General features: G+C 37.6%; 2 protein-coding genes across 3 annotated transcripts; both read right to left on the reverse strand.

Annotated features, from left to right (window-relative positions):
* Positions 1 to 2781: 2781 nt before the first annotated feature.
* On the reverse strand, positions 2782 to 4832 carry CCER1 (coiled-coil glutamate rich protein 1). Its single transcript, XM_049094249.1, has 3 exons — positions 4701 to 4832; positions 3351 to 4571; positions 2782 to 3293 (listed from the first exon to the last, which is right to left on the reverse strand). The coding sequence occupies exons 2-3, from the start codon at positions 4338 to 4340 to the stop codon at positions 2985 to 2987; spliced, it is 1299 nt and encodes a 432-aa protein (XP_048950206.1). The 5' UTR covers positions 4341 to 4571; positions 4701 to 4832; the 3' UTR covers positions 2782 to 2984.
* A 7156-nt stretch (positions 4833 to 11988) lies between these two features.
* EPYC (epiphycan) lies at positions 11989 to 49998 on the reverse strand. Of its 2 annotated transcripts, none has more exons than XM_025439218.3 (7): positions 49901 to 49998; positions 47355 to 47532; positions 25941 to 26109; positions 20873 to 21031; positions 19626 to 19828; positions 18181 to 18276; positions 11989 to 13159 (listed from the first exon to the last, which is right to left on the reverse strand). In XM_025439218.3, the coding sequence occupies exons 2-7, from the start codon at positions 47517 to 47519 to the stop codon at positions 12989 to 12991; spliced, it is 963 nt and encodes a 320-aa protein (XP_025295003.1). In that variant the 5' UTR covers positions 47520 to 47532; positions 49901 to 49998; the 3' UTR covers positions 11989 to 12988. The 2 variants fall into 2 exon arrangements, with proteins under 2 accessions (XP_025295003.1, XP_025295006.1); XM_025439221.3 differs by having other exon boundaries at positions 47355 to 47546.
* Between the last annotated feature and the right edge of the window lie 22091 nt (positions 49999 to 72089).

Below are 72089 nucleotides of genomic sequence, written 5' to 3' on the forward strand. Positions count from 1 at the left end.
AATGGCTGAGTGGCTCCTCCTTTTTTTTTTTTTTTTTTAAATTCATGAGACACACACAGAGAGAGGCATTGACATGGACAGAGGGAGAAGCAGGCTTCCTGCGGGGAGCCTGATGTGGGGCTCGATCCCAGGACCCCGGGATCATGATCTGAGCTGAAGGCAGGCGCTCAACCACTGAGCCCCCAGGAGCCCCAGTGGCACCTCTTTATCACTGTGTTCACTCATACAGTTTGAGTTGATTTGAAGAAAAATGAGTTTACTTTGGAAAACTTGTGTTTTCGTCAAGTGTACACTTAACTCTAAAACTAACGACTAGGTTTATTCTGAGTTTGTACCGATGCTGAATCATCAAGTTGTCCTGAACACGCCGTGCAGAGGTTCTCCATAGGAGTGCTCCAAGCATGCTAAGCAACAATCCCTAGGGCCCTGTCATTACCTGAGAGTGGGTAGGGAGGTGTCTGAAAAGTGTCATGATGGGTGCACTGGGATGCCTGTCCTCCCCCGCAAACCCCAGCATTATTTTCTTCATTTTAATGGGCCTTTAGGATTGGTGATAGGGCCATCACAATTATCTGGCTGATAAAACAGAGTGTTCAGGTAGAGAATCATCAGTGACTAATCATTTTCTTCCTCCATTAATTTTTGCTGGTGCCTATTTCAGAAGATATAGGTTGTACAGAAGTGAATAGATAATAGAGCTTCTGTCTACTTCTGAAACTCTTCAGTGGCTGCTCCTTCAGGACACTCCTATTTCCGTCCTCAGTTCCTTGAAGGCACTGAGCTCCTCTCAGCTCTTGGCCTTTAGACTCACGCATGGTTCCCTCTGCACACAGTTAACATCCCTAGCTCTACTCTTGGGTTTCCTCGTGATCTGGATTTTCACAGCGTTGCATCTCCTTGGCATTGCTTGCCGTGACTAATTTGTCTACCTCATTTAACATGTCTTTCCTACTAAACTATCAGCAACATAAGAGTAGGGATTTTTTTTTTCACCATTGTATCCTTATTAAAATTCACCTTGGTTGGCCCCTAATAGTATTTGTTGAATAATGGTTGGGGAAGTCGAGGAAATTCCTGAGGGACTGCTCATGCCTACATCCTCTACAATGGCTAGTGAAGAATGCTTTGTGCCTGTAAAGGTGGTTAATGTGTTTTTTTTTTTTTTTTTTTTAATGTGAAAGTAGAATCTTTTGTAATAATGAGCTGGGAATTGTCCGGATGTGATTATGAAGAAGCCCTAAATGAAATCCTAAGTCCTTAATGAAAACATACTTATGATATAGTGAATATTTGAATGTCTTGGATAAAGTATGTATGAGCTATGGTTTGCAAGGATCTGTGGACCAGTATCAGGAGCAGGACTCTTCGTTTCCCCCCTACATATATACATTAGAATGGAGCTAGTCTTAAACTACAATTATAGGTCACTCAGAAATTGCATCCTGGAGAAAGTCATGATCTTTTAGAGTATTATTAAATGTTTGGTTATCCATTGCGACAGTTTGGAATGTTCAGTGTCATTTGAAAATTCCCGCCATGTGTTAGTTGTTGCTTCTGTTCATCCTGTTGACCCCTGAAGTATTACTAATTAGATTTCTGATATTTAAATAATAGTGAAAAGCAGAGTGCTTTCATTTAACGCTATAATCATTTTTTAAGAGCTTAAGCTTATCCCCCCAAAAGCTGCAGTACGCTGGGATATATGAGTAAAAATCAATATCCAGGTGAGATATCACCATACAGTCTGCTCTTCACCAAATATTGAATTGTGATTCAAACTATACTTAGCACAGTTTGTTAAAAAAAAAAATGTAATTTTTGAGAAAGGTTCGAAGTCTTCACATTGAGGGATGTTCTGGAAATATGCTATGGATGGAAACTTTTATTAAGTTTTGAGAATTAAGTGCCCAGGAGGAAATGTATTGACTTCCTAAAAATGTTTGAATAAGAACTATTACTTTGAATAATGTATTCTCTGTAGGTAATTGTTTAGATATTAGAAACTAGCTCACACAGGCTTGCACTGAACACATCTTTGGTTTACTCTTCTTTGAAAGGAAGACCAACTGGGAAAGAAGATATTCCACCCCCAAAAGGCCAACAATCCTTTAAAAAATCCATTCTGCAAAAACTATTTTTATGGTTCCCGTGAACTCATGACAAGGAATATATCCAGGAACAAGGCTTCAAAATCTAAGCTATGTTCCATTGTTTGTAGTTACCTTGGATTTTAACTAGATGTACAAGTTGACTTCTGACCATGGGGAATCCTCTCCATGCATGGATTTATGGATTGTTGAGGCCATGGCAAAACCCAGTTCCACAGAAGCAACTTTGTGTTCTGAGGAAGATCTACAGACTGCGGCACAAGGAATATAAATGAGTGATGCCACGAGAAACAAGTGGGGTTAGCAAATTACAACCCTCAAAAACGAACTCTGAAGGTGGAGAATCTACGAGGAAAAATATTTTTTTGAAATATAGACATTCTTACATGGTGTCACTATGATGTTAAGAGCACTGACAGACATTCAGCAGCTACCGCGTGGGCTCCTGAAGCATGTAACCGCCAAAAAACCTGTTGATTCCAAGCTCAACTGTCTACTTGACAGTTGAATAAATCTGTTACCAAAAAAACAAAACCAAAACCAAAACAAAAAAGCACCCTAGAAAAACCTTCCAGCATTGCCAGAACTTAAAAAAAAAAAATTGCCAGAATTGAAAAAAAAATCTCGTGTCTAGAGAGGAAAACACCAAATGAAACCATTCAAACTGCAGTAATAAAATATTTGGCCTTTAATCATTTCCGATTAAATTATATTTGAAAGCTGCCCCTCCCCCACCCATACTCATACACAAACACACCAGTTTCTGAACATTTTATGATGGCCAAAGAAGGGGTTTCCATTTGTATGTTTATTAATGGAACTCTTTTTTTTTTTTTTTGGAACTGGTTTTCAATAAGTGGCTATTCCATTTTAGCCTCACATCAGTTCCATCCCATCCTCAATCCTTTTCCTGCTAACAGTTAATGTCTCAACCACGAGGAGGGCTTCCTGGGCCACTCTAGGAATGATCTGCTTGGGGCTTAAATAAGCACAGTTTAGAAAGTTCTCTCTCTCTTCCTCGGGCCCCACTAGGAACGACAAAGGCATTTGCAGAGGTAAATGGTTCTCTTCCTCTCTCGGCTCCTCCTCCTCCACGGCCTCCTCTTCTGTCTCCTCCTCCTCCTCCTGATCCTCCTCCTCCTCCTCCTGGTCCTCCTCCCCCTCCTCCCCCTGGTCCTCCTCCCCCTCCTCCCCCTCCTCCTCCTCCTCCTGCTCCTCCTCCCCCTCCTCCACACAGTCAGCCTCTTCGACCTCCTCCTCTTCATCATCTGAGGCCTCTTCCTCCTCCTCCTCCTCCTGGCTCTCCTCCTTCCCATCACACTCCTCGTTGTCACACTCGCACTCGCACTCCTCCCCCTCCTCCCCCTCCTCCCCCTCCTCCTCCTGCCCCAGCGGTGCGGCGGGAGACCCGAGCCCCCGGTCGGGGTCGGGACTGAAGACGAGCGACGGGTCCTGCACGCCGCCGTACGGAGCGCCCCACGGGCCGGCGTCCTCCTCCTCCTCCTCCTCCTCCCGGTCCTCCTCCTCCCCCTCCCCCTCCTCGCCGCGGGGGGCCTCGTCGCTCTGGGAGGAGCCCCCGGGGGCGGCCTGCTGCCTCCGCAGCGCCTCCTGCTGGCGCTCCAGCTCCTCCTGCCGCATGTCCTCGTAGATCTGGTTCATGATGAACTGCGTGGTGTTGCGCGGCGCCCGCATGCCCGGCGCGCGCCACCCGTACAGGTTGACGGGCCGGAGCAGGGTGCTCAGCGCAGCGGGCGGGCGCGGCGGGGAGGGGCGGCGAGGCGGGCGGCGCGGGCCTCGACCCCGGCGGCCCCAGCGCTTCCTCCTGCCCGGGGGCCGCGCCCAGCCGCGCTTCCAGGGCCCGCGCCAGCACGAGCAGCAGCACAGGCAGACGGGGTGCAGGCCGTACACCCGGATCACTTGCACGCGGCCGGGCCGCCGCCAGAAGCCCCCGGGGGGCGGGCGCCAGGGCCCCCCGCGGCGCCCCCCGTTAGGGGACACGGCCCAGTAGGGCCGTCGGGGTGGCTGGAACCACGGGCCCGGGCCGTGCTGCTGCTTCGGCTGTTTCCAGGGGGGCTCATACTCAGACTTGGGGCCGTAGCGGCGGCGCCGCTTGTAAATCGGGGCGCCCCTGCGCCTTCGGTGGCAGGTGGACCAGGTGCGCAACGGGGCGGGGGGCGCCCAGCCGCCGCCCAGGTTACGAGGCTCCTCCCGTGTGTAGAGGGTCTGGGTCATCGCTCACGGAGCTCGGGGAGGTGGAAGCGGAAGCGCCCCGGAAGCTGCGGTCGTTTGGCCCGAGCCGAGGGTGTGCAGAGCCTCGGGTGTGCAGAGCCTCGTCCGCCTGCGCGGCGGCAGCACGTGCCGGTCTCCGTCCGCTCCGCTCGCTCGCTCGCTCGCGCTTGCTCCGCAGTCTCTCGTCCTGCGCCCCCGAGCGGTCCGGCCCAGGTGGGCTGGGGCTGGGTAAGGCTGGGGAGGGAGGGGGGGACGAAGGTGGTGGTGGGCGACGCACGGGGACACCCGCTCCCGGGGCCCCCCACGCCCGCCTCGGCGGAGGCGCCGGGAGCCTGGGAGCCGGGCAGGCCGGGGTGCGCGTACCTGGCGGCTCCCTCCCCACCCAGGCGCTTCCCCGTCGGGCCCGGGACCCGGCGGGACTGAGCGGGCGCGGGCGGCGCGGCCTTTAAATAGTGGCCGGAGCCCCCGCGTGCCCACCGCGTCCTTGGTTGCCCGGGGCGACAGCCAATCGGGGTCCAGGTCGTTCTCCTTGGGCGACGGGGGGCGGTTCGGGTGGAACCAGGTGCCGCGCGAGGGTTCGCAGGGGGCTTGTGACGCAGGATTTGAAAGGGGGCGACGGGGCCCGAGGCTGGGGGCAGTGCTCCCCAACTCCGAGGACGCTCGGGGCCGGTTCATGTGAAACCTGCGCACCACCTGGGGGTGCGGGGATGAGGCACCTGGGCCTAGAGTTGAACCTCTTGGCAGCGGGGTGTGGGGTTCGGGGTGGGGGACCTACCTTGTACATTGCAAAACATGCATCCTACACTTGGGGAGGTGGAAGGCCTAGAGGGGAAAGTGCCTGGTGTCAGGAAACTGGGCCCCACTCGTACCTTGGGGGCCGTGCACACTCCCCTAGCGCCTGGCAGTTGCAGCACCTCGTTCGTGAAACGCGAGCGCACACCCTGCTAGCCGTGCTGGCTCCCCGGGGGCCCCGGGCACACAGTCCTTAGGCCCGCGGGCTCTGTGAGCTTGGCATCGCCACCGCGCCCCCCAGCTCAGGGAATCCAGAAGTTAGTTTACCCGAGGTGGTCGGGATGAGGAGCTTTGCGGCCAGTATTCATTCATTCACTCATTTATTAAAGATTTTATTTATTTATTCATGAGAGACACACAGAGAAAGGCAGAGACATAGGCAGAGAGAGAAGCAGGCTCCGCATGGGGAACCCAATGGGGGACTGGATCCCAGGATCCCCGGACCACCCCTGAGCCAAAGGCAGATGCTCCACCACTGAGCCACCCAGGTGCCCTGGGGCCAGTATTTAAACCTCAGGCAGTTTGGCCCCCAACCCCAAATTCTTAACCATATGGCTGCGCTGGACTGCCCATTCACCCTTAAATAGGACTTTTGGGATGCGGACACGAAATCCTATGGGAAAACACTTTAGTAATTACGCTATGGCATGCAAATGTCCACTGCTTAAATAAATCATCCCAGGATGTCTGAGGGTGGTGGTGGTTATTCTTGGGAATACAAATATGCCAATGGCCTCTTTTCGGATGTCCCTTTGTCTACCAGATGGCACATACTCTGGGAGCCTTTATAACATTGCGGTGAAGAATATGGGCTTTGATTTACATTAGCATGAACCTACTCTGAATGATACCATAATAGTGGTGGACATATGTCATTATGCTTCCATCTCAATCCATAGAATGTACAATATCGAGACTGAACCCTAATGTGAGCTGTAGACTTTGGGTGATGATGATGAGTCAATGGAAGTTCATCAGTTGAAAGGACAGTACCTTCCTGGTAGGGGTTATCCACAAGGGAAGAAGCCCTCCATGAGTGGGACGAGAGAGTATATGGGAAATCCCAAATATGGGACTGGATATGGCTACTCTACTCAATTTTAATGTGAACCTAAAACTGCTCCAAAAAAAATGAAATCTGTTCAAGAGAATGTGCTTCAAGTTCAATTCAGCAATGATTAACCTCTGTAAACCTTGTGTTCCTAACCCGAACGGAGACTATGGTTATGATACCTATTCCATAGTTGTGTTAAAGGTTTCGTAAGGTACTTCATTATAGCAGCTGGTGCAGGTACCCATGAGCGCACAGTGGCTGTTAGCTATGGCCATTGTCACACTTCAATACTTTAGGACTTTTAAAGAAGTTGATACAGTGTATGTAAAGATAACTAACCCTGTGAGTGATGCCATGCCCTTTTCTTGGCCCACCTTTTAGAAACATCGTGAAAATGCTACCAAGCTTGATCTTAGAGAAAACCATCCCAGAGTATATCCCTTTATTGCTTTCCTGGGGTGAGTGGAATAGTGGAAACTGGAACATTGCCCACTGGGATCCTGAGTCTATACAAGCCTCCAGTATATGACAGAGAAAGAAATGTGGGGAAGCCCTGAAGCCTACAAAGGTCATTTGCGCCTTCCTGGTTGAAAATTGAGAACAATGTGGGGTTTTTTGGATCAGGACTTCAACCCTTGTTGTGAAACCTGGAGACTCCACAGGCTTCATTCAATTTTGTTTGCTCTGTGGTTTGCTGCTTGACTCCAAGTGCAGAATGCTGACACTTTTAGCCCCCAGTGTCCCTTCTTGGATGTAGAATCACACAGTTGGCAGTTACTATACCCTTATTCTGCTTAATTCAGATTGGAATGGTGATACTCCAGATTTATTTTTCTGAGGACATAAGTAGTATACATATTGGGCTTTAATTGGGAACTTTAGAAATTGACCGTGTTACTGTAGTAGAATTCTCATGAATTTCTTCTTTGTGTTAAAAAAAGGTTGGGGCGCCTGGGTGGCTCAGTGGTTGAGCATCTGCCTTTGGCTCAGGGCGTGATCCTGGGGTCCTGGGATAGAGTCCTGCATCGGGCTCCATGGAGAGCCTGCTTCTCCCTCTACCTATGTCTCTGCCTCTCTCTGTGTTTCCTGTGAATGAATAAATCTTAAAAAAATTAAAAATAAAATTAAAAAAATAAAAAAGATGAACTCACAGATAATTAAGGACATTGGTTTTGTACAATTTTTCCATGATGACCCGCACAGTTCATGTTAATTCTCCTTACTAAAGAACACTGACGTGGTATTGTTCTTGCTCCATCCTTCGTCTTTTTAAGAGAAGCAGAAAATTATGATTTATGATTTTTAGGTTTTTTTTTTCCCTAGTAGATTAGCACGGTAATTCAAATTGTTCATGACTGGTAAATCACCTGAGAAAATTACCACCAGAGTGTGTTAAACACAACTTTCAAAAATGCAATTAAAGAATTCCTTAGGACACCATTTAATTGGCCCATATTCTTTAAAGACTGTAAGATGAAGTGTTCTACTTCAACATTAACATATAACACACTTACTGTGCTTGAACATGTAGTATTAGTTTTCTACGGCTGTGTAACAAATTCCCACAAACTTACTTAGAACGACATAACATTTGTTGCCTCAGAGTTTTCTGGTGTTAGGAGTCCAAGAGTAGCTTAGCTTAGTAGCTCAGGATCTCGCCAGGCTATGGTCAAGGTGCTTGGCTGGCTTGGGTTCTCATCTGGGGGCTCCATTTGGGAAAATGTTATTGCAGAATTTATTCCCTTGAGGCTGTCTATGCGAGGGCCCTGCCTTTTAGCTGTCCGTTGGCTGGAGGACACATGCAGGTTTGGAGGCCACCAACAGGTCCTAGGGGTCAGCAGCCATTCCTGGAGACCGTTCTCACTTCCTTGTCATGGGCTTCCTCAGTAGGGCTGCTCATTCCAGAAACTCAAAGCAGATCTCCCTAGTGCTTCCTAGCACAACGAACACACACACACACACACACACACACACACACACGCATATGAATCGTACTCTGGGCTTGACATTAGCATTTGCGACATCCACCTTCTTTGTCATATTCTATGGGTTAGAAACAAGACCCAGGTCTTACCAGCATTCAAGTGGAGAAGGTTACCCAAAGGCTTGAATACCAAGAGATGGGAAGTTCACTGGGGGAGATTACCTTAAAGTCCATTCACCACATAGACCAAGTAAATTTAGTTAAATATGTCCTTCATTTTAACTGGTTATGACTTTATTTGGGATATTTTAATGACATTCAGCATTTTGAAGTTCCATTAAATGCTACATGACAGCATAGGTTATGCTATGCTTTATGTTACACAGGCCATTACATGGCCAGTTGGAAAACACACTGCTCTCTTGGTGTTATTTTTTGTGCATTTGTATGAATTGACTAGGATGAATTCTAACACTTGATGGCAGTAGTAACTCATTCAAGATTCAGTCAGTGAGAGCTCAAAACAGAGAGAAGAAGATAGGTACTTCATTTATCTTTATCACGAATATCATATTTAAATTCTTCCAGGTTGCCAACGTTAATTACCCTTTATTCTGGTGCAGCGTAATTGGGTATGTTTATTAGATTTCATCATTTTTCAGTTGGCTTTTAGAAAGCAAGCCTCAGCTAATTAAACCTCTAAATAAAAATTTTTAGAGATAAGTTGGATATACCTGATATAGTTGGTCATATAAATAAAATTCAACAAATATTTTTAGATCCATATTTGGAACCTATTAAGTCCTATGGGATATTGAAAAAATAAATGGAATGCATTTTATACACTCTCAAAAACTCGCCTTTTGCAACTGCGAAGATATCCATGTACAGTTATTTGAAACCAAAAAGGTAGGCGCCATCTGTTGGTCATAGAAGCTAAATACAAGGTATTAAGCCTTTAGAGCTTTTCAAAAAGTGAGATGAGATTAACTTCGTGTTTCCTCTTGATAATTTGGGAAGTTGTGGGGTTAGTTAGAAAATTGGTGAGGCATGTTGTGCATCAGGGAGTAACATGGTGGAACTTCCCCATTTATAAATCTTCATGTCATTCAAATACATTATGAAGAGAAACTTAACTTTGTAAAGAGGTAACTACAAGGACAGTTTCTCCAGATATAAGAAGTAAGGATGGGAATTTTGCAGGCACAATAGAACTATGTGTAGGTATTATTTACTATCACCCTTTGAAAATATTCTTAATCTTTTTAATAACTCAGGATTTGCAGAGAATTAACCCAACATATTGAATTTGGAACATCTGAAAAACATGTGTAGGCAGTAATGATCAATTAGGAATTATTATTAGCATGGAAATGTGTGTTTATAAATAATTTTAAAGTATGCTATATTATGGGGCAATAGAAGGAAGTGCCTTCCCCCAGTGAAAAATGACCTGTTAATTTTGAGAAAAATAAATACGTGTAACAATTGAATAAAGGAAAAAAAATTATTAAAAAATACAGCATTTAATCAGGGGTCAGTTTTAGAATGAGAGCTTTCAATTAAGAATGTGAAGCGCTGGAAATGGCCCCTGAAATAGGATGCATTTAGAACGAATACTAAAATGCTATCATCACATTTTCAGGGCTATTGTAGCACCTTGTCCTTATAGAATTCCTGGTAAATTAAATCTGCAGGGTAGCCTTGTGAGTAGGAAGCCACAATGGCTGGGAACATGTCATTTGTCTCTGTGTTCCCACAATAATGCCCCTCTCATCCTTGTATTTTATTTCATTTCACTTTTTGTGACAGCTGCCCACCCCAATTTTGTAGTAACAGTATTCAGGGGAGGCTATGAGGACAGAGGTTTTTAGATCATTTGTGGGGAGATCTAAGATCATCAGTAAGATTCCTGTGGGCAAAGCCTCATTATGACTTTTTCACGAGCCCCTTCCTCCATAAGAAAATTAAAATAAAATTTCTAATTTATGACTTGTTGCAGTAAAGATAAATATAAGCCAGATTAGATTCATTACTCCATGTTTGTTATCATCGTCATCATTATTGTCGTTATCTTGCTTTCTTTTATGTTAAAAGAAATGAAGACATTTTTCATGGGTCTCTAACATCATTATTGGCCCTTGGCACCTGCGGAATCCTAAACTGAGAACTCCGTTGAGTCACAGAAGATTTTTTTACCTACATGAATTGAGAGATAATAAACTGCTAATTTTGAGACAGTTTTTTAAAGGCAGTGATAGAAAACAGAGTTGCAATATTAGAATTCTACTTTTAGCCTGATTCAGGATAATGTATTTAAAGGCAGTATATCTAAAAAGTCAAAATGAGGGGCATCTGGGTGGCTCAATCAGTTAAGCCTCTGCCTTTGGTTCAGGTCATGACCCTGGGGTCCTGGGATCCAGGGTTAGAGCGGAACCCGGTACTTCATCAGGCTCTCTCCTTAGTGGGGAGCCTGTTTCTCCCCCTCCCTCTTCCTCTGCCCCTCCCGCCGCTCTTGCTTGCTCCTTCTCTCTCTCAACTAAAAAAAATAAAATCTTAAAAAAAATTTTTTAAGTCCAAATGAAAATTCCATTTCTAAATATCACTGGTTTATAATGATGGATTGATGGTTATGCTTTTTTAAGTTTTATAACTTTGGGTATACAAATTATGATTAAGTGAGTGCATGATTAGTTTTCCCCAAGAAAATTGATAGTCTCAAGAAAATTGATGGATATTTTTCAATATTACAGACGTATCAATGTTTGTACTTTAAATTGAAACAAGGAGATTCTTATGCACCTACTGTGGAGAACCATGAGAACAATTCTCTTCAATTGCTGCATTACAGAAATTCGGAATTTAGCTATCGTGTCTACAAATAATGGCATCCGATGGGTGATAGAGACTAATGAGAAAAATTCAGATATTATAGATGAAGAAATATATTTGCCTGAAAGAGACAGTTGAAAATAAAAATATAGATTGTATATTTTTAAATGTTAGGGGTGTACTATGGCCAATTGTCTCTTTTTTTACTTTAATAGGTTAATTCAGGAATAGATTACGCAATGATGAAAAAGTTTGACATTTAACCATTTTTGAGAGGTAGAAGAGAATCATGCACTCTCCCACACTGTCGGTGAAAGTGTAAATGGGTATAACATCTTTGAAGGCCAATCTAGTAATATTTATTAAAATTTAAAATGATATATATGCTCCTTGACCCAGAATTCCACTTCTATGAATTTATCCATAGATGTACTCTCATATGTCCACAGAGCTATTTATGTTTACACAAGGCCAGTTTTGTAATTTAATTGTAACTACAAAAAATAAAATAAAATGAACATTCATGTCATGGGCTGATAGATGCTTTTCAGAATCAGTAGAGCTGTATGTGCTTATATGGAAAAATCATCAAGAAATCTTTTTAGCGAGAGAAGCAAGATTTAGAATAATGATTATCTCTTGTACTTAAAAATCCATGTTTATACACATAATAATGGTGATGTGTATGTGTGTGTAGGACCTGCACATGTATATTTGTATAAGAAAGGGAAATTGCAAAAAAAGAAGAAAAAAAAAAAAGGGAAATTGCTTGGAGCACCCGGATGGCTCAGTTGGTTAAGGGTCTGACTCTTGATTTTCGGCTCAGATCACAATCTCAGGGTCATGATCTCAGCATCGTGAGATGGAGCCCTGCATGGGGTCCCACGTTGAGCCCCGCAGAGCCCAGTGCATGCTCAGCACAGAGTCCCCTAGACATTCTTTCCCCTCTTTCCTCCACCCCCTCTGCTCCTCCCCCTACCCACACTCCCACGCACACATCTCTCTCTGTCTCAAATAAATAAATCTTAAAAAAAGAAAAGGGAAATTGCTTATGTAGAAGTTTTTATTTCTCATGGAAACTTTCACAAAAGCATTCAAGAAACCATTTCCTAGTTATTTCTCAGGAGTAGAACTTGGAATTTGCAACTGGGAGGAAAATCATCTTTCATTCGGTCAATCTTTCAGTTTATGACCATGTGCTGGTATTTTGATCATACATTTCAGAAAGATCAACTTCCCTTAGCAGGCGTGCCTTAGCTTCTTCCCTAGTGCGGTGATCATATCATCATCTATTTTCCATTTTCTAAATTTTACTTTATTCAAAGGCACAGAAACATACCTATAGAAGGATTTGATAGCTGTCTGGTTGTGTTTGAGGGACGAGACCAGGGTCAGGTCCTCCTGTAACACCATCATCTCACGAGATCTACCAATAAATTGCCATTTAACCAAGGGTCTAAAATGAGTAGTCATATCTCTAAGGTGATAAAATATTATTATGCAAAAACTGAAGCCACGTGTTTTACTGTTGCATATGATTATTTGTGTGTTACGATTATAATGAATATTTTCCCACAGCTCCATTGTAAATTTAAAATACTTTTATTCTCACCTTCATTTTCTTTAATAGATTTGGAAATAGAAACATGCTTTAGTGAAAAAAAAAAGAATAGGAAAGCTAAAAAACATCTAAATCTTGGCAATACACCTAAAGTGTTGATTTTGTATTTTTCTTTATTATATGCTTAACTTGAAATTGTATGGGATATAAATCCTCAAAACTTGCAAGTTACATGTGATTTACAAGAATATCTGTGAAATATTTTTTAGCATTTAGTTTTGCTCTTACTGTACATCATTTGGTTTTATTCCTGACTTACCTGGTGTTTGCTTAAATTACTAAATTGTCATCTTAGCTCAAAACTTTTAGGTGTACACCATTTTTCAGAATACAATTTGAAAGTATCATTCTGAGCTTCTGTTTTTTGAAGAGAGCAGTAAGAATTGTTCTATTGTAGTGGGCATCGTAATGCTAACCATTATCTGAAATTAGACAAGGCTTCCAATGGGCAAGCGAGGTAGGCACATGTACGCTTGAGGAGTTTTGCTGAGATTGATAGGGTTTCCATCCAATCGAATATCCTCTAGCGCCTTACGAATATAAGTCAAATTTTTAACATTGCAGAAGGTATCTTCATGCATCTCCAAAATGTTGTTATTCTAAAAGAGATGACAATAAGTAATAAGGCAAAATATAGCATACACTTAGTATTGTTTAATAACATAGTTCATTTTGCCTCATCCCCATTTTTATTCTTTTGTTCCTTCTCTTATCCAAAAAAATGCATGTTATGGGATCATTACGCATCATTGGGCAACTTCTAGGCAGGAGGAATTAAGTGACTGGAGCACAAAGTAGAAATGGGCTTGCACTTCAGTAATAGAAATGAAAGGGAGGTGAGAAAACTAATTTAAAGAAAAAGTTATTTCTAAAACTGATGAGTACTGCAAAGGAAGAATGGTAACTGTGGAAAGTTATCTGAAAGAATTATAGTGATGGAGCTGAGAATGGAATAACAACACACAGGCCTGGAAAGAGCCAAGGTAGGAATATTGCAGGGAGAGAGAACACCAAGTTCATTTTGAGTAATTACAGTGGAATTTCAAGAATGGGAAAAAAAGTCAACATGGCTGAAGTAGGGATCCCTGGGTGGCTCAATAGCTTAGTGCCTGCCTTCAGCCCAGGGTGTGATCCTGGAGACCCGGGTTAGAGTCCTGCGTCAGGCTCTGTGAATGGAGCCTGCTTCTCCCTCTGCCTGTGTCTCTGCCTTTCTCTCCTCTCTCTCTCTCTCTCTCTCTCTCTCTGTGTCTCTCATGAATAAATAAACAAAGTCTAAAAATAATTAAAAAAAAAAACATGGCTGAAGTAAAATGAGGGAGAAAGGGAGCAACTGTCAGGAAGATAAACAGGGCCCAGAAATACATATTTAAAAATAGCTTTATTGAGTATATTTCACATACCATAAAATTCATTCATTTTAAGTATATGGCTTAGTGGTTTTTAAGATAGTCCCAGAATTGTACAACCATCACCATAATTTATTTTTAATTAATATTTTTATCATAATTTGATTTTAGAACATCTTAAACATCCTCCAAAAGCCCTGTAGATATTAGCAATTACTCTCCTCACCTCCATCCCCTATCTCCAGCCCATGGGGACTTCTAATGTACTTTCTGTTTTTTTTATGGATTTTCTTATTTTGGATATGTTATGTAAATAGAATCATATATATCATCTTCTGTGACTGGATTCTTTCGCTGAGAACTGCATTTTCAAGGCTTATATTTTGTACCATGTATCAATACTTGTGCTTTATTGCATGATAATATTCCATTGTGTAGATATACCACATTTTTATCCATTCATCAGTTAATAGAAATTTGGATTTAGAATTTTCCAAATTTCGTTTTTGTTGATTTCTTTTTCCAGGAAGTGTCGAGTTTTTCCGAAGTAGCTGCACCATTTTAGATTCCTACCAACAATGTATGTGTTCCGATTTTCTCTGCATCCTAACCAGCACTTGAAATTATGTCTGTCTTTTTTATTTTAGCTGACCAGGTGGACTTGAAGTGGTATCTCATTGTGGTTTCATTCATGGCTACTGTAGTGAATACAATTGGTATATTATATTGATTTTATTTTTTTATTTTTTTTAATTTTTTTTTTAATTTTTATTTATTTATGATAGTCACAGAGAGAGAGAGAGGCAGAGACACAGGCAGAGGGAGAAGCAGGCTCCATGCACCGGGAGCCCGACGTGGGATTCGATCCCGGGTCTCCAGGATCGCGCCCTGGGCCAAAGGCAGGTGCCAAACCGCTGCGCCACCCAGGGATCCCTTATATTGATTTTATAAACTGTCACATTGCTGAACTCATTTAATAATTCAGAAGGTTTGCTGGATTACTTATGACTTTCAGTTTGGGGAGTATTTCCATCGTAATAACAAATCTTCCAAACCATGACTATGGACTACCTTTGCTTTATTTAGATCTCTTTCTCTCCAGATAAAATTATGTATGTTTAAGGAGTACTGTAGAATGTTTTGATATATGTATACATTATGGAACGATTACCACAATCAAGCTAATTAAAATTTTCATCACCTCCCGCAGTTACCTTTTGTATGTGTTTCCGGGAAGAACACTTAAGACCTCTCAAAAAATTTCAAGTACGTAGTAGGGTACTCTTAACTATAGTCCTCATGCTGTATTACGTTGTATCTCCAGAACCTATTCATTCTGAATAACTAGTATTTTATGTCCTTTGACTAATATGTTCCCATATCCCCTAGTCCCCAAGTCCTGGCAATCACCATTTTACTCTCTGCTTCTTTGAGTTAAACTTTTTTAGATTCCACATATAAGCGAGATCTTAAAATATGTATTTATCTGTGTTTGGTTTATTTCATTTAGCATAATATTCTCATGTTGTTGCAAATAGAATTTTTTCTTTTTTTTTTTTTTTTAATTTTTATTTTTTTATTTTATGATAGTCACAGAGAGAGAGAGAGGCAGAGACACAGGCAGAGGGAGAAGCAGGCTCCATGCACCGGGAGCCCGACGTGGGATTCGATCCCGGGTCTCCAGGATCGCGCCCTGGGCCAAAGGCAGGCGCCAAACCGCTGCGCCACCCAGGGATCCCCGAATTTTTTCTTTTTTTTGAAAATTTTTAAAGTTTGAATAATATCCCATTGTATACATATACATACATACATATACAATTTCTTTATCCACTCACCCATTGGTAGACACATAGGTTGCTTCCATGTCTTAGCAATTGTGAATAATGCAGTGAACATGAGAGTCTCTCTGAGACAGTGATTTCATTTCTCTTGGATATATACCCAGGAGTGGGATTGCTGGATCATATGGTAGTTCTGTTTAATTATTTGAAGAACCTCCTATCATTTCCTATAAGGACTGTACCCCCTACATTCCCACAAATAGTACACAAGGGTTCCCTTTTTTCCCACAACTTTATCAACCTTGTTATCTTTGGTCTTTTTGATAATAGCTCTTCAGTGAGGTGACATCTCATTGTGGTTTTGATGTGCATTTCCCTTATGATTAGTGATGTTGGGCATCTTTTCATATACCTGTTGGCTATTTGTATGTTTTAAGAAATATCTATTTTGGCCCTTTGCCAATAATTTAATCAATTTTCATTGAGTTGTTTGAGTTTGGTACATATTCTTGATATTAACACCTTATCAAATGTTTGGTTTGTAGATCTTTTCTTCCATTCTATAGATTATCTCTTCTCTCTATTGATTGTTCCTTTTGCTCTGCAGAAGTCTTTCAACAACATGTAGCTTTCAGTCTACAAATCTTGTACTTTTCTTGTTAAAATTGTTCTTAGATGATTTATTATTTTGTGATTAGTATAAATAGAATTATTTCCTTAATTTCCTTTTCAAATTGTTCATTTCTAGAGTATACATATATAATTAATATTGGTATATTGATTTTATTACCTACTACATTGCTTAAATCACTTCTTAGATTTCTTCTTAGACTCATTGTTTATTAAGGAAAGTGTTGCTTAATATCCATATGTTTGTGAATTTTCCAAATTTCCTTTTTGTTGATTTCTATTTTAATTCCATCATAATCAGACAAGTACTTTGATAGGTTTCAGTTCTGTTCAATCTATTGTGGCCAGTTCTGTGGCCTAGTATATGACCTACCCTAGGAAATGTTCATTAAGCACTTGACAATAATGTACATTTTGCTATTGTTGGATGAAGTGTTCCATAGATGACTGTTAAGTCTAGTTGATTTTTAGTGTTGCTAAGGAGTTCTTGAACTATTTCACAGTTGATCTTAAGGCTAGTTGTTCTATCCATTATTGAAAGTGAAGTATTAACATTCCAACTTATTGTTGAATTATCTATTTCTCCCTTCAGTTCTGACAGTTTATTCTTTATACATTTTTGAGGCATATTGTTTATAATCATTATTCAATGTGTGTTATATATTATATATAATATATAATATATTATATATATAACAATATAATATATTGTTAGATGTATATATGCTTATAAGCATTAATTCTTTCTAATGGATTGACCCTCTTCTCATTGCATAATGTCCATAAGGGATAAAAGTTTTAGTGCCTATGTGCTGTACTACTCCCTTTGATAGGTAATAGGTACCTGCTGTTAATAGCAATTGTGCCTTACATGTAAGTACTTATCATGTTCCAGTAATTACTATTTGCTTTATAAATTAAAACTGTGGTGCAGGGAGGCTCACATATTTTGTCTAATCTTTAGATAGTATTGGAAGTTAGAATTTCAGCCCAAGGAATCTGTTTTTGCCAGAGCCTTCATTCTTAATTACTATACTATGTTTTGGCAAACATTTTGAAAGGAACCAAAATTAGGGATTTTTATATAAGCATTAAAATATAAATTGAAAACAATGTAAATTAAAAACAGCTATATACTCAATATTGGTGAGGTGGTCATTAGAAGAGATTGTTTTAAAAAGAGTTCATTGAATGCCTTTTTAAACCTTAGAATAGAGAATATGAAGCCAATTACTTTTTTAATGTCACATATACACAAGCCCATTGTGTTTGAATAAACATCAGAGATGCTGTTACTTTCTAGGGTCAATATTATCACAGACAATTGTAATAAAATTTAACTCAGAATTAGAAAACACATTGGAAACAGATTTTCTTAATCCAGAGAGATGAATATCTGTCATCTCTCAGCAGATAGGAATGCCCTAGGATTGAATTTAATTCAATACATAAAATCTAAAATTAAAAGCTAAAATTGATACTTTTTTCTCCTGAAAGCTAGAAATCAAATTAGGTTTTTCTTTCTCCCATTTTCTCTTCCATTTCTAATTCTTATACATTTCTTCAGAAGATGAAGTTTTCATTTTTTTTTCAAAAGTAGTTTTGGGTGCCTGAAAGATGCATTATGATTTAACAAAGACTGAAAACCTCTAAATACTAAGATTATCAGTAATCAATCAGTATAGACAGAGGCATGAAGACCTTGCACTCAGATGGAGAGAGAGAGAATGAGAGGAGAAAAAGAAGAAAATTGGTGACAGTGCGTCAACAGGCCATTATAAACAGTCTTTGTGTCTCAACTTCCTCCTCTTTGCTTTTGTTTTTCATGGAGCTGTTGGGCATACCTTACCAGTAGAAGCCTACCTGGAGGTGAAGAGCCCGTAGGTTTTCTGGGAGTGGCAGAGGGATGTGGTCCAAATTGTTATCAGTGAGGTAGAGATGATGGAGATCATACATATCCTGTAAATATTCCAAATGTAGGGACTTAGTGGAAATTAGTGGAGCCACAGTTGTATTTTCCATTCCCTGTTCATACAACTATTTGTAAAATAGCACGTGCCTGTCGAGGTCTGGTTTTGCAAAGGTGAAGCAGATTAGTTTTTTTCAGGTTACTAGACAATTCAAGTGAGTTTGGAAAGAATTAACTGTAAGCAAATATTTCTTGATGAAAATGCAAAGTGTTTCTCAATCTCTACAAAGAACCTTGCTTTGTTCTAAATTACTTAGTTTAAGCAAGGCAGTGTTTTTCCAGGGAAGACACTCTGCAGAGGATTTTGAGGATTTGGGTAAGACGTAGGAGGAATGTCCTTCATGTTACAGGGATGGAGAAAAGAGAATTTCTCTCCAACAAAATCCTCTTCTCTCTCATAAAAGTACCAGGAAAAGAGTCACCTGCTAAGAGATATTGTCTTGCTAAGACAATAAATATTTAGACAACAACAGGTCTACTCTCTAGCCAGACACCACAGAACAAAGTGTGACTCACCACTGCCCATGCCAACAAAAGCTGCTGAATGGAGAGACTGAACTTTGACCCTTGGCAGGCTCCAATGAGGTGGCCCAGCTCCCTTGCCTACCAGGGTAGTGTCCCAGGAGAGCTAATGGAGAAACAGGACTTTCGCCATTGCTCAGTCCTAATGGGTCCACACAGCCCCCTGAACGCTCCCTGTGTCCTTTCAAACAGTATTTTAAATTTGCTCTTTTAACAGAGATTGAGAAGGACAGTTTGGATACAGTAAGAGTGGGTAAGAAAGCTGGTTGGTGGGTGTTCCCTTACTCTATGCTGTTATTCTAAGTAAGACCATCTCGCCCCAAACTTGCTTTCTTCACTCAGAAAATACAATTTCTCTCTCTCTCTCTCTCTCTTTTTGAAAACACAATTTCTAAGATGAACTGAATCCATCCTTTTTTTACAAGGTAATGAAAAGATTTGAATGTCAAGGCACCACCCACACCCTGCACAAGTAGTTACCCTTAAAGCCACATAAAATATTCGCCTTGAATGGAGTTCTTGGAAAATACAATTTGTCTGGCTTGTACCATTTTCAAGTGCTCCCTATAGATTCGTGTTCCAGGTAGTTACTCACTCTTTATTCCAGTTCTGTTCTCTGTTCTTGCTGTTTAACCAGCCTCAGAACTTACCAAAGCACAATATTTCCCCAAAGCTTGATAAATAGGATTGTATAGTTTACTTTAGGAGGTAAAGGTCCCATCACATTGAATCTCCTTATGGAAATAAAAACGCTAGTCATTGACATCAAAATGGGATGGAAGGATGAAAGTCTTCCATATCCAAATTTAAAACTCACTTTAAATGCTTCTTGTTTTATTCCTTTCCTTCCCAGCCTATTGTTGCTGATATCAATAAATGTCAAAGTGTTTGGCAGTTCTGGGAGCTGCCTTATTTTATTGTCACGCAGGACGAGCTCCCGGAGGTGAGGTAGCTTTCTGAATGCATCCTCATCAATCTCAGATATTAGATTTGAGGTCAGATCAATCCTTCTTAAATCATCTAGAAGGAAAAATGAAGGAAGTAGTTAGATACGTATGAATATGTTTTGCTTGCATAAAAATATGAAGAAAAATTTTCTCACATATAAGTGAAGATAAATACGAAGTTAATTAGGAATGAACAATTAAAGAAATAATTATGTATAACTACTTTATATAAAAATTCAATTGTTTTCACCCGATACTATACTTATTTACGTACTTGTAAGAAAGATTAATTTCAACAAGGAATTGATACATTATATTTAAAATAATTGGTCATTTCCCTATATTCTTCATAAGCTTTGTCTAGATTTTTACTATTTAAAAGGTTTTCCTCAGTGATGACAGATTGCTATAGTTTTTAATAGTAACAGATATATTAGCATTAAAATACAAAGGCATTAAAAATAAATTTTCAAAGGATTAAAACACTTTATAAAGACAAGTATTAAAGTTCTTCTAAGTTGGCAGCAATTATAAAGTCAGAATGTAGGCTTGTATGCATCAATCATAAAGCAATTGTGCTTTAATGGAAGTCTATTCAAACAATCCAAATTCTAGTAAATATATGACCATGACGTTTTACTCAATGCCTTAACATGATAATGGGTTCCCAGCCTATAAAATATACATATTTATGGTTCTATTTCTTAAAAAAAAATTTAAAGGTTTTATTTATTTATTCATGAGAGACAGAGAGAGAAGCAGGCAGAGACACAGGCAGAGGAAGAAGCAGGCTCCACACAGGGAGCCCGATGTGGGACTCAATCCTGGGTATCCAGGATCACGCCCTGGGCTGAAGGCAGATGCTCAACCGCTGAGCCACCCAGGCGTCCCTCTTAAAAATATTTTATTTGAAAATATCAACTATGTAGTTTCATCATGACCTTTAACTCTTCATCATATAATTAAAACAAACCTTCAAATATTTATGTAAGAAAAAAAGTTGATTTATGAGCCATATTTTCATATTCAAATTTCATTTTTTGTACCAACATTTTATAGTGCTAAAGTTTAGGAAAGTCTGTAAGGAAGACAAAGATATTAGTGTTATCATACATACCTAGGCTTGCAAAATCATTTTTGTTGATCTTTTTAATTCTGTTGAAGCGGGAATAGAAATAAGCGGTGTTCTTGGGCAGTGGAGGAATAGCATCAAGTTCATGATCATCACAGTATACAGTGGTGCTTATACATGTACATAGAAGACAGGTTGGAAAGTCTAAAAGGTAGAGGCAAATAATTATATGTAAGTAACAAAAGCAATTTCTAAGAAATAATGTGATTAGATGTTTGCTAAATAAGTTTAGTCTCATACAGACCATCCTGGTATATTTCATATTTTCTCACATGGTTTTTCTGTAAGTGGAAATTAAAGTCCAGTGTACCAACCAAAGCAGCCACAACAATTAGTATATTCTTTGTAATGTCTTACATTTTATTTTAAATTCCAGAGTGTGGTTGTTGCTTTTATACTTATTAGAAATTCTCTTTTCCAATGTAAATATTAAGACTATGGTTTCTGTAAAGTTAAAATGTCATGCATACTATTTTTTATTAGGTCTTTGGTTCCATATTTAAAGACCACACTGAAACAAAATCTGCTTCAAGAAAAAAGATAGGGTAATCATCATTAATATTAATTGACTCAATCTCTAATTATTGAATCCTTTCTAGGTAAATGACACTGTGCTAGCTGGTGAAACAGTGAGGAGCACAAACAGATACAATTCTATTTATGATCTTCTATGGCAGATACATGTGAATAACACGAATAAAATGATGACTGTGGAAAATGTTATGAATATAGGAGCATAAAATAGGGGAATTTGACTCAGTCTGACAGTCATGGTTCTCTGAGGAGGTGAAACCGGAGTTGAGGTCTGCAAGAATGGAAGGAGTTGACCATGCAGGTGGGAGTGAAGAGTATACGGCAGAGGAAGCAGCATGCGCCAAGGCCCTTCACTTTGGAGAGATTACAGAGAGCATTGAAGTGTATGGACAGACCACACAGAGACCTTAGTGGCTGTGTTATTACAGGTGTCATTTCTTATCCTAAGGATGGGCAGGGTATTGCATAATCAAATTTGCATCTTAAGAAATCACTCTACTTGAAGGTGTACTAGGAGACTGAGGGAGGGCAAGTGGACAGATTGAAGTTGAGCTGTTGTCTAGATAAAAGATGATGGTTATTTGGCTGGGATCATGGTGAGGTGTTGGAAAGGCAACAGGTCCAAAAGATATTTATGAGGCTGGATTATATCTCCACACATTGGTCTGTCTCTACCATGCACGTGCACCTGCATACACGCCTCCTACACTCCCTGTTTCCTGGTCCAGTAGAGGACAGTGAGCTTCTAGGGAAGAGAGAAAAGCGATGACCAGATGGAAAGAAGGAAGACAGAATGGGGGAGATGTTATGGAGGCCAGTGGAGAGAGAGAGAGTCTGAAGGACAAGGTAATAGAAAGCATTCAAAAGCTGCTGAGGTGCTCAGGAAGTTAAGGACTGAAGATATCTGTTGGATTAGTCATTGTGGTGATTACAGGCTGCTTCAGCAAGAGTTGAGGAGTCATGGGGCCGGGAGCCAGAAGAACAGTCATTTGAGGAGGGACTTGGGGGGTGCAGAAATAGTGACAGCAAATGTAGACAATGCTATTGAGAATTTGACAGTGAAGGAGGAGAGAGATGGTGATAGGTTTCAGCAGATATATTTGCAGCATGTAAATTGACCGAAGCAGGGGTAATTTAAAGAAAAAGGTCCAAAGTAGGAGAATTTGACTATTAAAAGGATACTGAGAGGGCAGGAGGAAGTGGGACCAAAGCACAGTGGAAAGGATTGCATCCTACCTGTGAGAGGACAGACAGTTGGTCTGTTGTAATAGGAGAGGGAGATAAGGTGTCTGCAGGTGCTTGTAAAGATTACATCTGAAAACAGAAGATTGAAAGGCTGCTACCCAGGAGATCGCATTTTACTCTGTGGAGTAGGAGGCTCAGCTTGAGGAGTAAAGGGAGGAAGAGAAGGGTGGTAAGATGTGAAATGAACAGAGGATGTAAAACAGCCATGAAGACTACGTGGAAGATGCAAGAACTTTCTTGTGATTGCTCAGTGGTCAGTTCATCAACCAGGTCACTTTCCTGTTTTGTTTTGGTTTGTTTTTTTAAAGATTTTATTTACTTATTCACAAGAGACACAGAGAGAGAGGCAGAGACAAAGGCAGAGGGACAAGCAGGCTCCTCGCAGGGAGCCTAATGTGGGACTAGATCCCATTACCCTGGGATCAAGGCCTGACCAGAAGACAGATGCTCAACCTCTGAGCCACCCAGGAGTCCCTCACTTTCCTGGTTTTAGCTTTGAACTCTCCCACCGTGGGACCAATCTCACTCTTAGGCGAACCAGGACACTTGGCTGCCTGAGTTGAAGGATCCATTTGTGGTTTGTGATCAAGAACTAGTTATGCACCTACTGGGTCTTCTTACTGTCATTAAGTAGGAGTTATTCATAATAATAGTTTTGGGAATGAAAACTATTTTGCGACTGGAAATCTAGGAAAGACAATTTAAGGGGAAGTTGTAAAATATTTAACACCAATTTTTCAGATCATTATAAATTAATATTTTCCACTCATAAAATGTTTTAAAAAGTAAGGCATTTGATTCTTCAATGTATTCATGTCTTTGCTAATTTAATAATAATTGCTTAGGGTAATTTATATATATTCACACCAGTTATAACTTAATTCTCTTTTTTCCACTCATAACCCAAGTCTACTTTATATTGCTTCAGAACACTGTTTTGAGAAATTGGTATATGAATAGTAAAAAATACAATATTTTGATTACTAATGCTCTAAATATTTCTTTCTAAGCCATTTAACTTTGATGAACATTTAAGATTTAAATTTCATCTTAAGGTTTAGAATTTCTGGCAATGCTTCATCCATGGAAATTAAAATGTGAATTGAATTTTAACTTCATTACTCACCTTCAGACTACTTTGGAAATAACTTTTATTTCCCCTAAAGTCATAGGTTTTTTTTATATGGTTTCAAAGCTGACATTATTAAGCCATAATTTTAACTAAAGCTTTTGAAAAGATTGGGCATCATGTTTTTTGTTGTGCTTGGCTCGGCTGAAAGATCTGAGTATAGGTAATTAGTCAACTTTTGACAGATCCGAAATTACTTAAGAGTGAGTAATGTTCCAGATAAATTTAATTGCCTTTTTGGAAACTTTCTTCTGGGTACTTAAATTTCCTTCTATTGTAGGTGTATCTCTTTGGTTTTATTTGTCGAGTGCTCTCCTACTCCGCAGAATGCTAACTATGTGGAAGGACTATGGTGTACTCACGAGAGGTACTGGCTTAGGATTTAGTGGTCTCTCTTCGAATTTCAGCACTGCTGTGAACCACCTCCATCATCTTGGACAACTTCTACTCTATGTTGGGGTTTTAGCTTTCCTACTTGTAAAGTGGAAATAATAATACCTAGCACACAGTATCATTCAGACTCTTCAAAGAATTAATATACCTGAAACACTGTACTGGTTTGCGTAGACACCACATTTTACAAAAGACAACTTGTTACACCACTTATTGGTGAACAGTTAAAATCTGGTAGGTGCGGAGAGTCGATTGGTGGTTACCAGGGACCGGGTGGGGAGTGATGAGGGTTTATTGGGCAACACACACAAAGTTTCAGTGATGCAAAATGAGTAAGTTCTGGAGATCGGCTGTACGGTATAGTGCCTAGAGTTAATGAAACCGTGTTGCACACTGAAACATTTGTTAAGAGCAAAAAATAAACTGTTATCAATAATAGAGTAACGAGAATAACTGACATTTATTATGTTTATTATGAGTCAGGCACTAAATCCATTCATTTAATCCTTATGATAATGCTTTGAAGATCTGTTATTTATGATCCCGTATTTTAGATGAGGAAGCTAAGGCAACACTGGTGAATGGCTTGCTCCAGAATGTGTAACCAGCAAGTCCCAAAGCTGGGATTTGAATGCCCTCCCTCTCTTTTGTTCTCTCAGTATGTTCTGCACACAATACTGTCATATTATCCACAACACATTATTGCCTCCTCATCTGTTTGCATGTCTGTCTCCCTGTACTAGATAAAACTATCCATGAGAACAGTCATCATTTTAAGATAAGTTTTGTTATCTCCAGAACTTACAGTACAGAGACACTCCAATGCTGTGCTAATGAACCTTTGCAGTGGGAACTCTACTCATTTTCCCACACCCCCTTGCTATGCCATTCTCTGTATGGGAAAGTATCCTGGTGTGAGTCCATCTGAGTACCCCCAAGGAATGCACTGACAAATTCTAACAAGAAACATAGACAGATCATAGAATCACGTTGAACACCGGGAGCTTTTTCTCATTAACGAAAAGGCCCTGGTTTAGATCACCTTCAGGCTGTACAAGAGGGAGTCCAGTGTTAGGGAACACCTTCCACTCTGCTGTTCCCCAGGACTGAGAGAGAAGCAGCCCATGTTCCAATAAATACACAGACAAGAATCAGGACAGGCTGGCTTTAAACCCAGTGTGTGAAACTAGCAGCTATGTGATCTCTGACAAGTTTCTACTCTTTTTGAGCTAGTTTCCTTTGTAACAAAGGCCTAAGGCCTTTACATGGTGGTTGTAGTCATTAAATGAGAGAATGTGAGGTGCTGAGCATGTGACATTGTGACACATAGCATGTGTTCAATCAATGTAAAATATTATTACCATCACCATCATCATAATCAGCCATCCTTACCTTCTCACCCTGAGCCGCTGTGGCCTGCACTGTCAGGCATAAATTTTCATCTCACTGGTAGTGTAGTGTATTCTTTGTTCTAGAGATGGATCCCACCCCAAGGGTTTTGAGTTATGTATGATGCTAGATAAATACTTTCGTCCCAAATCTTTGGATATTTGATCATTTCCATCATGCCAAAGCTGAATTATTAAAACCGCTTTATAGTTGTTACAAAATACATGGGTATCTCCTGCTTCTAACCCAGCCTATGGCACAACTTTCTCTGTGGGTGGTGCGGATGGCCTGTGGCATTGGGGCTTGGCACTTCTGAGGTATAACCAAGTGGACTTAATTCAAATCAGCCTTGATGGGCCTGACCTTCATTGGTGTGTGGGCCCAGAACCCCGGTGAATTCAGGCTCCTGTGGAGAAGAGCCATCGATGAGTCTGGGGGTTGACTCCTCCTCCTCCTCTTCAGCCTCCTCTGGCTGTGGGGGTGGGGTAAGGAGCTCTCTATTCCCAGAAGGCATCACTGTGGCTATTTCAATCTGAAAAAGAAACAAAATTTCATCAGGCAACCTTCTCTCTCCCCCTGTGAGGCAGGAAGACAAATTTTGAGTGTATCCATTTTGGCCACAAGAGGTCACTGCTGTTCTGAAGTTGGACACCGCAGGGCCTGCTCCCCTGGAGGGGTACATGTGGTTCTAGTTACTATTATTGTTGGTTTTAATAAATTTTGCTTCTCAAATCTTAGTAATAATTTCCAATGCCCATGGTTTTGGGTTTGTGGGTTTAGGCTTTTGCTTTTTCAAACATTCTTACATGTTTATTCATTTTTTAAAAACCCTCATTTATTGTTTTCTAAATACATAGCATTGCAAGAATGCATTATTGTGGTGGAAGATTCAAATTAATCCAGAAGCGTGCAGAATAAAATCCCAAAGTCCTTTTAACCCTGAAGTCCTGACCATTCCCTTGGAAGATAAAAACCGTTAATAAATGAAGGTGTATATTCTAGTCCTTTTAATCTTGGTTTCCTAGGTTCAGATAATCTGGTTTGCTTGTTTGTTTTTTAACAACTTACACTTCTTCCAGTTGTTTTACTGTAAAATATCCTTTCTCCTAAAAGAAAAGTATATATGGAGATATGAAAACTATATGGTTCGATTATGCTGTGCCATTTCTCATATGCTTTCAATATTATTTTGAGTAACAAGCATTACCAACAACATTTGGGTTTGTTAAAATTGACCTTTTTGAGAGCTTTTACAACAGGGCATTTATTAAAATTGAAAAAATACTCAAATATTTTCTCAGGGATTATAGTTTATATTCTACTTGGTTTTCTCTTCTTGCATATTTTAGGTAATGAGGAACTGCCCTTAAGAACACTGTTTGCATTTAGAATAAATCCTTCTCTCAAATCCCTTCCCATGCCTCAATGAGACAATTCTCCTGTATTACTTAAAAAATGTGTACCTCCCTGACAATATTGTCACCTTAGGCAGGAAATCTGTTCAAGACGGTTTGCTAGTAATATGCAGCACCCACTTTTGGGGGCACACTTTTCTTATGGCTTCCCCAGGAATCCCAGCTTCCCCTTTTATCACCCTGACTGGGCTGCTTGATCCTTCCCACCCTTCTTTATTTGCACTTATTAACCAAGCAAAATAACACACAAATTACCTTCTACCTTATTTAATGTCAAAATGACACGTGCAATATTATTTTTGTGTGTAAAATAAGTACATGATTAGGCCAGATATTCCCTGAGTATTTTAGATAGATGTTCTATTTCATCACAACATTTTTAAAGATACATTTATTATTTAGTATTATTTTTTTATAAATTTGAATACATTGCTTCACAAATGAAAAATTATCCTTTTAAAGGAACACTAAGCTCTCTGGTCAGGTCACACTTTTGAATTGTTTCTCTATGTTTCTGTAGACTCTCCTCATTTCCGCCCTTTCTGCACTGTATTGTGAGGGCTCCATCGGTTCGTGCCTATCCAAGCCCACTAGATGGTACACTCCGAGTTACATGTTTTAGCTTTGTAACTCAAGGCTGTAGCATAAGAGGTGATCAACAAGTACTTATTAAATATAATTTTAAAATTGCTTGTCCAAAATGTATCTAATTCACAGCCTTATATTTAATTTCAGAAATTCTACTGATAAGAATCATGAATGTGTTCACGCTCACTTTGATGCACTTAAAGCATGAAATCCAAGCAGAAGCAGCTCATATTGTATTCGGTGCATTAGGAAGCCATACATAAAGATATTGTAAACCTTGGCCAGAAATCTCCACTTGCGAAGATTGGGCATACTTCCTTAAACAGGGAGACATACGGTTTCCATCTGCAGGATCAGAATGAAGCAGATTTAGAAGGAATAGATCTGCAGAGACCAAAAGGAGGCTCCAGGAAGGGCGGAAATTGAGACAGATGTTTCATGGAATGGAGGCAGCCTAAAGGGAGAAACACATTCCAGACACGTCGCCTTGAATCTTCAGCTTTGTAGGGAAAATGTTTGCACATACTTTCTACAGATAATTGTTTTTCCACTGATCTGATGTGAAGCTGTAAGATCTCACTTGTCATCTGATATAATGAAGCAAAACCAGCTTTTGTGTTTATCAGAACCTGTTTTGTTCATGCTTACTTGCTAATAAAATGTGAACGTTGAACAATTTTGAAGACCAAGGAGAAAGAATGCTTTTTCAGTTCAGCGAAATCCCAAAACTGTAAACTCAAAATGCTGTTCCTGGTAAGCTTTTCGAATCGCAGATGCATTTATTCTCACTATTGAATAGAAATGATTTAGGCTTCTGTCTTTTTTTTTTTTCTTTTTCTTTTAACAATTTTCATACTGTGTTATGAAGCTGTAAGGCAATGCAAGCAAAGAAATGAAGCCAAGGAAGTATGACCACCTGGCTCTCCATGTGGCTGACTTTTATGCTTATGCTACAGAAGCCTAAATTTGGGAATAAACACAAATGGCCAGAAAACATCCCAGCCCCTTTTTCTCAAGCTACAACTGGCAACACTCAAATGCAGATATAACGAGGACTCTGATATAGATATCCATCCTTCCCAAATTCCCCTCCATTATTTTTCCTTTTACCTCCTTGTTTTACTCTGATCTGACTCCTACTGAATTGTTTTAAGCCAATACTTATTATATTTACTTGAATTTTACAAACACAATAAATACAAAGGATCACTCCTGCATATGGCCTTGGACTTGGCCACCACTGTGCTTGCATATCTTCTCAACATAGGACCATCAGGGCATATCTCTGAGTTGACTTATTTGTAATAAGTTGTCTATTTCTTTCACCTTTTTACCAGGCTTTAGAACTATAGATAGTTTATGTCATGGTAGACTGTGTTTAGGAGTGTACTCCATGCCCCTGAAAGAGTATGTCTATTCCAGAGATGACAAATGCTTGGCCCATAGAGCGACCTGTAGAGCGAAGTATCAGCAAATGTCAGATTGGAGTGATAATAGTGCCAAGAAGAATCATCAGACCTGCTTCAGCCTCTGCACCCCACGCAGCCTTGCCTCCATGTAAGCAATCCAGAACCTTTTTTTTCTTTTTTTCTTTTTTTTTCTGTGTCCAACACCATCACCATAATCTAAGTCACTACCCTGTCTTGCTGGGAATACAGTAGTCTACTTACAGGAAGTTGGCACTTCTTCCATTATACATTCACTCAATAATGAGAATAAGCTCTTAAAAAGACAAAGCTGATTATGTCAACCTCTGCTTAAAATATTCAAATGGCTTTTTTATTGTTCTTAATACACAAGAACAGTGGCCTTGCAGAAGCACAGAAACATTATTGGTTAAGAGGAAGGATTCTGATAACATGAGCATGACTTTAGCCTACCTCTGAGGCTTTGGGTGAGTTACTTTACCTCCTGGACCTCAGTTTCTCCATCTGTAAAATCCTGGTATATATAGTATATAGTACAGCTGTGTTAGGATGAAAATGTTACTACACATAGTTAAGTGCCATGGAAATTTACTATTATTATTTGCTATTTTCTTTTTTGCTATTTTTATTTTATGTTTGCTATTATTATTAAAATAAATTTGGGCAGCCCCAGTGGCTCAGTGGTTTAGCGCCACCTTCAGTCCAGGGTGTGATCCTAGAGACCTGGGATGAGTCCCTCATCAGGCTCCCTGCATGGAGCCTGCTCCTCCCTATGCCTGTGTCTGTGCCTCTCTCTCTCTCTCTGTGTCTCTCATGAATAAATAAATAAAATCTTTTATTTTTTTATTTTTTTTAAATCTTTTAAAAAAATAAAATAAATTCAAAACTCTTTGACTTACAAAGTCCTGCATGGCTTGACCCTTCTAGCGTCCTCTTCCTCCATTTCATACCAACTGGGCTCTTCTGCTGCACTGATTATCTGTAATTTCTTATGCTCCTTGTTCTATAAGACATTTGCATGTACTAGTTGCTCTACTTGGAATTCCCAACATTCCTCATTTTTTCCCCATTCTTATTTTATTTTTTAACAGCTTTATTGACAGTTCAGTAAATCCATGTAGAAAAAGAAAGTAAAAGTATGTATACACTGAGATTCTTGTTGACTCATTGATTTTCACTTAAGGATGAAGAGATCATTGTTTCTATTAGAATAGAAAAAATAATGCAGTTTTAATTGTAGATATGAATAGGGTCTAGGATAGAGTCACAGTGAGGTTTCCATTCCAAGAAATTGAAGTTACTTTAGGTTGTTCTCATGATATAAAACTGACCTTAAAAATGCACAAGAAGGGGCACCTGGCTGCCACACTGGTTGAGCATCTGCCTTTGGCTCAGATCGTGATCCCAGGGTCCTGGGATCGAGTTCCTCATCAATCTCCCTTCAGGGATCCTGCTTCTCCCTCTGCCTATGTCTCTGCCTCTCTCTGTCTCTGAATAAATAAATAAAATCTTAAAAAAAAAAAAAAAGCACAAGAAAAGAGCATTCCTCCCAAGCGTTTGGGAGCAGCTTCCTGACTCTTGACTTACTAGTGATATTAGTACAGCTAAAGAAAAAAAAAAAGTGAAGAGAGTGGCAGGCTAAAAAAAATCAAGTTCAGGAAAGAATGGTTTATTATTGTTACCAGCATTGTTTGGAGCAAAGAAATATTAAATTTGTTGAATATATACCAAAGTCACTAAAGAGATCATCTCTGATATGAAAAGAAGTTTTACTGGATCTCATCAGGGACCAGATGAAAATTAACTGGCATGGATTGAATATTCACTATGTGAGAAACTGTTACGTTCTTTCCATTGATTCATGTGTAATTATCAGAAGAAATCTGTAGAAGGTGCAATAATCGTGCACATATAATAGATTTGTAAACTGAGGACAGGAGGCGGGAGGACCAAATAAATTGCTAGAGGTCACAGAATTTCTAAGTAGTTAGGCCAAGATTTGCATCTAATTAGTGCTGCCTCAGACTGCTTGCTGTACTTAATTTTGATTCTGCACTCAGCCAAATAAATGTCTGCTGAGTAACCTGGTTTCTTAGGAACCTGCATTCTGAGAAAGAGGGGTTCTAGATTGGGGAAATGAGGCTTATCATTTTAAGGATTCATAAATGAACCTTCTTGTACACATTTTAAGCCTCACATAATTTTTGCATGGAATAACTCATCAACCAAAAATCTTATTTGATCATCACTGATTATGTTAGTCAGTTGCTAATCCTGAAGGCTAAAGATCACACCAAGGCCATGTTGCCCTATGGGAGCAGTTGACAGCCATTCAGTCTTCCCCTGAATGACAAGTACAAAAAATATCACATAGCATTGGTGTAGATGGATTATAAAATTCAAGTAGCATTTATTATATTTCTCATTTTTTTAATAAAGATTTTATTTATTTATTCATGACAGACACACACACACAGAGAAAGAGAGGCAGAGACACAGGCAGAGGGAGAAGCAGGCTCCATGCAGGGAGCCTGATGTGGGACTCCATCCCCGGACTCCAGGATCACACCCTAGGCCGAAGGCAGATGCTAAACCACTGGGCCACCCAGGGATCCCCATAATTCTCATCTTTGTGAGAAATAAAGTATTGTGTCAGAATAAACTTTAGTCTGGTTAAACATGATGGCTAAGACAATTCCGTGTATTTACCACAGTTTCATTTTCCTCCGGGGCATTCAGCTAAACTACATTTTCTACTTTCTTTGAATCTAGATTGGGTCATGTGGCGAGCTTTAGCCAATTGAATGAGAAGGGAAGTAATGCAGCACATCTGGCCCAAATTAATGAAGCACAAGGATACTTGCTCAATCTGTCAAAGGAAGATACCATTATGACCTTGAAGTCTCAAGGTGAAGATGGTGAAGTTCTAGCAAGAAAGAAGTTTGAATCCCTGAGTAGCTACTTGGAGGACAGAAAATCTATTGACTTGTATTGGACAGTCATGTCAGCAAGATATAAATTTTTGTTGTGTAAAGCCATTGGGATTTTGGAATGGTTACTGCTGCTAATGTAACTTGCCCTAAAATACATTTTTTCAATTTTTCTTATCCATTTCTTAACCATACTGAGGGAATAATTTTTAATACGTTTATGGATTGATTTACCTAGCACGTCACTGACATTAGAAAAAAAGTAAATGCATATTTTTTTGTCACTCTTTTCTTTCTGATTTCTTTTTTACAAATAACTGTCCTTTGAGCTTGCTTATTTGGTGGACTACTTACTGAAATAGTATACTACCACATTTGAATGAATTCACCGTTATTTCAATTTATTTATTTACAAAACTTAGTATTTTATTAGCTGGATTAAGTAAGAGTTAATAAATTTATATAACTATCTACAAGTCCTATATCAAAATTAGTTAACAGCTTTTTATTTACTTCAAAAATCATAATATCACAATATTTGATATTGACTTGCTAGGATGTAGTTATGAAAATGTGAATTCTTTCATGTTTTTAAAAATCTATCCTAATAAATTATGATTCATCATAAATTCATAACTCTAAATGGTAATGCTTTTTTGTATTTAATGCAATGTTTAAGTGAAAATTTTAATGCAAAAGCAAAGAGAGCTGATGATTTGAAAGTCTCATTTAATCATACCCTCTCTAGTCTGTGTCTCTTCTGGGACTACAGCATTTTGTTGTTCACATGTTTATTTTCTCATTTCCTTTCCTTTTTGTCAGAAAGTGGCAATATTCCATTTTTAGTTGCCAGAAAATAATTCTACTTCGGTTTTATCCTAGTTTATTAAGGTCTCCATTCACCATCATCCTGCTAGGCTCCAGAAACTTAATAGACTTTCAATATCCTAGTTCTCACAAAATGTATCATCTAGTTCTAATTGAATGTCTCCAAATAATATTGGTAGATAACTTTGGCAAAGGCTTTAGAAACATTATCTAATAACAAAGTCAGTTCACATTCCTTCCCCCCTTACTGCCCTTGTTCCCCAAGTAAGGATGCCAGGAGGACAATTTAGTGTAGGCTGAAATCAGTAATCTCATGAGGATAGGGGTTGGGGGAGAGTCAATCACAGTAATTGAAAACAAGAAGTTGGACTGAAAACCAAGAGATTTGGAACTTTATAAACTCTAGTTTTTTTTGTGTCCTTTTTTTTTATGATGGAGTAATTTAGAATTTTTTTTAAGTTTCAATCTTTCCTATCCTAACACAAAGCAAATTGTTCCTTCTAACACAGACTTTATTGATTCAGAAAGCATAATGAGCCATGGCTTTTAATAAGTAGAACTTCTCTGTATAAAATTGCTATTCAGTCATGTTGATGATGATGACAATGAGGATGATGATGATGATGATGTATATATTATCAGTGGGTAACAATTGTATATATTATCAGTGGGTAACAATTGACATTTTGAATAGGAAAATACATGCATTTATAGAGGATGTCCCAGGGAGGATCAGTGAATAGCCAATTGCCTTTAAAAGGATAATTAGTAAATTAATTTGTTTCTACTATCCAATTTCGGTAGTAAAGCCTTAAAAAATTTTACAAATTTAGAAACCTGACTATCTTTTAGGGTCAGAATTACTTTAAGCAAATTCAAAAGATGTACTAACCCAGAAAGCTAACTTAAATTCTTCTACTGCCACCAATATAGTCTCTGTAGCCTTTGTAGTCTCACTTGGGAAGCTAATTATGATCAAAAGATTGTTGGTGACCATAGAACAGAACAAAGGACTCTAGGCAAGTCAGTTCTATAATACCATAAGGTAAAGGAAGAGCTGTTTTCAAGGGATCAGAATCTTTAAATTTGTTGATGACCATAGGTTTTTGCTATTATTACTATGATTGAATCACCCTGCCAGTAAAAGACTGCTGAATAGTAGTTAATTGGCTTTGAAAATATTTGATTTTATGATTTTTTTTCTCTTAGTACCAAAATATATCATTTCCCTTCAACCTCCTTTATGTCTTCATATATGTTACAGATTCAATATAGTTTTAGTAGAAGGATTTTTCTCTTAAATGCCCTGGATTTGATTTCTTTCATATTTATGTCTTCAAGCAGAGTTTTGATATCATAATTCCAAAGAAAACACTTATGAGAAAATTTGATCCAGCCTTAATATCTTTTATACATATTTTCTTTATTCTTCTTGTATATGTTAAGAAATGGAGTATATTTTTACTTCTTTAAAGCCCACATTAAATGTGAGCAGAAAGACTGGCATGATGTCACTGTGATTATCCTTTAGAGCTCACCTATCTGCTTCTCATATTGGCCTCATTGACATCAAAAGCCAGTGAGTATGCAAACTGATGGGTGACAACATTACCAACCAATAATTCTTGCACTATTTCCATCTTGTCTGTGTGGATCTTTTTTTTTTTTTTTTTTTTTTTTGTGTGTGTGTGTGTGTGTGTGTGTGTATCTTAATAAATACAGGGTAAGCTTATCTATTCCTGGAAGATTCAAGACAAGGTTAGCCATAACTTGTCTTAGGAGTATTAAAAGGATGAATCTGTGGAATTGGGAAAGATTTAGTGAAAATTAGGCATATTGAAAGAGAGGCAGGACAATAACAGGTCAGTTTCAGTCTTTAGTGAGATATTAGTATGATGGGAGAAAATGTCCAGGGTAGGATTACCCAACTTGAAAATATGAAAGGTTCCAAAAAATTTTTTGAACAGTGTTACTTCTAGAAGATTTATAATTCAAGAATCTTCTTAAATGTTTTTTAAGAGTTTGTTTGTTTATTTATTTATTTATTTTAGAGAGTGGGGAGGCATAGAGGGAGAGGGGGTAACAAGGATCCAAGCAGACTCTATGCCGAGTACAGAACCTGAGATCATGATCTGAGGCAAAATTAAGAGTTGGATGCTTAGCAGACTGAGCCACCCAGGTCCCTTTAATTTCCATTTAAAAAAATATATATTTATTTATTACCTGAGAGAGTGTGAGGGTGAGTGGGGGGAGGAGCTGAGGGAGAGAATCTTAAGCAGACTCCCTACTGAGCCAACTGGGGGCTTGATCTCATGACCCATGAGATCATGACCTGAGCCAAAATCATGAATCAGCCACTTACCTGACTGAGCCACCCACGTGCCCCTATTTCTTTTAATCTTTCCCTATGTTAGATGCCACAAGACAAAATCAATAGGACTATGTTAGAAAAACAAGAGTCTGGATGAGAAAAAAAAAGAGAAGGCACACAGGTAGCACACAGTCCTAGGGCAGTATGGGGACCAAATTCAATGCAGATTATAATAATTCAGGAAGAAAAATAAACACCAACTGACTCACACTATAAGAGGAACCGAGGGAAGTCAAACACTTGATCTGACCCATCCCAAGAGATTCTGATTTCAAAAGTCGGAGGTGTGGCCTAGGCATTAGGATTTCTGAAAGCTCTACAGATGAATCAAATATGTAGTCAAAGTTGACCACACTAGAGGGGAAATGTACTCCACTGAATAGTATGTAGAAGACAGAAATGCTAATTAAGTCCCAGAATTTTGAAAGGTTAGTAAAGTCTTGATGAGAATGTGATAGAAGGATTGTTTTACACTGTGCTCCGGGGGCCAGAGGCTTTACAAACATTCACAACAGCCTCAGTTCAAGAATCTGCTGAGGTTGATTCTTCAGGGAAAAAAAAAAAAAAAAAAGATGGGGAAGAGCGGAAAGCTCTCTGGGAGTTGGATTTCTTGAATTTTGGAGCAGGAAGCCAAGGAGAAGCCACTGGCAGAGCTTTCAGGCTGGAGAACCCCACCAGCTGAAAATTCTTGCTCACAAGATCATCTGTCACCTGAGAGAATAAATAAAGCAGCATCAGGAGCCAGAAACCCAGGGCTTAGCAGAAAAATAGGCATTCAAAGACTTTGAGTTGAGCATGCAAAAAGAGGAAAAAACTTCTGATTGACCTGGTGGCTGGGCTGGCCGCCATCATATGTTTTAAAAACATTCTGGAAAACAGAACTATCTCAAATGCTACTCTGAGAAAAGAGCCATTATACTAGGGGATGTTTCCTGGCTCAGTGCTGCTCAAATGACAGGTCTATCAGAATGACGGGGAGGAGTGATGTCCCTGATCACTAGCCCTCTGGGGCTTCTGATTCGTTAGGTCTGTGGTGGGACCTGAAAATGTGCATTCCTGACCAACTCCCAGGCGATGCTGATATTGTCAGTTCAGGAACTACATTCTAAGAACAGCTACTCTAAGAACAATAAAACAGTGCAATAATTTAACTCCTGATGGAAGATTTCTCCAAGTGTTTGAGCTCAAAATTTGCAAACTAGGGACACTAAACATGAACTGACCAACATCTGGGTGAGGCTAAACCAAGATTTTTTTCCACCTCCTAATTTTTCTTAGGTACCCCATGTCTTTTCTTGGTATGGGTCTGCCCATACCATGTATTGGTTCTGGGGAATCTGCTTTTGCTCAGATTAATTATTTTGGAGACTCAGGATCAACTTGTCTTTAAAATAGAGTTAGTTTTGTGATAATACTGTATGTGCACTTAATCCCTCATTCTTTTTCATATTAAGGCCATGGGAGACTTGGTAATGAACTAATAACAAAGGATCTTCTTGAAGGAACTACACCTGTATCTAGAAGAATTCACTTATGTTGTCATTACTGGAAGAGTCCAGCTTGACCCAGGTAAGATGAAGATAAAGCAAAAGGAATTAGGAGAAGGACTATTTAGATTTAAATTTTTTGGATTTTTAAATCAAAGTCAAGCAACTCTGATTTTATACTATAATCATTTTGGATTTAAGCAAGTTCAGACTTAATTTGCAGGAGAGGTTAATCTATAGTTTCTATTTTTCCTCCAAAACTTCATAGAAGTGGAGGAAATACATACATATTTGTGTTACGTTTATGTTTCTGGTATTGTTTTATTGGAGTGTATTTACTTAGCATTTAATTTCATTTCAGAGTCTTTTCTAAGCTCTATTATTAAGGTGGCTTTGATACAATTTGAGGTAGAACATAGAAGTGAGAGTGAAATTTCAATTTCAGGTACAGGAAGGCCTTTGAGATAAATTCACTGATGCTCTTGGATCGATTTTAGAGCTTCTGGGATCAAAATCTACATTCTGCCAGAAGCCACCTAAGAGTGATTGTTGGCATGGTGGTAGGTCTCATAAAGGCAGGACCACAATTGTCCTAAAAATCGGGGTTTTTCTGTTGAAGGGGAGAGCTATATTGAATTTAGTAGTTAAGCCTAATGGCTGGAAGGCCACCATCCTTGGGGCGGGGGTGGGGGTGGGGTGGATACATCCCCTGTTGGCCTCTTTACTCACTCTTCCTGAGGAAGAATGACTAGGCTAATTGGTGGGTGGGAGAAAATACTAGGGCTGAGTGTTCACCCTCTCTTTTCGGGGGAATTTCCTGCCTGTCAAGAGCATAGATTGTTTTGTCCCTTCCTGCACTAAGATTTACTGGATCAGGCACTAATCTGAGGATGGTGGTTAACCACTGTTGCTGAAAACTGATGGCATATCTACTTCTGGAATTTTATGTTAGGATGCTCATAATTGCTTCATACCTAAGTCATACATTTCAACCCAGCCTTTATTGGTAGTAAAGGAGATATTTTGGACTTCATTTGTCTGAATCTCATTCCTGTTACTCTACTAGGTCTGAAGTTAGGTAGTGCAATAGGAGGAGCTTATATGGGGTCTCTTAAAACCTAACACTTATTGTCCAGAAAAAAATCAGTATTATATGTATCTATATGTATTATAATACAAAATAATATGCATTTTATATATGTACCTGACTCTTGGCTTCATATTATGTTCCTAACTCTTGTTTTCTCTTTACCTTACTTTCCTAATTCATATTTTTTGTGTCATAATGTAAAAGAATACATAATCAATCATATATAGTATAAGATGTGATATTGTAGATATCTACAGACTATATCTACAGTCTATAATATAGACTATATTATGTAATTTTAGAAATTCTTTTGTGAGATGTTGATGTAAACGGGTATTTTATCTCTATAGTAATATTCACTGTATATATCTTTATCTGTTGCTGTACACATTATAGCTTATTATACTTATTCATGTAAGTAGCCTTAAATACTGTGATAGATAAACACACAACTAAAATAACATGTCTGAGATTCTCAACTGAGGACATATTTGGGGACAATTTCTCAGCATATATATTTTGTAACAGAATTCATAGAAGCCTTATGTCTCACCAGGTAACTACAGATATGTGTGTGTGTGTGTATTTCACTTTCTGTATTGTGTTGAAGATGCAAATTTATAAGATGAGTAGATAAGTAGGTACTGAGGGTCAGAGAGGAACAGGTATGATTTCCCTGCCCCAATATCCTTGGCTCTCAAGAGAAGACGGGATGTCAGATGTAAAGTGAACTCATGCCCGATGCAGTCAACCTGAATTACAGCTGAAATTCCATCCCTTTCCTGAAGGTTTCCATGACCACAGTGCCCAAGCTTCAGTGGCTATTGACTGAATGAGTGATTTGATGATAAAGCTAACATTTATTAAACATTTACCATGTGCCAAGCTCTAAGTTAGGCAGTTAACAAGCATTATCTTACCTAATCATCATAAGGTAGCTTATAAGCAGGAAGCTGAAGCTCAGAAGGATTGTATGATCTTCCAAGGCTGTACAGTTGGTGTACAGACCTAGAAGTCACACACAGTAAGTCTGGATCCAAAACCCACGTCAATCAACACCATGACAAAGTGCTTCTTAAGGATGAAACAAATGTACACATGAGAAACACCCAAAGCCAGTGGTTTCTTTCATTATTCTTTGCAGTGTGTGGGTTGATTGTTTAAATGCCAGGCAAATTCAAGTTAGGTAAACAAATGTCCTCATCGATATATTCACTTCAATTAGGATCCTCACTGTGCCAGTCAGTTCTGAACCAATAAGGCCAGGCCTTCAAAAGATAATATTTAAATTATAGGTCTGCTTCTCATTAAAAAAAGAAAATGGAAATCCAGAATGTTATTTGGATTTTCACTCTAGCACAGACTAAAGTTTTTGTTAAACAGAATGGAATTTTACATTTATCTTTTTCCAAAATTGTCCCACACAGTTGATAATAAATCTTGAAGCTATTGCTTGTCATTACGATTATGTCAACAATTGGCTTCTGAAGGTTTTAAAAGGAGTGAGACATTCAGCCTGGGTTACTAAAGATGTATTCTTAAGGATTTCATAGGATGGTGTGTGGTTATCTTAAAGTGCAATGGAATTTTTCTCTGAAAGTGAGCCTGGTGCTCAAACTGATTTAAGTGATCCATATTAATTATCTAAAAGAATGCGACCATGAAGACTGGCAATGAAAGCTCTATCTTATTTTCTATTTTATCTTGAAAATGGAAAAGGAAGAAATGTGCTTGGCAAAGACTGCTCAATCCCCACATTTCTCACAAAGCAGCTTTCAGTTCAGTATTGTGTTACCTCTCGATCCCTTAAATACTTTGACAGCTAACACAGATGCTTAGATATTGTGTTCATTATAATCACTTGAAAATTCTTGCTTTTCTGATTCCTAACAATCAAATTACTTAATTTCAGAGGAAAGAAACCTCAATATTGGACACAGCTAAAAGAAGTAAAGATTAAAGAGAAGAAGGAAAATAATGGGAGTTTTTAATGCCAAAGTCTCTCTGGTTTGGCATTAAAACAATCTGGTTTAAATTTTACTCTGAAATTTACTAGCTGAATAACCTTGGGCAAAATTCTGATCCTCAGTTGTTCTTAATAATAATAATAATAATAATAATAATAATAGAATAATTTCTCATTTCAAGGGACAGTTATGAGAATTAACTTGTGTTTGTGGTCTCATAAATGAGGTATAATTCAAACACAAACAAGTCACTGACAAAGACCATCAATGTTCTTTCATTTCCTATATGACCCTATATGGTTGTATATGATGAGCCTATATGATTGTATGTTTGTTGCTACATTTTTTTCAAGTTTTCTAATAGTTTTAAAATAATATTCAAATAGTGTAACACTGTTTTGAGAGGAGCATATGGAAAGTTAATCAGACAGCCATATTAAAAGCTCATCAGCAAAATTCTTCCCTCCCTTCCTCCAGAGTGTCTTCCATGAAGAAGATTAGCTTTTATTTGTTGCCAAATTCTGAAAAGAACATTTAATTCAGGTTGAGCCTAAGTTACTTCTTCCAATAAAAAGTGTTTTATATGCAAACCATAAGTTTGAAACCTTAAAATGTATTGTATAAACTGGCCAAAGAGAGACATCATTTCAAATATAAGGATAAAATTATTCCATGCCTTCATCATCAGAGGAAATAAATAGTAGAAATATTACTAATTTAATTACTTTTTGTTTAGAAACTACAGAGATGGTTTTTGAAATAAGCTACCTGTTAGCATTACCAATCTATTACATTTAGGTAACCTAATTAAAAATATCTTTACGTATCATTTCCAAAGTGAACATTATTTCTATAAGTCACCCAAAATTAATTTGATTCTACTTAAGCAATTTCTAGTGTTAGAGGCATCAACATTTATTCTAAAATTATTTGCATGGCACCATATTACCATGATGACAACTGAAAAGAAACCAAAGTTCAACAGTTACTGAATACAACTGCCTTCACTGAGTTTTTGTCCATTTCTACAACTCCACTAAATTTAATTTTCATTCCTTTAATGAATCCGGTTCTTCATCTCTGAAAGCTATTTTTTAAGTTTAATTAATTTGTTTCCATGGCAGTTTTCTTTATAAGGATGATTTTAAACAATTTAGCTACTTATTCTCTTTATGAAAGAGAAAAAAACAGGCTAATTTTAAGATCAATGGAGAGTAATAGCAAGGAAAGCATGTCTCTTCAAAAAATTTCCTGTTGGTCAATTATTATTGATATCCCTTTTCAGTTGTTATTGCTGTTTATTTATGAATGTATACCCCACCTCATTCCAGAAATTTATAAGGCATTTTTAAAAGCATTTGTGGTAATGCTTCAGTCTATACAAGGACATTAGGATGATAGGGAAGTAATATAAAATGAGGAGAGGCTCCTGGGTGGCTCAGTTAAGCATCCAACTCTTGGTTCAGCTCAGGTCATGGTCTCATGGGTCCTGAGATAAAACCCTGCCTGGGGTTTCTTGGTCAGCAAGGAGACTGCTTGAAGATTCTCTCCCTCCCCCCTTTTCTCTACTCACACTTACTCTCTCTACATAATAAATACAACTTGAAAGAAAAAAGACAGAAAGAAAAAGAAAAGAAAGAAAGAAAGAAAGAAAGAAAGAAAGAAAGAAAGAAAGAAAAAGAAAGAGAAAAAGAAAAGAAAGAAAGAAGAAGGAAAGAAAAGAAAGAAAGAAGAAAGAATAAGACAAAAATTCTGGCTCCAGATTTCTGAGCAAAATGACTAGCACAATTAGTTCCAAGATGTAGGGCCCAGAAAATAAGCAACTTTCTTAAAACTTGCAACCCATTTGGACAATTCCTAATCCATATCCTCTTGAAGAGCATTGTATGGGATCATTGCAAATGCCCTTCACACTGTCCTACATTAAATACAAACAAGTGTTCCACAGGGTTCTGAAGTAAAACTATTCATGTTGTCTATTGAAGATGCAGGGACACTGCAGATTCAAGTAAGTAAAATTAACTACATATAAGTAAGATAGTGTAGGACAGGATAAGTCTGACTGGGTGGAGCAAAGGAGAATTTCCTGCAGGAATGGTAGGTTCATATCCTCCATAAATATTAATATGGTCACTTTTCTGGGGAAAAGAAATAACTCATGGGCAGGAGGTGTTTCTCTTAGATTTCAGAGAAATGAAAAATCAATAACCCCAAAACTACTATGAAACTGAAAACACCAAATACCTACCTTATTCAAGACACAGTCTCAATTTAAGTCACTCAAAGGATACCAAATTTTGAACTTATGAAATCTTCAAGGAAAATAGCGAAATATTTCCCTGCATTCCAAACCACCCAATAAGTATGATTTTTATAAATCTATATACAGATTAGATAGATAGCCCATGACATACATATACTATGTTGGAGAATGACTATCTACATTTATTCTTTGAAGTAGTTAGTCTTAAGCCATTCTGTATTACAGTAATTAGGTAAGTCTATCTATAAAGGTTACTTCCAGTTTACATTATTCACCCATAGAACAATGCTTTCTTTCTCCTTTAGTAGTGTGGGAGCACCAGGGTTCAGTTCAACTAAAACAGATGCCAAGTTAAAAGAACAATTTGGAACCTGGTAGAGAATGGAGGGGAGATAATAGAATTTTTTATTCATCTGCTGGAAATTATTTTCTGATATGAGAAGATAGTTTCACTATAATTATATGTCATTAGTAACTATAATCTTAGTCACTTACTTTCTCTTTACCTCAATATTCTCATCTATTCAATGAAAATGACAATAGCATTTCCTAGTTTTGTTGTCAGAAATGAAATAATGCACATGAAAGCCTAGAATAATATTTGGCATATAATACATGCTCAACTAATATTCATCAGAAAGCAAAAAGTTCCTATTTTGGTCTTATGGGTTATATCCATTCCTTCTTATATCATTAAAGTAAAATAAAAGCTAAGCAAAAAAACTCAGAAATTTTATGTTATACCAGCAAATTTATCCATTATTCACTGGGTAACATAGAGTATCATGATGGAATTGCTGGGCCTAAGATCTGCTCTTAACATCAAATCTAGCAGAGCTTGGATATTCTAAATCACCAGAAATCATTGTTTAAGTCAGCAATCTGGAGTACTATTATTACATAAGATTTTCAAACCCAGAAATTCTTTCATGACCCTTTCCAATCACTAGGGAGGTAATGAATATCCTATCAGCAGTAGAAATCAACAAAGCTCTGTTGCGATTCTAACTCCAGGGCTGGGGGGGCGGGTAGTAATTTGGCTCATTGTTAAATAAATCACTGGATTCATAAATGCAAGCCTTGCAGCAGTGTAATTCAAATTTGGTTTTCAGGAAAAAAACATAATTATGGCATATTGTATTAGTTTGCTCTGGCTGCCTGACAAATTGCCATACATTTAGCAGCTTTAAACTATATTCATTTTTTTAACAGTTTCTGTGGGTCAGAAGTCCAGAGATGGCCTGATTAGGTTCTCTACTCAGGCTCTCACAAGGCCAAAATCAAGGTAATGGCCAGGGCTGTGAGCTCATGTGGTGCTCTGTGTTCCTTGGATCTATAGTATGTGGTTTTCATGTGCTCACTGGCTGTTGCTTCTCTCAAAATTTAGAGACTTCCTGCACTCCTTGCTATGCGGACCCATCCATCTTCAAAGCCAGCAACAGATAATTTCCCTCGCCTTGAATTTCTCTCATGCTGCAAAACTTGACCCTGACCTCAAGACACCATTTTAAAGGGGGCATGAGTATACAATGGAATATTCCTCAGCCATCAGAAAGGATGAATACTTACCATTTACATCAACATGGATGGAACTGGAGGGTATTACGCTGAGCGAAATAAGTCAATCAGAGAAAGACAATTATCATATGGTTTGACTTATATGTGGAATATAAGAAACAATGCAGAGGATCATAGAGAAAGGGAGGGAAAACTGAATGGGAAGTCATCAGAGAGGGAGACAAACCATGAGAGACCCACTATAGTAAACAAATTAAGGGTTGCTGGAAGAGAAGTGGGTCAGGGAATGGGGTAACTGGGTGATGGGCATGAAGGAAGGCACAGGATGTGATAAACACTGGGTGTTATATGCAGCTGGGGGGGTTATGGAACACTCCATCTGAAATTAATGATATACTATATGTTGGCTAACTGAATTCAAATTTAAAAAGAATTTAAAACAGAAAGGGAGCATAAATATAGGTCAAGCCAAGCAAGAGAACTTCCCTTTTTAAATTTCAGTTGTGCCATATAAAATAACCTAATTATAGGAGTGATATCCCAATATATCCATGTTGTTAAGGATTATAGAGGGTGTGGACATACTAGGGGATGGGACATTTCAGGTACATCTTAAAATTCTGCCTACCTCATATGTCAGAGGCCTTAAGGATTAATTATTTAGTCTAGAGGGTCTACTATATTGGCCTACAATGCCAAGCCTTAAAATTTAGAAGAAAGAGACTGTCATATATTTTAGAAGCATTGTTCAATTTTTCTATAAATTTGTAATTTTAAACTATTAAAGCTGTCTTTTCTATAGATGATAAACTCTAGGCTAAGATAGGCAGAACCAGACTCTTGGCTTTGAGAACAAAAAATAAAGGAGCCTAGTTTCAGTACTCTCCATGTGCTTTGTTTACCATGAATTTTTTCATCAACCACACCGGTATGTTACCAGTGTTCATGCAAAAAGTATCACTTAGGATCGAGAATGTATTAAACACTTGCTCTTAATTTCTAAAGGTGAGATAAATAAGGTTATCAGGAGTTATCAGAATCTGAATTTCCAGGACTAAATTCAAGAAATTCATATCATAAGTAATTGCATTCTAGAGTCCATTCACATGGCTGGATTCATTGGCTTTATTTTACATTTTTCCATAAGGAATTGTTTATTAGTTCTTTGTTTATAAAGGAATTCACATTAATGATTTGTTAAGATCTGAGATGATGTTCTGAATTTTGTTCCTCATGTTATTTTATTTATTATATCATATTGTTTTTATCTCTTTTTTTTATAGGTGGTGGGTGAGTAGGTTGGCTAATTGAATTTTGCTACTGTGCCAATTTGGTTAAAAATATGCATAGTTTTTAAATGTATTATGTTTTCATTATAGCATGGGTATATGTATATATGTGTATCATGTATCTATACACTGGTTTTCTGATGTTGACTTCATCACAAAAGATTATGAAACCCGGGATAACTTACGTATTTCCATTAGCAACAAGAGATTATTTAGTAGCTCCCTGGAGCTCTCAGTTGTTAAGAATACTGGGTTTGGCTAGGCCAGTGTGAAAATTAAGGAAGCCTGAATGAGGTAAGTGGGTACAATGCCACGTATTTGGTACCTTGCAAGAAGTTTGCTATCAGAATAAGCAAATACTGAGGAAATACTAAATATAATACTAAATTATATTTCTCTCTATACACTTACTAGCTTAAATTTCTTGATGGCAGAAAGAACTTCACAATCTCATGAGAATATCTGTTCATCAAAAAGGAAAACTGTGTGGAGGTTCCTCAAAGAGTTAAAAATAGAGCTACCGTATGACTCAGCAGTTGCACTACTGGGGATTTACCCCAAAGATACTGATGCAGTGAAATGCCAGGACACCTGCACCCCAATGTTCATAGCAGCAGTGTCCACAATAGCCAAACTGTGGAAGGAGCTTTGGTATCCATCAAAAGATGAATGGATAAAGATGTGGTCTATATGTACAACAGAATATTACTCAGCCATTAGAAACCACGAATACCTATCATTTGCTTCGACAGGGATGGAACTGGAGGGTATTATGCTGAGTGAAGTAAGTCAATCGGAGAAGGACAATCAAGGGGTTTCATTCATACGGGGTATATATAAAAAATAGTGAAAGGGATTATAGGAGAAAGGAGAGAAGATGAGTGGGAAAGATCAGAGAGGGTGACAAAACATGACTCCTAACTCTGGGAAACAAACAAGGGTTAGTGGAAGGGGAGGTGGGCAGGGGGATGGGGTGACTGGGTGATGGGCACTGAGGGGGGCACTTGATGGGATGAGCACTGGGTGTTATACTATATGTTGGCAAATCAAACTCCAATTAAAAAAGGGCTTCTGACAGCAAGCAACAGCTTTAAAGAAGTCTTCAGATAAAGCTGGTCGCTTTCACAATTTATCTGGGGCAGCCTTGAGCACTTCCTAGCATCCACTCCCAGGCCTACCCAAAACAGAAGATTCACTTACTGTACTTGCCAAGCCTCTTGATCCTATGAAATATCTTTTGAAGAAATGACAAGTAAATTTAAACTACAATATTTAGTTCTGTAGATAACTGCAGATACATACTTGGTCTTTTTTAAAAAAATATTTATTCAATGGGAAAAGGAGCAGGGCAGATGAGTTCAGCCCTGAAAAAGTTTCTCCTTATATTCTCCGCTGATGCATTAGGTTGAAGGTATGGAGGTCACGTACAGCAAGTCTGGTATTAATGAGCATACACTCAACAGAACATGCCATTAACGTAACAGAAGATGTACAGCATAATGAATCAAACAGTGAAAAAAGACCTGAAAAATAGAATCACAACATGGCAGAAAAAAAAAATGGTCTTCTGATAAACCTAAGACTTTACTAACAAGACAGAATGAGAAAAAGGGAGACAAAGAAGGAGTGGAGGCCAGGCAGGGGAGAGTGAAGACAAAATAGAGGAAGATGGAAAGGAAAATGGAGTCTGGGAGAAGATGTGAAAACTATCGTATTGTGAAAATTTGATTCTTGAATTTCATCAAGCAACATAAGCAACAAGAAGGTTTATCCTCTTAATATAGAACTAAGTTCCATTTGAATATATGCTTTTGTCTAAATATTTTATTTCCCTAGTTATCAAAAGTAATATTCTAGGAAGATTTACACTTGAATGACTGCCCAAAATATGTTATGATCCTGTAAAGGTGATGTAATTTCCCTTTTGGTTGATTTCTACTTAATTAGTTTTTGTCAATGTTGTACATTAATTACACTCTAACATTTCAAGGTCTGTTTGTTTTCTGATTCAGAAAAAATTAGTCTGTATCCTTTAGTTATGTAAAAAGTCTAACATTTAATTAGAAATATGTCATATCAGATTTATGTAATGGGCTGTAACCTTGCCAATGCCTACATTACTGCTGAGAGATAATCAGTCATTTCAGAAAGCACATTCACTCTTGGAATGCAGTGGAGTTCCAAATCATCATCCTTTCTTTGCATTCTTTTTATTTTCTCTTAATTTATTTTAATCTCACATCTTTTTCCTTTGCTCCAAACTTCCCCAACTTTCTCATCATTGCATGTATATTATCTCCACTCTTCCTTATTGACTGCATTTTCTTCTAATTTTCTCTTCTAACTTGCTAGAAACTCTTTTGTTGTTGTTGTTTTAATTTTACAAGAAGATGTAAAGGAAATGAAGTGAACTTTGAGAAAGCAAAAGAGTGTCCCAATGTTAACTTTCAACAACAGATTGAACAGATTCTGGAGAAAAGATTCATATGAAATTATTAAGCTAGAACATCTCTATTTACAAATAAAAATCTATTTGAAAGGAACAAACTCAGTAATTCCCCATATGCATGCTTTTAAGTCTCAAGAGTGGGACCAATCAGTTACCTCAGCTTGACCAATAGGTATGTTTTCATAGTTGTACAAATTATCCAGGTCTTCCAAAGTGGCATCATACGTTTCTGAGTCATAGTTGATGGGTTCCAGAGTTGGAGCAGTCACAGCAGCATCAAAGATGACAAGTCCCAGAATGAGCCTTGCTAGCATTTTCATTTTTCAAGCTTTCCTAATCAAAAAATACTAAAATGTATAAATATTTAATTGATAATAACTCATGAAGACTTTTCACTAAACAGGAATGATAAATCAATATGAGTGCTTAGAGCTCAAGCTTACACAGATCATTTATAAGCATAACACATGAAATTGTGTAGATTCTGAAGATTATTGATACCGATGCTCAAATTAATTCAGAAACTTATCTACGTTTTTATAGTAGATACTGTAATTACAGTGAAATTAAGTTTATTTCATAGAGAAACACAGAGAAAATGGGATGTGGAAATATTGTGATACACTTATTGACAAAAACTTTGCATTCATTAGAGCTTTACCTTTTACTAAACATTAAGTTTCTTTCATCAACTCTGGGATGTAGGAAGGAGAAGGAGAAGGAAGACTGGAACTGTCACTCCATTTTACAGATGAGGAAACCAAAACAGGTTTGGCTAGTGATCTAACTGGACTCAACTGTTTTTTTGTACATTCAAGCCAATGGCTTTTTACAGACAAAATAATGAAAGTTTTTTTTTTCCTATTACTTCCTTGTTGTCTCTGGGTATCATTAACGTATATATAATTTAATGTATGTATAAATCAATATTTCATGCAATATTTTTCAAAACTTATTCTTAGCTAAATGGAGCAGAAAAGACAATTATTTTTCCTTTAGTGCTCAGTGTTTTATTTCAATTCTTAATAGCCATCTGAGCTTTGAACTCAGAATCAATAGGAATCCATGTCTAAAAGACACTATTTGGTAAGATTTCCTTACAGGAGGATTTCTACACACTTGGATTAAAAAGTCTTTTGATTTCTAATTCTTATTTTCCATGATTATAATCCTGGCTTTGGGAGAGATTCAATCAAAATCTTATAATTTTATTTATAGTATATATAATATGTTATACATATACATGTATATATGTATAATAATATTTGTAATTTTAATTATTTTAGTTCTCCATGTACTCCTTTGAATACAGTTTCGTTTAGAAAAAGAAGTCTCTCATGTTTAATTTTAAACATCTAAGTTGGGCCCATCAAAAATGTTACCTGGTGATCATTTATTGAGGAAGCAAAGCATTTGTAAAAGTTTTTAACAAGCATGTCTAATTTTAAAGGTTTTGTATTTTGGAAACACTTCTTAGGCTTACTTCAAGAACAGTAACTACGGTCTTGGTACCTATGCACACATGTAAAAGGGAATTCATGATAAATATTACTTTTAAACTTGAATGCACCGGCAGACAAACTGACCTTCAGTTACTTGAAAGAAAGTCTTTATGAAGCAGGTTTAGGCAGAAGGATATGAAATCCCTCTGAGAATAAGACACAGTACAAGGAGCTCCTTTTTCTTCCCTCCTATGCTTTCTTTAAATCATTTTTTTCATTCACACTGGGTAAACTAGGCTTCTATTTTACCTGCCTTTGCAGGGCTCTCTGCAGGACTGCAGATTTGGAACTGCTGTGACCAGTCAACAACAAAAAGTCCTACTTAATCAAACATGTGATTTACAAATCTTCTAGGAACCATTCTTCCATTTTCAAGTGGGAGGCATTCACAGTGGCCACCACTAACCTAGAAAAAATATTTTCCTTCTCCATTTCTGGCAACTTTCATTGTTCAAAGTAATTATGCACTTGCTGATTATTTTTCTCACTTCATGCTCTGTATCTGATTATAAGTGTCTACATTCTTAGAGTTTATTTGCATTGTGATCATCCCTTAGAGCTATCAGCAGTAAGAAAGTCTGTGCAAACTCTAAAACTATGAAGAACCCCTATGTATGTGTAGTTTAAAAAGGATTTTTCTTCTTCAAGTAACTATCCTAACATTTAATAAGTGTGTTTGTTGAAACTTTGAATTTGGTGTGCACTTCACTCCATGTCATATTTTGAAAATTATGCTTATATAAAACTTTAAAACATATATCTTAATAAAACAGGTCAAATGCATAATTCCCATGTGATCATTAGTATATTTTTAAAACACCTGAACTCTCCCCTTTTTCTTCTTTTGCATAATATTTCAATCAATACTAATCAATAGTGCCGGTCTATACTGTCAAGAAACATGGTCTATGTCAGGGCACTCGATTTAAGGAATATATTGGAAACTACTATAATTTTATTGGCATCTATCCTGACTATTAAGATCAACTGTTTTACTGTATGTTATTAATTCCTGAGCTAATTCAAATTTTTGGATTTTCCAAGAATAATAAAAATATCAAATAGCGAAGTTAAGCCTAGTCCATTGAATCAAATTCACCATGAGATATTAAAGCAAGTTGAATTATTTTTTAAAAGGTTACTATAGTAGAAAAAAGAAAGTCTCTAAACCCAAGAAGAAAGCAAGTGTAAAAACTTACCTTTGGCTCCCACTTGGTGAAATGGCATGAAGTGACTGAAGACGCAGAGCCAGTAGTATTTGCCCCTGACCAATGGTTGTGAATTCTGGTCTGTGGGAGGTGGAATTTATAACACTCAATTTTCTGTTTGGAAAAGCTAACCTTGAGAAATGCTTCTCAGTCTTTAAAACCCCCAAATTACTTTATAGTCACTCAAAATAAGCAATAGAATCCAAATGACATAGTGTATAGAGCTCTTGAAATTATATTAAAGGAGTTATAATTGCCAATGTGCCACCTTCAATATTTTAAATGGAAAAAGTTGGTTTTAATATATTTCATCTATAAAAACTTCACCAATTAAGGAAAAGTTAATGTATACAGTGATACTATAGATGAATATGTTAGAATTATTCTAATAAGAAATAGTTTTCCTTGCATGTCTTGAATTATTTTCTTCACTTTTCATTAATGTTAGAAGAAATTCAGTAATGTTGCAAAAGCCTTACCTGTTTTAATGTTGGATAAGTAACAAGAAAAAAAATCCAAATTATTTTGATTGCTTAGAATGCTCTGAGAGCAATGAAACAATAAACCCTCTGCATGCCCATGTACAAAAAAAAAAAAAAAAGTTGTCCTGAAACAATGCATAAATATGATCTGAGTGGTTTGAAAAAGAGGCTCCTTTGTCTCTCTTTTATCTATCAGAGCCAAACAAATCAAATTACATAAAAACATTTTCCCACAGAATACAAGATTTGTTGTAGGCTCCTGCTACCTGACATGGTTTGTGAAACTCAGAATTATGATAGGTTTGGAGAGAAAACACATTTGTGTTAACTTCCATTTTCACCTCCACTCACACTGCAAAATTCTAGAGGAAGACGGAACTTGTGTCATGTACGTTGGCAGGCTTTACATAAGTCCCGGAGTCTGGTTCTAAATTGTGCATCAGGAATCCTTGTTCCTTGACCAGAAGGGAATAGCTGTGTTGAAGTTTGCAAGTGCGTTAGGGCAAACTGACGGAGGAGAATATCTGTCTTCAGGACTCTCACTCCTCCTTCCACCTTCCCAGCCATCCCCCCCACCCCAACTTCTTTGCTTATATGGATTCAGGGCGCTGCCAGCCATCCTCCTCATCACCCACACCTGCTTCCACACTTCTACATGATTTGCTCTCCGTGTGCCTTATTTTTCGGAGGACCAGTTTTATTTGTAATGGAAGCACTGATTCTGGGTGAAGTCCAGAACCTACCAAGACCTCTCCAACAGCAGAGAGGCCATTCTGGGGGTGGGGACTCCCTTCCTGCCTCCTTGAAGTTTCACATCCTATGGAGGCTACTTCCAGAAGCACTTCTGGAAAGAGGACTGGATATGAGTTCACCGGTTAGATGAGTTTAGATATTGTTAACTCTCAACACATTTTCAATCAGATGGGTGACACACAAGCATTAAATTATCCAGTGTCATGTGTGATGCAAACAAGGAGAAAATCAAATTGAGTCAGGTTCCCAGATGTTACTGAGACCATCTGAGGGATGCAGGTAAAGGTAAAAAGGCAGGGTGTCTCTCATCTTAGATTCTAAGGCTGTTTACCTGTCCCTGGGTGTTAGGCTCTTTTAGGTGTTTGAGGATAAAACTAGATGAATAGAATATCCATGAAAATACCTGATATTTCTTCTTCTTCCTCTATTATTTAATCTAATACTCTGCCCACATTGTCAGGTGAAAAAGATGGCATCTAGGTAGTCCCTTCTTTTCTGAAAGGCTCTCTGGCTAAACCTCTAAGACTCTATTTCCAAAAATAACATTTTCACACTATCCTTTAGTGACCTGTTCATTTAAGTGTCATTGTTCTTCAGCTTCAGAACACTGTCCACTAATGTAGTTGTTTCGTGACAATTTAATAACTAAATTACTTGTCCTAATATAGGATTGATAGCAGAAATGATCATTCCCGAGTCTGCTCTTTTTTCCAAATTAGGTAAATCTTTCACTTTTACTTATAAAATATGGATAATTTTTCAGTCACTTCTCTTGGTCTTACTTGGACTCTCTCCAATATTTCAAGATCTATTTTGAACTGTGGGAGCTCAAATTTGTAACAATCTCATGAGGACCTAATCTCTATTTAATAGTGGAAGGATTAATTACCACTTCCAGTCTTTCTTATCCTTAGTAAATATCTTTTAGCTTCATGATAATTTTCTTAATAGAGCCTGAGCTTGGTTATTAGAAACCCTCTGGGGATCTTGCATTATCTAGCAACTGAGGCTTTCTGGCTTTCTCTCTGTAAGCCCCCAAACATTTTGCAAATCCTTTTGGCTACGATTCTTAACACAATTAACTCAATGTCAGCCTGCTTGCTTAAGTGGAATTAATTTTAAGGTCTTCTCTTAATGATTCTCTTGGTTCTGTGGCAGTGGTGATCAGAGAGGAGCACTCTGAGGACCGCACACGGCTGCCCGTCCTTGTCCTCAGCCCCCAAAAGCCACATCGGTGGGAGCTACAGGTGGGTGTCAACATCCTACCCCACTGCTTATAAGGAAGAAAACCATTACCTGAAATGATTAGCTACCTTCTTACAAAGAACCCCTATGTTGCCTTAGGGACTCTATGCTCATCAGTGCAAGTCCTGCAGTTTCAGACCGTAAATGCATGCATACCTGTACCCCCTACTCTGATCTCATCACCTCCTCCAGCATCTTGCAAGGCTGACCTGCAATCTGCAAACTCTCCTTTGCCCTCAGTTTCTTTTTGGAACATTTCCCTTTGCTTCTTTTATCTTAAAAGAATCTGGCTGTCCCCTGACCAAGTTTTGTCCTACTGTCCTTTACAGTGATGGGTTTTTGTGTTTTTTTTTTTTTCTACTTCACTCATATAACTCAAAGATGGAGCATTTTCTCTTGTTCTATATTTTCCCTTCCAAATGATTTGTCATCTTTATCTTTCAAGAAAAAACCTTGCTCATTCTGAAACTCATGGCATTTGGTTTAACTCTCTCTAACCTCTCCCCAGTCATCAACTGGTTGGTCTCCCAGCCAAACCTGTTGTTGTTGATGACTGTGGCTCGTGGCTCGCTCATGCCCTCCACTCATGCCCTGTCGTCATTTCAGGGATTCCAACCTCTATGTGCATGATCCATCTATCACAGTGACTCCTTTATCTTCACATGTATAGTAAAGTCACAGCATTCCGAGCCAGCCACTCACCATCACTGTCACACCTTCTAACTCACCATCACCAGGTCTTACATAACCCTACTAATGGGCCACTAGTATCATTTTTCCCTTTGCCTAATGAGACCTTCTTGCCATAGCCTCCATCACTTTTCCACAATTCATTACATCTTCCATCTTGACCTTTCTCCTTACCTTTGGATTTGATGCGCCGTTATCATATATTTATACCTTTTCAAGCACTTTCTGCTCTTTTTTGTTCTTTCTCCTTCCACCCTACTCACCTGGAAAAACCTCAACTTTAGGTGAATACAGCTCCCAACTTTCTTCTCCCCTGTATCTGAGCAGCTGTATTTTACTAGTGAAAATCATACACAACAATGATTGGTGTCACTCTAAATTCTTTAAACTGATCTTCAACCCTGGCCAACAGACTATTTTAAGATGGCTGTTTTATAACATTTCTTCTCTTATCAAACCTTCCCTATTCCTTTTCTCTTCGCAGAAAGTCATTAGAGTGATGGTCGAAGTCATCACAAATATACTCTCTACACTTTTGCCATCCAAACCACCTGCACCTATATGCATCCTCTCTGCTTTCTCCTTCTGTGACCGAGTAAGACGTTAAAGTAAATTCCTTAAAGGATGACAAGGATCTTAGTCCCTTTCCTCTTTTTTAAGATCTGTTTCTCTAATTATGTCCTCCCTCCCAGCATCTCCCTTTCTGCTAGGTCAGTTCTCTGCATAGACACATATGCTCTGGACAAAACTGAGGCAGGAATTCCCTCTGACACAAGTGAACTGAATGAAGGTCAAAGATGGTGGCTTCAGCAATATCATTGAGAACACATGTGTAAGTCCAAAGACATGAAAAAGTCAAATTATTTTCAAACACTGCTGAGTCCAAAGCTATTTCTGCAGACTTGATTCACTCTACATCTGAAATTATGTCTCAACTTTATAAAATACATTTTCATCTTACTACCATCCTGTTTTTATGACCCCTTTTACAGAAAAAAAAAATTCCCAGACAAATGGTGTTCATTGGCTGTTTCCCTTTGCTCTGTTCCTGTTCAGTCTCCATTACCCTGTAGTTTGGGCTCTGTTGGGGTAATTTTCTGGCTTTGTCTTAACTGCTGTCCTAGCAGCCAACTTTGGTTTCCCTGTGGTTTTCCTCTTACCCCACTGGCTATACCTTTTCCGTTCTTTTGTCAGCCACCTCTTTCTCTACCCGGCCTTTACATCCTGGAGAGCCTCTGGTTTTTAGTCCAGTGAGTCATCTTTTTTCCATTTATCCTTTTCTCTGGAGTGCCTTCAACTATTTCCATGCTATAATTACAACAAAACAAGAATAATGTCAATACTAACTAACATTTTGAATGCTCACTCTACACCTGGAATTGTTTATTATCCTCACTTGCTAAGGTCCAGGGAGGTTAAGTGACTTCAACCAGTAAGAGGCAGAGCCAAAATCAAAGCTGAAGCAGTCTGGCAGCGAAGTCCAACTTCTTAACCACAACACTAAACCACCACTTTATGTTGAAATCTTCTAGCTTTACCTCCCATCCCAGCCCTCACCATTCATTCTGAGCTGCAGATTCTTCAGTGCTGTTGACTACATTGAACGTGACATCGTCATTTAGTTCATCGGTCATTGGGCCATCACGGTGTGCCTGAGATAATGACTCTGGACCCATCTTAAATTTTGTTCTTTTGCTCTTTGTGCTCAATTAAACAATATCACATCCTTCTCAGATGGCTACAATCTGAAGCCATAAAAGTATTGTAGATTTCTTCCATTTCCCTACTTCCCCCCATCTAATCCACCAAAATGATGTTGGCTCTATTTCCTGTGTATTTCATTGCACCATCCTCTCTCATCTGGACTATCAAAAAAGCCTGTTACCAGGTCTCCTTCTTCCTCTTCTGTGCTTCTATCATTCATTTTCCAAACCCCAGCCAGAGGTCATCTAAAATGTGAATATATGAAACTCCTCGGTTTTTCATTGAGACATTCAGTAGCTTCCTATTTCTCTTCAGATAAAATTAACTCTTATGCCATGTCCCAAAAAGCTCCCCATCAGCTACAGCTTACTTACTTCTCCAGGCTTAGATCAAGCACCATGCCCTCTGTCACTTGCTACAGGTATACGAATGACCTTTCTGTTCTTGAATCATGCCCGATCCGGCTTCCTCAGTGTTGCACTTAACGTTGTTACCCCTTATGTTAGAATGACTGGCTAGCTTTTGAAACTGTTCATGTTTTTACATAAATACCACCTCGAAGGAGCTTTCCTGCTTAGCCCCCTCTCCATCAGAGTAGACCCTCTTCCTTTGCATCACACTAATGACTGCACTACAGTTGTGGGGTTTTTTCATGTCACTTGCTGTAATCTGTTATTCTATTTTTCTGTCTTTTATATATCTCCCCCAGGTGTATATAAACACCATGATGCATAACATTTACTGGTCATATTCACAGTCTAAAATAGCGTCTAAAATAGTCCTTGGCCCAAGATTCATGCCCAATGTTATTTAAATGAATCAATCAAATAATGATGACTTAAATCAAATGCATAGCAATTCAAAGTAATAAATATTTATTACTAAATACTTAAATAACTAATATGATTTGTTTGGGCTACTCTAAAATATATAGGATTACTTGCATTCATGAGAAGTGGTTTTTGGCCTTTCTTTCCATTTCCTTTTTTTTTGGAATTGCATCTTTCTGGTTTTTGTCTTTTTAAGATTTTATTTATTCATGAGACACAGAGAGAGAGAGAGTCAGAGACATGGGTAGAGAGAGAAGCAGGGTCCCTGAAGGGATCCTGATGCAGGACTCAATCCCAGGACCTCGGGATCATGACCTGAAGCAAAGGCAGATGCTCAACCACTGAGCCACCCAGGCACCCCACCTACTTTATTTTCTTCGCCAAAATGTGATATTCACAAAAATGTGATATATCTCCTTTGTTTATTGTTGCATTTCTTTTCTGTAAGCACACAGTAAGCAGTCAATAAATATTTGTTGAATATGTTGATGAACCAACTTAGGTCTCTGGCTGAATGCTTTACCCCTGAGCCTGCAGTGAACTGAGAAAGGAGTGGTTTCCAGCAGGCACTAGTAAAAGAAGAGCAAATGAATCATGAGTTGCAAACGTCTTTGAGCTTTAGCGCATAGATTTTCTGAAAACTGTTTTGTGTGAACTGAGTGGTTTTCCGTAAAATTTATTATTTTTATCTGTCTTCCCAAAGAATAGACATCAGGTATCAATGAATAAGATGTTAGAGTAGTGCCACTTGATCTCTGCTTCATGCAGAGTTTATGGAATACTGTGTTTTCCGTATCATTTTCACATTACTCATGCTTAATCAATAGTAATTATAATAACAATTATAGACACTGTTAGTTCTGTTTAATCATCACTTAGTCTTTGAATTATTACATTTTATTTGCCTGTTTTATGTTGCGTCTTTTTAAGAAGTTTATCATTTTGGTATAAATTATACGTTTCCGTCATTATAAAAATTCCAAGACTACGTTTTGAGAAAAAGGGAAAATAAATCATCTGAATGCTCACCACCCAAAATGTTGTTATCTCTGTGTATCTACAGACAACAATGCTTTTAGCTGTATTTGCTTCCAGATTTTGTTTTTTCCAAAAACATTTCATATGTGCCAAATTCCCTGAGGTCTTGCATGTTTGAAAATGTCTGAATTTTTTATTCTGAGGACAAATTGTTTGGTAGGATATTCTTAGGTCACATTTTTCTTAGGACATTGAGACATTGCTTCATTGTCTTTTGGCTCTAAAGGTTGCAGTGGAAAAGTCTGAAACCAGCCTAATTATTTTCCACTGTTTTGGTCATTTTCTTTTCTCCTCTGGAGGCTTATGTTTTCTACACCTTGAACCTTGGTAACATCACTAAGTGATGGCTTGACATTTATGGTTCTGTATCAATCTTTCCAAGAGAAGAATGTGCCTTTTCACTTGAGATCAGTTACTATTCTTCATTTCAGCACAAATCTCTTCTAGCTTACCTTTGAATTTTGATTTCTGTTTAGTTCATTGTAATCTTTTTTTTTCAGAAATAACAATTACATCATATTGAAACTCATTTTGTTTTTTTTTTCTATTGCCATCTCTTTTCACTCTAGTCAATGTTATTATTTTTCTCTTTCCTGTATATGTCCTTAAACTGGCTACTCTTCTATTGTTTTTATTGTTTTTATTTTTTCTTCTATTGTTTTTAGTAAATATTTTGAAATATGCCCAAGGGAATATTAACAGAGGCTTTTTCTTCGTGGGAAGCTACCCTACCAGAGGCCCCTCTGACTTGATGGAAAGGCCATCAGCCAATTCCAGCTCCCAATAGCCTCTTTGTCTCAATAAAGTAAGAGAGAGAAAGAGCACTAAGGCATATTTCCCAGGGACTAAGGTCTACTAAAAATCTGAGATTTAACTATAAAAATACATAATGCTTATCCTCCCCAACACTTTATCAGCACATCAACAGGGCTTCAACATAAAAACAACAGATTAGACCTGAGAAAGCTTCAAGACACAGACTCTGCTGAAGAAAGAGTTCTTAAGGGAAACCCAAAGGCAACAGAGACTGGGGGAGACATCCAGCAAGGAAACTAGAGAAAACTATACCTTCTGGCACCTACATCTGTGGCAAACACTGAACACAACTCAACTCTTAGCCAGATAACATGAAACCTCACACTAAAAGTCTAATAACCTCAGTGTCTAACACTCCATATATCATGTCCAGATTTCAATAAAAAATTACAAGACATACTAAAAGACAAGAAAAACAGTCTGAAGAGACAAAGCAAGTATCAGAACATGACTTAGATATGACATAGATTTTGAAATGATCAGAGAGAGAATTTAAAATAAATATGCTTAATATGTTCATGACTTTATTGGAAAAAGTAGACAACTTGCAAAGGTAATGGATAATGTGGTGTATGGACAAGTAAAATGAATGACAGTGATGTTGTAAAGGATGGGAGAAAGGAGTTGGGGAACATTCTGGTGATAGCGGTTTCATTCATACTTGCCCAAAACAGGAAGCATTCAAAATACCCTTCAAAGGTGAGTGGATAAACTGCGGTACCCCTATAGAATGCAATATTATTCAAAAAAAATTTTAATGAGTTATCAAGCCATAAGAGAACATGGATTAAAATTGAATATATAGTTGCTAGATGAAAGAAGCTAATCTTTAAATTAGACATATTGCATGATTCCAAACATATGACATTCTGGAAAAGGCAAAACTATGAAAAGAGTTAAAAAAAAATCAGTGGTGCCAGGTGTTTAAAGAACATGATTTTTTTTTTTTTATAGGAGTTAGTAGGTGAAGCAAAGGGAGTTTTTTAGGCATGGAAACCATTCTGTATGATACTATGGTTGATACATGATGTTATGCATGTGTCAAAACACACAGAACTCTACAGCACCAATAGTGAACCTTAATGTCAACCATGGACTTTAGTTAATATTGGTTCATTAATTATGACAAATGCCCCATACTAATGCAAGAAATTAATAATAAAGGAAAAGTATATGGGGCACAAGAGGTGATAATCTACAAATCTCTGCTCCATCTGCTCAATTTTCCTATAAATCTAAACCTATTCTTCAAAAATTAATTTTAAAAAAATCTAACGTTTTCATTTCACACACACACACACACACACACACACACAAAGATTAATACATTAATTTACTCATGAATTTGCCTTAGTTTGGGTGTACTTACTACAGACATACCTCAGACATATTGCAGAGTTGATTCCAGACCACTGCAATAGAGTAAGCCAAACAAATTTTTTTTGTTTCCCAGTGCATGTAAAAGTTATGTTTCCACTATACTGTGGTCTACTAAGTTGTGCAGTAGCATTATATTTAAAAAAACAATGTACATACTTTAATCAAAGAAACACTTTATTGCTAAAAAGTGCTAACCATCATCTGAGTTTTCAGGGACTAGTCATTGATGATCACAGATCATCATAACAAATACAATAATGAAGAAGCTTGAAATATCGTGAGAACTACCAAAATGTGACGCAGAGACACTAAGCGAGAAAATATGCTGTGGGAAAAAATGGTGCCAATAGAGTTGCTCAATGCAGGGTGGCCACAGACCTTTAATTTGGGGATGGAGGGGACAGTATCTGTGAAGTTCAATAAAGCAATGGACAATAAAATGAGGTATACCTGTGTATCCCAGGCACTGTACTTGACACATACACTTTTATGGAATTCTCCTGATGTAGTGAGAACCTAAACTAAAAATACAGTATCATATTAGGTTAAGGATAGACTATATTTTAAAATGACTTGTATTATATGACTTCAATCACTCCTACTGCTACTACCTTTAGTTACAGATGGATCCCTGGATTAATCTGCAGGGATAACCCACATACTGAGTACATTATATTATTCATATACATACACTGTAAAAGAAATATGAATAATACATATATATACACACACACATATATATATGGGGCAGGTCTATATAAGTGTGTGTATATATGTTTTATACAAATGTATATATAATATATGTATTATATATATTTGAGAAATTTACTCCTTCAGCAAATATTTTCTTCTAAAGAAAAACATTTAATCAAAAGAGGCCTTTATCAGAGCTGAGAACTGTAGCCCACAGTATGTTTATGGTGTTCTTACTACAGAATATTGCCTCACTTCTAACTTTGTGTCTACACATGGATATAAATGCCAACAGTCTTAACACTTTGCTCCCTCGTTTTCTGACTCTGATGTTTGTTGGCTCCGTTACAGTTAACATCTAGTCTTCCCCTGGCTGAAGTTCCTTTATGTTGTCTAACTTGGTTAAATCACTCGTCCTGAGCTGAATAAGTTAATTCATGTACTTGTTTACAAGATGATATGTTTTTTTCATCTTGGCCTTCACAGCTGGTGTAGGTGAATTGGCTTTTTGCTCCAAACTTGATTTCCATCCCAGAACATCATCCAATTTTCACTCTTTCTATGTTTCAAACATTAATTTGACTCTCATGTGTGTAGCTTGAGATGGCATTCAATATAGCTTTTAAAACTTGCTACTGTTTTTCCCTCTTTATAGGTTTCCCCAGTTACAATCATATTTTAGACTCCAGGTTTTTTAATATGCCAGTGCCAAAGCCATTAACAAAACGATAGATGATAAAATAAAAATATACACCTAAGAGTTAAAATGGAATTTTAATAAGTTTATTAATAACCAGTGAAATATTTGTAAAAGCAACTATATGATATAATGGGTAATATGGATTCTAAACCTGAAGATTTAATTCTATTTAGCCTTTTATAATTATTTGTGTAAAGTTCTTACTTTAATTCCAGTATAATTAATATATGGTGTTATATTAGTTTCAGACGCACATTAGAGTGATTTAACACTTCCATACAGCACCCAGGGCCCATCACAAGTGCACTCCTTAATCCCCATCACTCATTTCACCCATCCCCCCACCTTCCCTTTGGTAACCACCAGTTTGTTCTCTAGAGTTAAAAATCTGTTTCTTGGTTTGCCTCTCTGTCTCCCCCCCACCTCCTCTGCTCATTTGTTTCTTTGTTTTTTTGTTTTTTTTTTTAATTCCACATAGGAGTGAAATCATATTTGTGAAATCGTATTTGTCTTCCTCTGACTGATTTACTTTATTTAGCATTTTACTCTCTAGCTCCATCCATGTCATTGCAAATGGCAAGATTTCATTCCTTTTTATGCTGAATAATATTCCATTGTGTATACAGACCACATCTTCTTTATCCATTCATCAGTGGATGGACACTTGAGCTGCTTCCATAATTGGAAGCTATTGTAAATAAGGCTGCTATAAACATGGGTGTGCACGTATCTTTTTGAATTAGTGTTTTTGTATTTTAGGGGTAAATACCCAGTAGTGAGATTGCTGGATCATACAGTAGTCCTATTGTTAACTTTTTGAGGAACTTCCATACTGTTCCACAGTGACCACCGCACCAGTTGTATTCCCACAAACAATGTAAGGGGGTTTCTTTCTCTCCACATTCTCCCAAAACCTGTTGTTTCTTGTGTTATTGATTTTAGCCATTCAACAGATGTGATATCACATTGTAGTTTTGATTTGCATTTCCTAGTCTTTTTTTATTATTATTTAAACTACTAAGTAAATGCCTCAAGGAATCAGAGATGTTTCTCTTCCACAAGAGAAAACATAGACAATCTGTTAATGACAACTAGAGACTTTTTCCATTTAAGTGACTATGGAATTTATCTTTCTATTTAAGGAAATGGTCTGCGTTTCTTTAAAATTGTCTATAATGCATCATTTTATACTGTTCTTATTTTTAAAAATCCTCTGATAACATTGTGTATAGTGACAACAGAGCAATGACCGATGCCTTCTTATGCTTGGAATTAAATAAAAAATCAATAACATAGCTGAAATATGTTTTCTGTTGTGGCTTAGCACCTTTCCAACCTCACCTTATCCTGTCATGTTCTTTACTCACGAAAGATTCAGTCACATTAGTGTTTTACTGCCCCCACTGTACCAATTTCTTTCCATTTCAAGTTCTTCACCTCTGTGGTTTCCTTTTGTCTCATATGTACTTTCATCCTCTCAAAACACCACAACAAATCATCTATGTCTCGGAGAGACCTTCCTGAGTCCTGCAAACTAGAAGTCATATTGTTATTTTTCCCCATGGCCTCTTGTTTTATTTTTCCATATTTTTTCTCATTGAATATTTTGAGCTTATTTATTATCAAATTTAATTTCCACAAAGCTAAATTCCAGAAGGGCAAAAATCACATTTTATTTTCCTGTCTTTGGATGTCCATTATCTAGTTCTGTCTCTGGAACAAAAGAAGGCTCCAAATCAATGTTTGAATAGAGAAAATCGAGTTTTAAAATTTATATTGTGAGGCCATTCATTGGGTCAAATTAGTCTAGAAATACATTAAAACCAAGTAAATACAGGAAGACCACTGGGATGATTGTTGCCTCACATGACCAAAGTGTCTACTGGTGGAAATAGTAGTTGGTATTGTCGATTTTTTAGTATGCCTTGTGTCAGCTCTGGAGCTGGTATCCCTTACTGACCACCAGGTTGTCTGTTGTCTGATACATAGTCCTAGCCACTCAGTGGGTAACTGTTAGTTGAGTTTTCCCAACTTTTCTCTTACTTGGCATTTCATAAGAGCCTGCTGAATGAATGAATTATGAATGAAGATTCAGGAAGTCTTTATTCAGTCCTGATATGCATCACTCATGGCATAGGGAATACAAAGTAATAAACATGATAAACTTCAGAGCTGAAGAGGTTGACAGAAGGCAGCAGAGAGAATATAACACCAATTCTCCACTCTGCTTATCATATCGATGCACACACGCACACACACACACACACACACTACCAGAGGGAAATACATCATGATAAGGTTTAACTACCTGTGTTAAAAATTACAGATAATACAATATTTTCTTTCTTTTCTTTCAGGCAGGGAAGTTTTTTTGTTTTTATTTAGTTTTTTATTAGAGTGTGGTGGACATACAATATCATGTTAGTCTCCTACTTAATATCATACACAATAGAGTGATTCTACAATTACATACATTACAAAGTGATCACCCTGATAAATCTAGCTATCATCTGTCACCATACAAAGGTCAATATTATTAACTACATTCCCAGTGATGTAAATTGCATCCCTGTGACTTATTTATTTTATAACTGGAAGCTTGTACCCTTTTTCCTTACTTTTAAGACAATTTTTATTTTTCAGAATTATTATTTCTTAAGATAAAAAGTGTTTTCTCTTATCAACTCTCACCGTCTCAGGGTAAGATGCATTTTGAACTATGCTATGTGGAAACACCAAATCTCTTTAAATCAGCTTTTATAATTATAATTTATTATAGAATTCTTATCAAAATTAAACTAAAATTGCTAAATTATGAATAATTTTATCAATATTATTATTATGTCAATAGCAAGTGTGAAATTTTACTCTTTTGTTTGATTTACTCTGTAATTATATCTCTCAATTACTGATAAGTATTGTCAGATTTAGGAAATAAAAATACAGCAACACAGGGGCACCTGAGCAGCTCAGTTGGTTAAGCATCTGCCTTCTGCCCAGGTCATGGTCCTATGGTCCTGGCTCCCTCATCTGTCTGATTCTCTCTCTCGCTCTGCCCCTCCCCACCCTTTCTTGTGCTCTCTCTTTCTCAAATAAACAAATAAAATCTTAAAAAAATATATAACACCACAGTGAAATTTCAATTTCAATGAATGACAATTTTTTAGGGTACAAGTATGTCTCATGTAATATTTAGGACAGATTTATACCAAAAAATTACTCATTCCTTGCCTAAAATTAGGATTAACAGCATGTCTTGTATTTTGTAGTCAATCCTAATTAGTTTAAAATTTGAGCCAGAAAAGGAAGAATGGATCTCTTCAAACTCCAATAAGTCATTGCAAAGATTCCTCATAGAACCTCTGAATCTCTAGAATGGCAGGGAACTTACAGGTCAGGTAGGAAAGTAAAATGTGCAAAACTTAGGTACCTCTCACAGGGTATTCTGATGAGGTTTCACTGAAGGCAACGGAATCCATCTCACTTAAGCATTTGGGAGCATGTGTGTGGAGCCTGGGGCAGTGGCAATAGACCAGGGGAAGTTTATTTATCCTTTGAAATCTAAGGCGATATCCTTGAAGTTCCCGAAATCTTAAAGGTGTGTGTGGTTTCACAGCAGAGCTAGGATTTCTGAAAGTATGCATGGTTTCCAATGGTCAGCATGAGTCAGCATGTAACATAAGAAGATGCCATATATAGGTTCTGTTTCAGCAGTCTTTTTTTTTTTTTTTTCCAGCAGTCTATTTTAAGCACGTTTTTGATCAACACCTTACCTGAATTTTTAGATATGTGCATGATGTAAGTTAGGGTAGGTGTCAGTACCCCCAATATTAGTCAAGGTTCTCCAGAAAAACAGAACCAATAGAATACATGTATATATGCCATGGAGATTTATCTTAAAGAATTAGCTCACACACTTGTAGGGGCTGGTAGGTCCAAAATTCCTAGGGCCAGACATCAAGCTGGAAATTCAGGCAGTAGTTAATGAAGTAACCTTGAGTCTGAAATGTATAGGGCAGGATGGTAAAACTCATAGGAGATCTCTATATTACAGTCTTGAAGCTTAATTTCTTCTTCTTTTGGAAATCTCAGTTTTCCTTCTAAAGACCTTCAATTGATTGGATGAGCCTCATTCTTATCATCAAGGATAATCTCTTTCACTTAAAGTCAGCTGACTATAGATGTTAATCACATCTACAAAATATCTATACAGCAGCGTCTAGATTAGTGTTTGACCAGACAACTGGGCACCATAGGCTAATCAACTTGACACATAAAATTAACTATCACACTCCTTATAACTGATACACACTTAAAGGTTCAAAACATTTCATTCCTAACCTAGCATGAAGAATCTTGGCTTTGGACTTAGATGGCCTATAAGTTCAACATTTACTGGCAACGTACCCTTGAAAAACTCATTTATTGGGCAGCCCCGGTGGCTCAGCGGTTTAGCACCGCCTTCAGCATGGGGTGTGATCCTGGAGACCTGGGATTGAGTCCCACGTCAGGCTCCCTGCATGGAGCCTGCTTCTCCCTCTACCTGTGTCTCTGCCTCTCTCTCTCTCTGTCTGTCATGAATAAATAAATAACATCTTTAAAAAAAAAACTCATTTATTCTTTCTTTACCTCAGATTATTGTCATGTAAAACAAGAAAAACAATACCCTTTTGGGATTGACCTGAGGACTGTATATTTAAATAATCTATTGCATGTAAAAGTGTATAGCACAATTTCCAATGTACTGGAAGCATTCAGTAAATAGTAATTTTTGTTTATACTGATAGCTATTATAATTATTTCATAATGTACTATGATTTTATTTGAATTCATGTTGTTCTCTGGGTTACTTAGCTAGATTGACATTTTGCCTTGACTACTATTCCTCTTCCTAGTAGATTTTCTTTTCTTTTTTTTTTTTTTTAAGATTTTATTTATTTATGAGAGACACAGAGAGAGGCAGAGACATAGGCAGCGGAAGGAGCAGGCTCCATGCAGAGAGCCTGATGTGGGACTCGATCCTAGGACTCCAGGATCACGCCCTGGGCTGAAGGCAGATGCTCAACTGCTGAGCCACCCAGGCATCCCCCTAGTAGATTTTCTAAGGGCACTCCACATATCAGCTAAATCAAGAAGTTAAAAAAAAAGTACAATTTTACTTTTAACCAGTCCTCTTTCAGACACCTTAAGGCAAAATCCTTTGCTAAGCCTTTTAGGTAATCCCAGTCATTATCCTAAAATGTGACTATTTAGATAAATAACATATTCTCTGTGGAGAAAGGTAGAAGGTGTGAAATAAAGTGTGTGAGAAGTGTCAGGTGCATGTCCTCAGCAGAGGTATATGAGAGCAGGTCTCATGAGGAGAAAGAATCGTGCCTGAAGTGAAAGCACGGAAAAAAAAAAAAAAAAAAAAAAAAATATATATATATATATATATATATATATTAGAAACACATTCACAATCCAAGTCAGCTCTGTCAGCCTTTTTAACCCTGCCACTCCTTTAAAAAGAAATTCAACCCAATTAAAGCAAACATAACACCCGCCAGCTTTCTCCTGCATATCATTTTTAGATCACCAGCATGGAGCTGCCCAGGAGCAACCCCTGTGTGCGCCCATTCTCCTGGTGGGAGGCAGTGGGTAAGCGACAGCAAGACAGGGACTCATCTGGGATCTTTGTAGAGCCATGGGAAGAAGCTGCCGGGACAGGTAGGAGACTGAAGTCATTGCAATTTGAATAATTAACAAAAAGTCACCCAGGGCACCTGGGTAGCTCAGTGGTTGAGCGTCTACTTTTGGCTGAGGGCATCATCCCAGGGTCCTGGGATCAAGTCCTGCATCAAGGTCCCCCCAGGGAGCCTGCTTCTCCCTCTGCCTCTGTCTCTGTCTCTCTCTGTATGTCTCTCATGAATAAATAAATAAAATCTCTTAAAAAAAAAAAAAAAAGAAAGAAAAGAAAAGTCACTTGATTTCTAGTCCCAGGCTGGCATGGCCTGGTAATCAATTGTCTTGTTTAGATATATGAATCAACGCAGTATTCTTCAAACTTCCATCATTACCAGGCCACTTTAATGAGTTTCATCATATCCTTACAAACTCCTTGCACTCCTTAATGTTTTTTTTTTTTTAATCAAATGCAACTTGATTCCTTTAAACGTTTAGGCCCATATTATCTCCTGATTTCTGTAAAATTTCAGAATGTCACAGAAATTTCACAGAAATCATGAGTGCTTTATTGTCTTGTGTATCACATTAAAAATAAAATTTAAAACTATCTAAACAAACTGCTGAAATCTGCGTCTCATACAACCACTTGGAAGTGTATCATGAGAGGGTGTGTGAGTCAGGGGAGGGGCAGGGAGAGAGGTGGAATTTCAGGCAGACTCTCCACTGAGTGTCCACGTGGGGCTCAATCATCTCATATCCCAGAGATCATGACCTAAGCCAAAATCAAGAGATGCTTAACTGTCTGAGCCAACCAGCCACCCCAAAAATCTAGGTTTTAAACAGATTCTGAGCCCTTGTTGTTTTAACAAATGTTTGTCAATTATGTCAGGAGCTGTTCTATGCATTGCAAATGCAGAAATAATTGAGGCAGTTCATCATTGAATTTACTTTCAAGTGGGGATGTCAGACAAATGAAAAAAAAACACAGTTTAAATAATGACACATGCTACAAAGACAACAAAACAGATTAAAAGGAAAGGAAGTTACTGCAAGGGTGAAGTTTTTATTTCACTGTGGCTAAGTATCATCAGTATCCCCTTCTTTTTCTTGGCAATCATCCCAAGGCAATAAAGAGGATAAGAAACAGATACGTAAAGTTCATCATAAAATAAATAAAAATAAACGAATAAAATCTCGGCAATAACAGCAAGCAACCCTGAATTATCAAATAGGAGAGAGGATTGTCCAAACAGTGAAGACCAACAGGGTATAGAAAGAGGATCTTTGTGGTTGCAGAACTCAATTAAAAGTCCATAAACACTGCTTTGCAATCCTGAGACTCAGAAGCCAATTTTTTGTTTGCAAAAATGCCAACAGGCTGCCTGGACTGGTGGGGGTAGTAGCTTCCTTGGGCCTGGCTCTTGTTTGAAGGAAAAATCACACAGACAACCTCCCTGTAGTTTAGTTCAAAGACAGGAGAGAGGTCCTTCGTGCCTTTGGGAGCTGCCTGCCAGTTGCTAACCTCAATATTTTGGGGATAAATAAAAGCTAATAAAGTCCTCACACACATCAACATAGGGCATAAACACATTTCTTACCATCTTGGAACATGCTACAGGCCTATCCTTCAGGAAGACTTCATTCAAATAATTAGGTTAGGAAAAATCATTTTATTCAAACATCGGTTGTCAGAATGGAACTAGCTATGATATAAAATTTAAGCAGACCGAGAAAACTCCGGCATGCATATTCTAATCCCTAGATTAATCCCTAAAAATATAACAAAAAGAGATACACAACTAACAAATATATGTTAGAGTTCTAAGAGTTTCTCAAGTCATAAAAATACTTAATACTTTTAAGTATACTTGCTTAATAATTTTAAAGATTAGGTAAAAATACTTAATAATTTTAGAGTAATAAAAACAAAAACAGATTATTACACTAACTGTGGTGGGAATTTCATAATGTGTATTAATTCGACTTATTGTGTTATATACCTGAAACTAATATAATATTGCATATCACTAGCTTAAATGAAAAGAACAGGTATTAGCTAATTCTATGGCAGCAGTAGTCACTTTGTAAAATGTAAATGTATGAAATCAACATGTTGTACAACTTAAGCTTACACAATGTTATGTGTGAATTATATTTCGATAAAAACACTTTTTAAAAAAGAGGAAAAGGGAATAGAAGTCAAAACAGTATAAACAGAAAACAAATTGTTAAGCGACAGATCTAGAACTATAAGTATTCATTCATATTAACTATGAATATTAATAATTACATTAAGTGTTAGTAAACTAAATGAAAAAGGCAAAAGTCACCAAAATAGATTAATAAGAAAAAGAATGCTACATAGTAATATTAAAAGAAATAGTCTACAAAGGATACATACTCTGATTTCTTTGATATCAAAATCTAGGGCAGACAGATGAATCTATAATGGAAAAAAATTAGAACAGTGGATGTTTTCAGGAGGGTGAGGTCAATAGTTGACTTTCTGGACTGATACTGATGTTCTATATCCTGGTAAGAATGGTCTTTGTTTGTTAAAATTCAGCAAATATACACTGAACATTTACATATTTCTCTTGTTTCATGTAATTTTTTTTTCATCATAAATGTACTCTTTAAAACCTATCCCCTACTTCCCCAATGCCCCACCCCTCTGGTAACCATCAGTTTGTTCTCTGTAGTTAAGAGTCTGTTTCTTGATTTGTTTTTCTCTCTCTTGTCTTCCTTTGCTCATTTGTTTTGTTTCCTAAATTCCACACAGGAGTGAGATCGCATGATATTGGCCTTTCTCTGACTGACTTATATTGCTTAGCATTATACTCTAGTTCTATCCATGTTGTTGCAAATGGCAAGATTTCATTCTTTTTGTGGCCTAGTAATATTCCATTATGTATATAATATTATATATACATGGATAAAAAATATATATCACTTAATATATACCACTATATATACCATTTAATGATATTATATAACATTTAATAATATTCCATTATATATATATATACAATATATATACCACTATAATATAGAGAAAGCCTATACGTATTCATATAGTCTCGAGGAAGAAGTATACTGATAGCTGCAATTTATTTTGAGAAGTGCCAAATAATAAATGGATGATGGGGGGCTAGAAGTATTTATATATGATAAATATTCCATAAATATTCCACAAATACATTCGATTAGAGTAAGTACTAATTGTGGAATCATGGTAATGAGTATATGAGTATTCAATGTAAAACTCTTTTGACTTCCTTCCAGCAGGAAGGCCTATTGAAAAGCCTGCTGAGGCATCAGGTCAAGAGACTTAGCTGCTGAAGGCAGCACAGCAAGTCTTCCCACTGTGGTAGTTTCCAGAATCAGATACCTCAAAGTCTTGATCTTCTCCTACTTTCCTTTTTTCCTAGTATCATAATCTTCAGTGTTGTACATGCAAATAAATGGGCTTTGCATTATGAAAATAAAGAAATGATTTAAAAGAGATCAATCATTGCCAAAAGATGTAGTTATTTAGGCACTTCTGGCCTTTAGTTACCTGTTCTGGTTCGGTTCATATTGCAGGGGAGTTTAAAGGCCCAGATGCCACTTTAGAACTAAAAAATAAGATACTAAAAAATAAGAATCATGCATCATTTTATATATTTAATCATCATGGCCAAGTACTATTCTGGCTTTTTGTTACAACTACTTCAAACCAAGACTCATTGTTCCCTAGCACATTACTGAAGTTACAAAAACTCAAATCACTGGGTTGTTAAAAGTTTTACAAGTAGGGATGCTGGGTGGCTCAGTCAATTAAGCATCTGCCTTCAGCTCAGGTCATGATCACAGGGTTCCTGGATGGACCCCTACATCCAGCTTTCTGCTCAGTGAGGAGTCTGCTTCTCCCCCTGGCTCCTGCTCTCTTCCCTGCTCTCTGTCAAATAAGTAAAATCTTAAACACATACACACACACACACACAGATTTTTACAAATAATAATAGCAAAATAGGAAGCAGAGCTGGAATATGGGAGTTTGGGGTATAAAACATTCCCCTACCCTCCCACCATCACTACTTATATTGATCTTTCAGTCTTAATTAAAATAAAATCTATGTCCCTTGTTTGTACAGTGTTAATGAAATCATTAATGCAGTATAAGTTATCTGTAAGAGTCTTTGCTCTTTCAGAGAGGAGGGTCTTTTAAATTATTATTTAAAACAAATTCACGGGGATCCCTGGGTGACTCAGCGGTTTGGCGCCTGCCTTCAGCCCAGGGCATCATCCTGGAGTCCGGGGATCCAGTCCCACATCGGTTTCCCGCATGGAGCCTGCTTCTCCCTCTGCCTGTGTCTCTGCCTCCCTCTCTCTGTGTCTCTCATGAATAAATAAATAAAATCTTCTTAAAAAAATAAATAAAAAATAAAACAAGTTCACTTCTTTAGTAAAATTCACTATTTGGAATACATTTCTTTGAAAAACATTTATGGTTTTCACTTAAGAAACAAACTAAAAAAAAAACATTCCAGACTTTGGCAGCTTAAAATATCATTTATCCTTCCGGATCTGAGTTTGAGTGAGGCAGCTCTACTTCAGATTGCCGTAAGTGGCAAAAATCTAGATGAAAAGAAAGGCAAAGAATTGAAGCTAATCACAGAATATGCCACAAACACAAGTCAGCAAGTGCACCACTTGACCCCCTTGAACTTCAGAACACACTTCACTTTTCCAAGAGAATGTTCATAAAAATTGATGATATGCTGAGCTATAAGGCATGACTCAACGTATCCCAAGGACTAAAGTCAGTGGGATAAAATCTCTGACCAAAGGAAGAAGCTACAAATGGATGACAAAACAATCACTAAGCAATTACACATTAAGAAATACACCTCTAAGTAATCCTGTAGATCAAAAAAGAAATCTCAGTTAAAATTAGGAAATACTTTTAATTCAGTGACAACACAAATCCTGCATTACACAACCCGTGGGATGCATCTATAGTTTCTCACAGAGGGAAATTTGTAGCCTAAAATGGACAGTATGGAATTTAAAAATAAAGATAGAATTTCAATGATTTAAATATTCATTTAAGGATAGGATAATAAGACTGAAATCTAAACAAAAGAAAGAAGGAAGAAAATAATGAAAAAGTGAATTTAAAATAATAAAATAGAAAACAAAAATAATAGAAAGGATTGAGAAGGCCAAAATTTGGTATTTGAAAAACCTCATAAAGTTGATGAATGTCTTATGAATTTAATCTAGGGGAAAAAACAGAGAGATGTAATATAAAGAATGAAAAAGAAAAAATTATAATCCCATTTACATTGAAAACCTAGATAAGGATATTCTGAGAAAACTTCTGTCAATAACTTTTATTCAAATCTTTCATCATTGGGCTTAATAATTTTCTATGTGTGGCTAACTTCTATAAAAATGTTTTAGGAGTACTAGGTGTCTCAGTTGGTTAAGCCATGGACCCTTAATTTTGGCTTAGGTCATGATCTCAGCGTTCTGATATCAAGCCCCACATTGGATTCTGCACTGGACATGGAATCTGCTTAAAACTCCTCTCTCTCTCTCCCTCTGCCTCTGCCTCCCCCTTCTCATGAACACTCTCTCTCTAAGAAAATAAAATAAAATTTAAAAATGTTTTTAAAAACAATTATATAATCAGCTTAAATTTTACTGAATGCTAATTCTGTGCCAACAGTAATTCTTAGTGATTGGCATACATTATTATCTCATTTAATTCTCATGGCAACTTTACGAAGTAGGTCCTTTTCTTATTCTTACATTAAAAATGAAAAAAAAAGAAAAAAGAAAAAAACTTGAGGCATAGAGTTTAAGTAACTCGTCTAATTTACCCAGCTAAGCAGAGATACAAGTGCTCAAAGAAAAAAATAGCAAGAAAGCAGAAAAGCTGAGACAATTTGCCAGAGCTCAAGAAACAGCAATCAAGAAGTGAGAAATGAGGACAAACTTCACAATATTTGACTCTAAAGGAAAGAGTAGCTAAAGCAAATCTGAATACCCACTGTAGATCAAAACCACTACACAATCTTATAGAATGTGATGGCTTATGTGATGGCTTATTTTTATTAATTTTAATTAGGTCTATAAAATTTTGAATTAAGATTTATGTATTCCAAATTCTCAAATATGTATATTTACACACA

This window comes from Canis lupus, chromosome 15, assembly GCF_003254725.2.
Source record: "Canis lupus dingo isolate Sandy chromosome 15, ASM325472v2, whole genome shotgun sequence".
Lineage (NCBI taxonomy): Eukaryota > Metazoa > Chordata > Mammalia > Carnivora > Canidae > Canis > Canis lupus.

What these genes read in the sequence shown, in the direction of transcription:
- CCER1 (XM_049094249.1), bottom strand. Translation starts at nt 4,340, where the DNA reads ATGACCCAGACCCTCTACACACGGGAGGAGCCTCGTAACCTGGGCGGC. An exon ending in AAGAGGAGGAGGTCGAAGAG is followed by an intron (nt 3,294 to 3,350) that starts GCTGACTGTGTG and finishes GAGGGGGAGGAG; the next exon opens with GGGGAGGAGGACCAGGGGGA.
- EPYC (XM_025439218.3), bottom strand. Translation starts at nt 47,519, where the DNA reads ATGAAAATGCTAGCAAGGCTCATTCTGGGACTTGTCATCTTTGATGCT. An exon ending in GGGCCCACACACCAATGAAG is followed by an intron (nt 21,032 to 25,940) that starts GTCAGGCCCATC and finishes TCTACCTTTTAG; the next exon opens with ACTTTCCAACCTGTCTTCTA. An exon ending in TACGGGCTCTTCACCTCCAG is followed by an intron (nt 13,160 to 18,180) that starts GTAGGCTTCTAC and finishes CATCTCTTTTAG; the next exon opens with AATAACAACATTTTGGAGAT.